We start from the raw sequence: 72,089 nt of genomic DNA, 5'->3' as shown, positions 1-72,089 counted from the left end.
GCTAAAACTCCAGTCACAGAAACACCCAAATTTGCTTAGCTTCCTGCAAAAAAGTGACATCAACAGAAGCTTTGGAAGCTGCTGAGGAGAATTGGGATGGGGAAAGAAGAGTCTCCATTTCTCCATTCCCCTGCCTGGGGAACCTATAGAAATTTCTCCACTAATGCCTATTCAATTCAGCTCTTCAATTTGGAGGTTCCTTCCAGAAATGCTTATGGAAGCCCATCCACACCTGCCCATTCTGTATAACTCTTGGCTGTACTCTTATACAGCTAAGTGTCCTAGTGGATAAAATCCTGAACTTGGAGTCAAGTCAACCTGAGGGTGATCCCTACCTCAGAAATCTCCTGGACAAGTCCTTTAATCCCTCTCAGACTCAGTTTCTCCACCTGCAAAAAGGGGATAACAGCAAAGCACCTACTTTACAAGGTTGCTGTAATGTTCACACGAGTTAGCATACAGGGTGTTCCAAACGCCTCAGTGCAATCTCAAACTATTACAGCTTGAAAATGTACTAAACTTTTTTTTTAACTCTTACCTTCTGACCTAGAATCAATATTAAGTACCAGTTCCAAGACAGGAGAGTAGTAAGGGCTAGGCAATTAGGGTCAAGTGACTTGCCCAGGGTCACACAGTTAGGAAATGTCTAAGACCAGACTTGAACCCAGGACCTCCATCTCCACATCTGGCTCTCCACTGAGCCACCTAGCTGTCCCTGTACTGATCTTTAAAAAAATTATTAAAGCTTCAGGTTGCACTAAGAGTTTTGGGGTACCCTTTCTGTAAATCACTTTGCCTGCTACTAAGCTCTCCCCAGGAGATATACCCAATGTGCTGCAGGACTTCCTCAAATTCTTCTGACATCCTGATGTTACCATCAGAACATTCAACTCTCTATCTATTATCCCTTGTCCTCACCACCAGATTAGTCCACTTTGTCTTTTAGACATTTCTCTGATGATATTCTTTCTACTTCTTTCATTTGTAGCAAGAATGTATATCATCCTTTGTATCTGTGTACCCAGCACCTGGCACAGTACCTGTCATATATCTGGAACTTAATAAGTACTTGTTAATTGATCAAATGTCAAGACTAATAGAGTTTGGGCTTCTGGCCAAAATTCCTGCCTGAATGTAAGGCAGACCACTTAGTTCCCATATACCTACCCAGAAATTCCCATCCAACTGAATAGTGGCTATGAAATCCAATAAAAAATAAAGTGAGGGATTTCTTCCACCCCAGTCCTATCTATCCAAGAGGTCCTCTAGAAGCCCAAAGACAATAGGAAAGGGCAATACCAGCAAAGTAATGCCAGGGCAGCAGGACCAGAAATGGAACAAGGTGCTGTGTCTGGGAGCAACAAGAGTGGAGGGCTTCCCTGAGAAGCCCAGGGAAGAGAATTTTAAAAGTTCCAACACTTAGCACAGTGCCTGTAACAGAGTAAACATTTAATAAATAGTGATTGGTTGATTGTAGCAGGCAATGTGACCAGGACAGTTTGGAAGGACTCATACCAGGATGTTCCAGGTCTGTGGACTTGGAAGTCCCTAACACTCTGTCATTAGGTTCAAGACAGGGCACTAAATATCTTGCAATCTAAAACATCTGAAATCTGGAAAAATCAAGAATTAAATCTGAAAAAAATCCAGCAGAAATAAAAGGAAGGGTCTAATTCTAGGATATGGAGGTCAACACGTAGAAGACCCAGAGAAAGATCAAACAAGGCTGACCACCCCGACCTAAAATGACAGCAGAAGGCAGAACCTAGCTCGGGCTCCAAGTTCTAATTCAGTAACTATAACTAGGGGAATGAGTAAATCATAGAAAACAGTAGACAACTACTACAATTGCAAATCTACAGATCCCTAAAAATCAGAGAACAATTCCATAATAACTGAAGCAGAGATCCAAGGGAAAAAAATGTATTTTTCCAAAGGATTCTATAAATACCTAGAAGAAATTAAGCAAGAGATAAAAGAAAATTAAATAAAAGCTCTGTAGAAAATAGTTGGAAGGAAAAGTAGCTTAAAAAAGGAAGTGATAAGCATTTCTCAAGAAATAAATTCCCTGAAGAGTATAATAGACCAAATGGAAATCAATAACTCCAATCCAGCAAGAAATATTAGAACAAAATCAAAAGACTGAGGAAAAATTAGAGAAAATATAAGTTATCTGATATAAAAAACAACTAACCTAGAAAACAAGTCAAGAAGACATCATTTTATAATAATCAAATTTCCTAAAAACTATGTGGGGAAAAAAGCCTGAACAGTATATTTTGAGAAATAATAAATGAAAATAGCCCAAATTTACTGAAATCAGAGGGCAAAATAATCTTTTAAAAGGAATCCCAAAAGAAAAAGTCTCAGGAATATCATGGCCAAAATCATGGCCAAAGACTCCCACATCAAAGAAAAAGTACTATGAGAATCCAGAAAGAGGCAGTTTAAGTACCAAGGAACTACAATTAAGAATCACATAGGAAATGGCAGTTTCTATCATTAATGAGAGGAAATCTTAGAATGCAATATTTTAAAAGGCAAAAGATATAGACTTGCATAAACAATAACTAACCTTTCAAAGCTTAGTATAATTCAGGAGGCTAGGGTGGAGTGGGGAAGGTCCTTGTCCATATTTAAAGTACCAACAGCCAAGTTAAAGTTTATAGGTGGTCTAAAAGCTATGAAATTCTCTGCTCCTTCCATTTTTCAGCCACTTTCACTGTAGAAGCAGAAAGGAGTGGTAAAGGTGAATAAAGCAGGAAGGCCATTTTGTATTTTTGTTTCATGGGTTCCCATGGCCAAAGAGCTCATCACTGAGTGATCAGTCTAATACTGGTTCTCAGAAAGCAGGCAAGAACTATTGCTAGAATTATTCTTGAAGCTTTCCCAACTGGTGAGACCATTCAGAACTGCCCTGAGGAGGCATTTGAGGATGTGCAGAGGTAAATAAATAGATATCTATAAAATATTTAATATATTATAACAAACATTGATGTGCATATGTGTGTATATTTGGTACGGACATTTGGTTTCATTGTTTTGAATTCCCTTTAAGAAAATTCTCTTTGAAGATGCAAATTAACAATTGCTCTACATCATGAGATGTGATCTGGTGTACTTGAAAGTTAAGTGACTCACTTTTGGTCAAACATCTAGTATGGCCCAGGGATAGAACTTGAACCTAGATCTTTGTTGGCTGGAGTTTTACCACTCTGGACACAACAAATACACAGTAATTTTGGAGAAAGGTGAATAAAGGGCAGATGGGAAATCAAAAAATCTGAAGGGAGCTGGATATTCCAAGAGACAGAGGTAAGGTAGGAAATCATTCCAGGAATAGGGGACAGACTATGCAAAGACACACCAATGGAAAATAAAATGTATGCCAAGAACAGTAAATAGACCAGTTACTAGAAAGTAGACAGAGAGAGGGAGTAAGACTAGAGAGATAAAACAGAGCCAGATGGTGAAGAGTTTTAAATGCCAAAAAAGGAGTTTGCCTTTATTGTAATGGCAATAGGGAGCCACTGAAACTTCTTCAGAAAGATCAGGTCTATTCCCCAGTTAATAAATGGGCAAGAGACATGAATAGGCAATTTTCAGGTAAAGAAATCAAAACTATCAATAAGCACATGAAAAAGTGTTCTAAATCCCTTGTAATTAAAGAAATGCAAATCAAAACAACTCTGAAGGTACCACCTCACACCTAGCAGATTGGATAACATGACAGTAAAGGAAAGTAATAAATGTTGGAGGGGATGTGGCAAAATTGGGACATTAATACATTGCTGGTGGAGTTGGAAATTGATCCAACCATTCTGGAGGGCAATTTGGAACTATCCCCAAAGGGCTTTAAAAGACTGTCTGCCCTTTGATACAGCCATACCACTGCTGGGTTTATACCCCAAAGAGATAATAAGGAAAAAGACTTGTGCAAAAATATTTATAGTTGTGCTCTTTGTGGTGGCAAAAAATTGGAAAATGAGATGACCTTCAATTGGGGAATGGCTAAATAAATTGTGGTATCTGTTGGTGATGGAATACTATTGTGCTAAAAGGAATAATGAACTAGAGGAATTCCTCGTGAACTGGAACAACCTCCGGGAATTGATGCAGAGTGAAAGGAACAGAAACTAGGAGAACCTTATACCGGTGAGATGAATACACTATGGCACAATCAAATGTAATGGACTTCTCTACTAGCAGCAATGCAATGATCCAGGACAATTCTGAGTGACTTATGAGAAAAAATGCTATCTACATCCAGAGAAAGAACTGTGGGAACAGAAATACTGAAGAAAAACAACTGCTTGATCACATGGGTCGATGGGGATATAATTGTGGATTTAGACTGTACGATCACCCTAGTACAAATATCAATTATATGGAAATAGGTCTTGATCAGTGACACATGTAAAACCCAATGGAATTGCACATTGGCTATAGGAGGAGGGTGGGAGAAGGGGAAGGAAGTAATAAGAATCCTATAACCATAGAAAAATTTTCTTAATCAATAAAATAAAATTTTAAAAAATTAGGTCTATCTTTTGGAAATATCAATTTGACAGCTATATGAAGGATGGATTAGAAAGGGGAGGGGCTGGATGCAGGGAGACCAATCAAGAAGTTCTTATAACATTGGGAATAATGATTAAATAAATAAATAAATAAATAAATAATGAGTTCTTGAAATGATAATTCAAGCAAAGAGTAATGACTGGACTAGATTGTTTTATAAGTGAAGAGATGGATGCAAGAGATGTGGAGATAAAATGACAAGACTTTTCAACCAATTAGTTAGAGGATGAGGTAGATGACAATGAAGGGCTGAGAATTAATTCTAGATTTAAAACCTCAGAGACTCAAAGAATAGTTGTTCCCAATGACTAGACTTAAAATGGGACTGCAAATTTATGTTAAATAATCTCAATTGGACACTCACCACTGCAAGGCAATCCTGCATTTTCCTAATCAACTCACTATTGAGCTCTCCACAGTGGCATTTCCAAATGTTTTCATCCTTCTTCATACTTCCCATGGCTATCCCTCCCCGTACCTTCTCAGCTGAGAGCCTTGCATCATATTTCACTTTTAAAAATTGAGGTCATTCAGCCCTCTTATCCCCTGCTCACCTCACATTACTCAGATATCTTCTGCCTCCGCTTAAAGAGATGGCCCTTTTCCTCACCAAAGCAAATCTCTCCACAAGCACGAGTGATCCCTTTCTAGTCTGTCTTCTTCAACAGGTCACTCCCTCTACCATCCTCACTTTGTCATTTATCTCCAGCATCTCCTTGTCTACTGGCTGCTTTCCTAATACTTCCCTACTACAAATATGCCCATATATCCACCGTCCTTAAAAGACCCTCTTTTAATATGCCCATCCCCTTTTGCTATATATTTCTCCTCTCTTTCATAACTAAACTCCTTGAGAAGGCTATAAAAATTAGGGCCTCAACTTCCTTTCCTCTCACTCTCTTTTTGACTGTATATTTTGACTTCTGACTTTATTATTCAACTGAAACTGCTCTCTCCAAAGTTATGATCTCTCAATCAGCAAATCTAATGGTCTTTTCTCAATGCTTATCCCTCTTGACCTCTGTGCAGCTTTCACACTGTCAATCATCTTCTCGATATTCTCTTCTCGCTAGATTTTTGTGATACTGCTGTCTTCTGTTTTCCTCCTACCTATCTGACCACTCAGTTTTCTTTGCTGAACGTTCATCCATGTTATGCTCTCTGTGTTATTCCTCAAGGCTCTATCCCCTTCTCCCTCTGTACTTTTTAAACTGATGATCTCATTAGCTCCTATGGATTTAATTATCATCTCTATAAAATGTGATTTTCGATGTTAGTTATCCAGCTCTAATTTCTCTCTTGACCTCCAATCTCATATCTCTAACTGTCTCTTAGATATCTCAAATTTGAAGTCATATATATGTATATGTATATACATACATATATATATATATATATATATATATATCTTAGACTTATCATTTCCAAAATTAAACTCAGTATGACAGCTACTTGGTGCATTGGACAAGATACCAGGTCTGGAATCAGGAAAACTTGAGTTCAAATCCAGCTTCAGACACATTTGTGTGACCTTGGGCAAGTCACTTAATATATATTTGCCTTGGTTTCATTAACTGTAAAGTGATGGTTTTTAAAAAATAACCTACCTCTCAGGATCATTGTAAGGATCCAGCAAGGTGATATTTATAAAATGCTTACTTATCACTGACATGTAATAGTGAATTAATAAAAAGGTTGTTTCCTTTATCTTTCTCCAAAATAGTTCTTCCCTTCCAAGCTTCCTTCTTACTCTCAAGGGCACCAGCAAGCATCCTCTTACTCTCTGAGGCTCATGAGCTAGATATAATCCTTTCTCTCCCTCCCTCCCTGTCACTCTATCTCTGCCTCTATCTCTGTTTCTGACTCTCTCTTTCTCTCTTCCCTTCCATATGCAATCTGTTGCCCAGTTCTATCAATTTACCTTTGTAACATCCCTCCTATATGCCCCCTTCTCTACTCTAACACTACCACCACCCTGACACAAGTCCTTATCACCTTGTCTGGACTATTGCAATAACCTGCTGGATAGTCTCCTTACCCCTATTTTTTTTACCACTTCAATCCATCCTTCAGTCAGCTGTCAAATTAACCTTCCTAAAAAGTAGGTCCAACCATATCATTCTCTCTTCCCTTTCCCCTCAGTAAACTCTTCTATTTGTATTTTAAAACCCTAATAATCAATTTAGACCCTTTCTCTCTATCTTGTGACATCTCCTTGCTATTCCTCTCATAAGACACTCCATCTCCTGACTGACTTAGCTCTACTGCAGCTCAGAAAACTATAGTTCAAGCAATCCACCAGCCTCAGCCTCCTCTGGTAGCAGGGATCATAGATAAGTACTACATATCTAGACTTTCCAGTCTTCTTATGCTTCACTCTGTGATTCAGTGGCTCTGGCCTTTTTGCTTCTCCCAATCCCAGCCATTTTTCTTTTCTCTTTTTATTATTATTATTATTATATGCTTACTAACCACCAAAAAACATTTAACTAAACAAATGCATAAAAAAGATTGTGTGTAAAACCACCAGAAAGTCCACATTGTTTATAATTTGTTTAGAAACATGTAAATTATATATGTGTGTTAATATAAACATTCTCCGCTTTCGACTTCCCTTTGGATTTGTTCTAGTTGGATAATTTTTTCTCTTGATTTTCTGGCTGTTATTTTTTTTTAATGTAATCATAGTATGTGTTATTCTTATCCTCTTTTCTTCTCTTTTCACCGCTTCACATATATTTCCCTTATTTTCTTTACATTTCCAATATTTGTCATTTCAATAACATAATATAATCCATTACATTCAAATATCACCTTCTATTTGGCCATTTTCGCCATTCTCCATTTGTATTATTTCCAGTTATTTTGTCATAGTAAACAAAGCTTCCTTGAATAGTTTCGTACAAACAGCTTTTTTTTATCCACTCCGGGCATTTTTCACTAGCTGTCCTCCATTATTTGAACTCTCTCCCCTCCTCACCTCATGACTTTCTTAGCTTCCTTCAACTCTCAGCTAAAATCTCACTTTCTGCAAGCAGCCTTTCCCAGAATTCCTTGAAGCTAGTGTGGGAAGCCATTCGATATATTAAAGCCTTTGGAGAAATAGGATCAAATTTAGGGCCTGTTATCTGGATTCCCTACATGACCAATCCAGGCTGAGGCAGTCTTTGTGTTTGGTTCTGGTCACCTGAGCCCCGAAAAGCTCTGGTACCAGCAGGTAGGTTAATCCAAAATCAACTTGATCCCTCCAAGAGGCTATTAGGAGTCATTTAGAGAAACAGAGTCTGTAACAGATATTTTATCTGGATCCCATTACAAAATCATCGGCAAGTAAAACTGTGTGTATGATTTTTCTGCACTGCATGTCAGGATGCAGACAGAATGGGCCATCTAAGATAAAAATCTGAGGCTCCTCTTTTGACTCAGTTTTGATCCCCACCTTTCTTAGAACTCCTATTGGAAAACTTTGAAGTGGCAGACCAGCATCTACTGAGTTAATGATTCCTCTCCTTGATAATTAAGAAGCCCGAACCCTAACAAACATTACTTAAGATAAGACTGCATACTTAGATAAGTATGGTGCTTTTAGTCTTGACTTTATTTGTCCAGGTACCTATAATCCTGGAAGACAGAACTCAATAAGTGAGCATCTCCATAAAAATATTTCCTCTCCCAGAATTATCCCTACTAATTGATGGTTGGAATTTGGCCATTGTCTTGGTACTTATAGCTTTACTCTTTAGACTTTAATGGGTTATGTATGATCTGTTACCCCTTCATAGCTGTGTTCTTTGTTTGAAACCAGTATATAATAAAGTCCCAAGCCCACAGATTTTGGGACAGCATGGGCTAACCACTAGTCTAGTTGTTCTCATTTTCTTTCTCCTGCCTTAACCATCCTATGCCACCACGCCGCTCAGGACCCCAAAAAATCATATAGAGGCATGGCCCCCTATAAGCTAGTATCTTCTCTCTGAAGCTAGTACCTTCCCTCCAGTTCACTGTGTATATCGTAAGTGTACATAGTTGTTTGCCTAGTATATCACCCATTAGAATGTGAGCTCCTTGAGGGCAAGAATTATTTTTTTTCTTTGTTTCCCAAAACTTACCACATTGTCTGGCATATAATATTTAATAAATGTATGTTGACTGAATAACTGGCTGAAGAGAAAGCTTTATGGCAATAGAGGTGAGGCAATTACTCCTCAGGAGATATGTTTGAAGTATCTGTGGCATAACGAATACTGTGTAAAGCATGGTCTTGGACCTAGTTTTAGTTCTGGGGTCTCCCAAGCTAAATATAAAGGCAGATGTGGAGCCAGAGAGAGGTGGGGGGGGGGGGGCGGGGAAGAGTAGAGAGACTCTCTTGAAAAGAAAGTGGTTATGCCCAAAAGGCTCTGAAACTGTGCACACCTTTGGATGCAGTAATACCACTACTAAGTCTGTATCCCAAAGAGATTTTTTTTTTAAGAGTAGAAAGGATTTATTTTTTTTTAATTCTTACCTTCCATTTTAGAATCAACACTATGTATTAGTTCCAAGGCAGAAAAGTGGTAAGGGCTAGTCAATGGGGGTTAAGTGACTTGCCCAGGGTCACACAGCTAGGAAGTGTGTGAGGCCACATTTGAACCCAGGACCTGTCATCTCTAGGCCTGATTCTCATTCCACTGAGTCACTTTGCTGACCCTGAAAGGACTTATTTATACAAAAATATTCAGTCACTCCTTTTTGTGTAGCAAAGAATTGAAAATTGAGAGGAAGTCCATCACTTAGGGAATAGCCAAACAAGTTGTTGTCTATGGTTAGAATGGGTTACTTCTGTGCTATGAGAAATAATGAGCAGGATGCTTTCAGAAAAACCTGGGAAGACTTACATGAACTGCTGCAAAGTGAAGTGAGCAGAACCAGATGATACAATGATCTGAGATACAATGATCCAAGATAATTCTGAAGGATTTATGATGAAAAATGGCTCTCCACCTCCAAAGATGATGAAGTCTGAATGGGGTTGAAGCATACTATTTTTCACTTTATTTTCATTGTGAGTTGATTGTTTTTTAATGTCTTCTTCCACAACATGACCAATATGGAAATACATTTTGCATGATATCACATGTATAACCAATATAAAATTGCTTACCATCTTCAGGGAGGGTGAAGACAGGGAGGGATGGAGAGAGGGAAAGAATTTCGAACTCAAAATTTTAGAAAATTAATGTTAAAAATTGTTTTTATTTCTAATTGGGAAAAATGAAATATTAAAAGATTTTTTTAAGAAAAAGAAGTGGTCAGGTGACTCTCCTGTGAACCCCTCTGGAGTCAGGGTATAAGGGAGGGCTCCAGACACAACCAAACTAGAAAGAGAGAAAAAAGAATGGAGCTCAGAGACTGGCTTCATCAAAATCCCAAGCCCAATCCCCAAAAGAATACGAACAAGTGAGGGAACTCTATTCAGGTCTTTAAAAAAAAAAACAAAAAAAAACCTTACCTTCTGACTTGGAATCAATATTGAGTATTAGTTCCAAGGCAGAAGAGGGGAAAGGGCTAGGCAATGAGGGTTAAGTGACTTGCCCAGGATCACACAGCAAGGAAGTGCCTGAGGACCCCCCCAGCTCCAGGTCTAGCACACTCTCTGCCATGGCACCTAGCTGCCCTAATGCATCCAGAGCTTTTGGAGCACTGGGTCTGTCTACCCATCCTCTAAGATTCAACTACAAAAATGATTTTCCAGCTCAATAAATCCCAGTGACTTCCTAACACCTCTAAGATCTATACAAAATGTTCTAGTTAGAGTTAGCGCTAACCCAAACCTTGAATCCTAACCCTAAACCCAACTCTAACCCTAACCCTAAATATGAATGTTTGGGCATTCAAAGTCCTTCATAATATATCCCCCTCCTACCTTTCCAGTCTTCTTACGCGTTATCCTCCACAGAATTCCAAAGACACTGGCCTCTTGGCTCTGCTATTTTCTCTGGCTGTCTCCCAAGTCTTCAACACTTTCCTTCCTCCACTCCACCTACTGACCTCCCTGGCTTCCTTTAAGCCCCACCTAAAATACCATCTTTTATGGAAAGCCTTCCTTAAGCCCCTTAATTCTGGTGCTCTCTATCTGTTAATAACTTCCTATTTCTCTTGTATATAGCTTGTTTTATATGCATTTGTTTATGTGTTGTCTTCCCCAGTAGACTGTAAGCTCCCTGAGGACAAGAACTGTCTTTTGCCTCTTTTTGAATCTCCAGCGCTTAGCACAGTGCCTGACATATAGTAGGTGCTTAATAAATATTGATTGATTGATTGATTGATTGATTGATTGGATTAAACTGAATGCACTGAATATTTTAATTTCTCAGACTGTTGCTGGAAACCAGCCCCAGTGAGGTGGGGATGCTGAGGAAAAGGGGGAGAATTGGAGGGGTCATGGAGGAGAGGGATAGAAATGGGTGTCAAGCCTCCCGGGGCCATCAACTATGATTCAGGGAATTGAGAGAGAAAAAGAGTCTTCCACTCCTAGGCTCATGATGGAGGAAGTAGAAGCAGTGGGATAGCAGAGGACAGACACCTCCAGGGCAGCCGTCTCCATAGCAGCAGGCATTGTCTCTGCTCCCTACAGCCTGCCAATCCCCATCCCCTCTGCTGTCCACTAGCAAAGGCCCAATGCTTTGGGGAAAGTGGGAGAAGGGTTCCCTCTTCCTTTCCACTCCTATCCCAGAGTTGGGACTTTCCCTCCAGCTCCTCTAGCCCTGCCCAGGTTTCAAGTCCCAACCTGTTCCGTGGGGTTGCCGAGGGTTGAGCTGGTGGTGATGAAGAGGTAGGCGGATGTCATTTGGTGGCCTGGCTCCCATCCAGAGGCTGTCTCCTTGAGCAGCAGATAATTTAATTTAATGAATTTGGACACTTCCCTACATCTGCCCACACAGCTCCGCTCACCATCCAAAATGCTTCCAAAATAGTCCTGTCGGTTGTGTTGGAGCCAAAAGGGGAAATGGAACAAGTCAGAAAGGACAAGTCCCTGGAGCCTTCTGCCCTTTCGGAAAAGTCCAGGGAACTGCTCCGAAGAGCTTCGGTTGAATTTCCTAATCCGCCTTTCCCTTGGAGGAATAGGCCAACATTCCTTCCCCCTCCCCCAAAACACACACACCAACACATGCTCACACACGTACTCATTCGCACACATATATGCATGAACACAGACTAAATGGAAATGGAAAGGGTCAAGACAGGTTGTTTTGTGGAACTGACAAGAAATATTACTTTGCTCATACACCATCCTCACATACACAGAGTAATCATTAATAATAACAACAACATAATAATAAGAATATTGCAGGCAGCTGGGTAGCTCAGTGGATTGAGAGCCAGGCCTAGAGATGGGAGGTCCTAGGTTCAAACCCGGCCTCAGACACTTCCTAGCTGTGTGACCCTGGGCAAGTCACTTGATCCCCATTGCCTAGCCCTTACCACTCTTCTGCCTTGGAACCAATACACAGTATTGATTCTAGGATGGAACACAAGGGTTTTTAAAAATAACAATAATAATAATATTGATAACTAACAATTGACAAGTGCCTACTATGTTCTGGGCACTGCACTAAGCACTTTCCAATTATCATCTCATTTGTTCCTCATGACAAGCCTAGGTACTATTATAATCCCCATTTTGCAGATAAGGCAAATAGAGGTTGGTGACTTGCCCAGGATTATACAACTAGAATGTGTCTGAGGTCAGATTTGAACTGGCCTGGAGCTCTGTGCACTCCTTATAGACACCCCCATATATAGGTACACACATTTATCATTTTTACCTAGGTAGGGCAAGTTGCTTAACCTCCATTTGCCTCAGTGTCCTCATCTCAAAAATGGGGATGATGACAAATAGGACATACCTCACAGAATTGTTTTGAGTCTCAAATGAAATGTGAAATGCTTTGTAAACCTTTGAGGGCTATACAGAGGCTACCCATTGCTCTGATCATTCCACTGTCATCATCAAAAAGCCATTCCTGGCTACTTTCTCACATAGTGCGGGGCTACATACAGTACCAAAGATCTCTCCAGAGGGACGGTGAGGTGGTGCAGGTGGATAGAGAGCCAAGCCAAGCCTGCAGATGAAAGGTCCTGGCTTCTAATCTGGCCTCAGACACTTTCTAGTTGTATGACCCCGGGGAAACCATGTAACTACACTTACCACTCTTCTGGCTTGGAACTGATACTTGGTACTGATTCTAAGAAGGGAAGGGCTTAAAATTTCTTTTTAATTTTTAAAAATTAGAAATATATGTACATACATATCCATATCCATATCCAGAGACATAGTCCCATTTTTCTGGAAGCCCACAGTCTGAAAAACACATAACACATGCACAGATACACAAGCATATGTGTACAAACACATGTATGGTACACACACAGAATGACAGTCCTATTAGGATATGCACACACATATATCCATGCAAACACACACAAGTAATAGTCACACCAACACACACTCCCCTACATATAAGCAGTCACGGCAACAGAGACTCCAGGACATAGAGACACACATGGATACATGCAAACACACACCGAGTCATGCCAGGACACAGATACTCACTTAAACACATACTTACACCAGGACACAGAGACACACACAAACACATGCAAACACACACAGAGTGACAGCCATGCCAACACACACATTCACCTACATACACGCAGTCACAGAGACACATGCAAACACACACAGAGTGACAATCATACCAACAAACACACTCACTTATATACAAGCAGTCACAGAGACAGAGACTCCAGAACATGGAGACACATACAGAGACCTGCAAACACACACGCAGATACTCACTTATACACATACACACTAGGACATAGAGACACCCACAGACACATGCAAACACATGCAGAGTGAGCCATGCTAAGACACAGATATTCACTTATACACATGCACACGCCATGACACACAGACACATGCCAACACACACAGAGTGGCAGCCACGCCAGCACACACACTCACTTACATACAAGCAGTCACAGAGACTGCAGAACACGGAGACAAATACAGACACGTGCAACGACACCCAAAGAGAGTCCAAACGTGCCCATAAACCCATGCCCACCACACACAGCGGCAGTCGCCCAGGCTGCAGAGACAGTCTCACTGATACAGTGACACAAATACACCTAGAAGCATGCAGGCACACGGCCCCGGTGGGGAAGATGAGCAGCGATGCTCAGAAGAGAGAGGTTGTCTATCTCGCAACACCTTCTGGACACCCTTCCCCATGGCCCCAGGGAGACCCCACCCCCAGCCCATCTCCGTGGGTGCTGCACGCACTTCGCCAGATGTTCCGTGGGCAGACACCTCTGTGGGCTGACAGGCAGTGATTATTGTTGCCAGCCCCACATTAAGAGAGAATTGAAGGGGAGCAGAGCCCCCACCGTCTCGGGCTCCCTACAATAGAGTCTTTGTAAATCATTCTTCTCCCCGTCCCCTCCAACCTACGTCAGGAGCAGCTACGACTGAGGGGAGAAGAAAGGGAAAGAGACAAAAGGCGGAGATGGGCCTGTCGGATCCACCCCATCCCGGGGAGGTGGGGCGCCCTGCTCCTCACTCACAGGATGCGCTGCCTTGATGGAAGAGACTCTGTTCCAGACAGACCAACGGATTTGGCTCAAGTCAAATGCCCCAATTCCAGGGAATCCTGACCCTGGGCTTAGCCTGATTTCTAGGGACTTGACATGTTGAACCATGAGAAAAAGGGAGAAGAGAATTGAGTCCTGGCTTGGAAATCCTGTCAGAGACAGAGACAGAGACAGAGAAACAGAGACAGAGAGACAGAGAAGGAGAGAGAGAGTGTGTCTGTGTGTAGGGGGTGGAGAGAGGATCAAAGGCACGGTAACTCCTTTGTCCTGATTTCAGATTATTTCCCCTTCCCCACAGTGGCCCAAAACCAGAGCCATAACTAGAAATTCCATAACTGGAGCAAATTTAGTGGAAAGAGAAGAGGGGATTGCATCATAGTCCAGGGGGCCATTTCCCAGGCTAGCCCAGGCCCAGGGCCCCCCAGTCACAATGATCACCCTCTTCCTTATCTGAATATGGTTTGGAGCAAACTAACCCTGTTCCCCAGAAGGCCCCCAAATCTACCCCTTTCCCAGAAGGAATATACTGAGAGAGCCCAATAGTTGAGGCCAAAAAGTGATCTGGGGATGCATTGAAGTCCTACTAAGAATTCTGGGGCAAAGAGGGGGAGGTATACTTGTGGGTAGGTGGGGCAAAAGAGGTCAAAGGGGAAGAAATCTCCTATAGAGACCCAAGAGACTCTCCCTCTACCTGTTTTTCCTACCTAAACTGCCCAGGAGCCCTGCTTCCTTCCTCTCTAGCCAGGGCTGCTCCTGGTGTAAAGTAACATCTCTCCCATCAACAATGTCCAGACCTGTCCCTTATCCCAGAAGGCACCAGCTGAAACATGGAGTCTCTCCTCCTCCTTCTCTTCCTCCTCCTCCTCCTCTTCCTTCTCTCCCCTTGGCCAAAGGACAAAGCAGGGGTCAGGGGGTGTTTGACTACCACCTTGTCCTCTTCCAGTAGGGGGAAGAGCAGCTCTAGAGAGTTTCAGAGCTGAGACACAGGGCTTCTCCCCCTTCTCTCCCACACTCTGCAATCCACCTCTTGCAGATTCCCCTAATGAGGACCAGAGAGGCAGGTCACTGGGTGGCATCTCCCTCTCCCACAAATCAAAGCCGGAGGCTAGAAGATGGAGCCACAGGGGGTTAAAACGTCTGTCCCTGCAGGCTGGTCTCTGGACGGGGCACCAAGCTTTACTGGGAGATGGGCTGAGAGAAGCAGGAGAAAAGGGAGGAGGGGAGGGGGTTGTGCAACTTCACCATCCAGGATATGGCCACTGCCCCGCCCCCTCGGCGGAGCCCCAGAGACGCTGCGGCAACAGGAAAACCAGATCCGTTTAGACCAAGAACAATTGTGCAACCAGGAGATTGGAAAGAGCCAGGCCTGGGCAGGGAGGAGGGGTCAAGGGCTTCAGCCAGTTCTAGGGGTGATCCTTGGAGTCTGCATTGTTCAGATTTCATCCCTTTTGCTAACTGCACAAGCGTGTGGGGTTCTGGGAGTTTCTTCATGGCCCTACCCGGGCCACCAAGAGCTCCCTGCAGTATGCCTTAAAGATGAGAATTGAGATCTGAAGACGTCTGAAAATTCAAACGAGGTTGTTCTGGTCAATTCTCTCCATCACCAGGGTTCTGTGGTGGTCTGAGAGGGTAGAGATGGGAAGAAGATCACTGCCGGCATCCCTAAGCCCCGAAAATTGACAATCAGACCTTAAAAGCACCACACACACACACACACACACACACACACACACACACACACACACACACACACAAGAAAATGCACCCAAGCCAGGAGCCTCCTGGACTGGAGGTGTGGGGAGGGGACCCAACGGCAAGAAGGACGAGCCACGTCAGCAGTCAGCAAAAGGTTAGCCCTTGCACAGCGACTCCCCCTAAGCTCCTAGGAAGAATTCTAGGGGTGAATGGCAAAGACAAAAGGGTGAATGGCAAAGACAAAAGGATCATTTAGAAAGAGGCAAGGGGGTGAGGAGTAGGAATGGAGGATAAGGGATGAAATGTGGCTTGAGGAGCCCCCTCCCCAAGCCCATCACGTATAGAGACATCAAAGACCAAGTCATGTTTTGATTTCTTCCCATTTAATGCAAAATACTGCAACATGAAACAACATTAAGAGAATTTCAGTTCTCCAAGGGTAGGGGGAAGGTGAGGGTGGCAAGGCAGAAGGAAGGTATGGTGACGTAATAGAATTGTGGGGTTTCGCACCTCACACCTGCCCCCTCCCAATTACACAGCCTTAACACTGAGAGCATGAAGTCATGCGCTTGCTTCCCACTGCCCACTAGGGTCTCTGCTCTTTCTTCCCTGTCCACGTCTCCCCTACTCCCACCATTGGGGTCTAGAGCTCTCTGGACTGCCTTCTGCCTGGATTAGCTTGAAATATGAAGAGATGGAGCTAGGGATCCAAGCTAGGATGAATACTAGGCACGGGATTTTTATCCTACCAGCTATAACTGGAACATTCAAGGCTCTGGTGCCCCATGTCCCCTGACAAACCAAGGGCTGTGAGTGTTTGGCACTGAGCAGCATAAAAGATGAGGATTCAACTACAATTTACCCAATTTTGAAGACTCTGGAGACTGGGGAACAGAGAACTAAGTGAGACAAAGTTGATGGGAGGGAAAGTCTCTCAGACTTCTTCTTCTTTCTTCTTCATCTCCAGTTTGTAGACAATCTGGTAGCCATCATCCCAAGCGTAGAGTTGGCGCTCTCGGGGGTTGTACCTGAGGCTGGCGTGAGCTCCATAACGACGGGGGAAGTAAGGATGTGCTGCCTGCTCTGGAGATAGAGTGCCACTGGCATCAAAGGAACACTGGATGCGGGCCCGGCTGGCAGGACGGGTGTTATAGACCACATAAAGGGCCCCACAGATAACAAAGGCAGCCTCTGCGTTTTCCCTTGGGCAGGGAGTGTCCCACTGCTGCTCTGTGTCCAGAGTCTGGGGATCCAGCTTGGCCAGGGACAAATGCCTGTCATCTTCCTGGGTGGCATAGACAGCCCACAGTCCCTCCTCATCTGCTGCCAGGTCGATGTATGTATCCTTAGAGAGTCCATAGGGAGGGATCAGCCCCTCAGCAGGGAACACAGAACTGTCCACCACAGTCCGGTTCACCAAATGGAATTTGATGAGCTGCAACATGTCCCCTCGGTCCTCTCCTCCACCTGGTCCCCCTGGGGGCCTTCGGGCATAATAGAGGAATCCTCCATATACCAGTTGCCCAGTGCCCACCCAGGGGTAGGGCAGCCGGACACGAGAAGCTTTACGGGCAGCTGTTGAGAGGGTAAAGTCACGTAAGCGTGGAAAGACATAGGCTGTGTCATTCTGGGTCCCATCAAGCACAAAGATCTTCTCCGATGGCCCCAGTGGGTCCTTGGTCCACATTCCTGCTGGGCTCCCAAAACGCTTTAAAATCTTCATGGATCTTACCAGGGAGATTGTGTGACTACATTCTGGTGGAGAGAAGAAGGAAGGAGAAGGGTTATCAGCCTCTACCCCGTGTCTTTCAAGGTGAACCACTCCATTGAGGGCTGTGTACAATCTGTCCAATGGCCTGTGGAATGATTTGTCCTTTTGTAGTGTGGGGAAGACAAGGGACCAGCAATGCCCTGAGTCCCTAGAAGCTCTATGCATCATGGACACTTATGGAGCTAGCTTTGGGGGAGTCAAGCCACCATAGGCAGAGGGAATCAAGGAAGTGAGCAATCCCTAGTAAGAAGAGAGGATTCTGGAAGGGGTAAGGGCTGGTCTGCTTTTTCATCACTCACCTGTCAGAAGATCATACTTCTCATTCCTTCTGCCTTTGGTCTTGACCCCAGGTCCTCCTGCTGCTTTTTCATCCACCTCTACACAAGGTGGGGCAGGGTTCTGGGTTTCTAGATAGTCAACTTCCCGCTCTAAGCGATCTACCCTGCCTGCAATGTTGTCAGCCTCAGACCTGAGGGTTTCCCGTTCCTTTTCTGCTGCCTCAAGCAGTGGTAACATTTTGTTCTTGAAGTCCCGAAGCTCAGAAGAATGTCGGACGCTCTGGTCCTGACACTGGGCCAGCCGCTCCTGAGATAAGGGGTAAAGGGTAGGTAGGAACAACAGGAAGAGGCCCCAGACAAAGGAATAGGTACAGAGTCTCAACCAAGCCTCACTAACCCCTCCAAATTCCCATGGCAGGGGCAGTGAGGTGGCTCAGTAAAGAGAGCCAAGCCTAGAGACAGGAGGTCCTGGGTTCAAATCAGACCTCAGATACTGCCTCGCTGTATGACCCTGGGCAAGTCACTTAACCCCATTATCTAGCCCTTACTGCTCTTCTGCTTTGGAACCAAATCAAAGCGTTGATTCTAAGACAAAAAGTAAGGGTTTAAAGAAAAGTCCTCATGGCACAGGAACCAGATGACCCAAAGCGCCAGCCATTAGGAACCTAAAGGATGGAAGCTGTGACCTAGATCATAGAGTCATAGAATCCTAATGCTAGAAGGGGCCTTAAGGATCCAAACAGTCTAATCCCACCCCTTTTTTCCCCTTAAGTTGAGAAGTGAGCTGGTCACACAGAGCCAGGTCTCAAACTAAGTCTTCTAACTTAGTGTTATTCCCACCTTGGCTCCCTCGCCCAAAAGAGTTCTAGTTTCAGCCTCGCTGGGATGGTCCCCATCTCAAAATCCATAGCCCTACCACCCATTGCTCTCCCTTTCTAAGCCCAGATCAATGAAAGGAAAGTGTGGTGGGAAATGCCATCATCCTTAGGGATGCTAGAGGGGCCATCTTAGAATTTCATAGTAAAGAAAGCGACTCAGAAATCATTTACTCCAACTTTCTTATCTTATAGATGGGAAACCGGAAGCCAAGCTCTAGGGAGTGAATTCCTCCAGGACCCAGGACATCTTAATAGGAGAGCGTAAAGAGGGTTGGTTTCCTTGGAGATTCCTCCCTTGTCCCTCACCCTGGGAAGTGAGACCGCTCTGGAGCGAGGGGTCACCCCGGGGCTGTGTGGGGGTCCCAGGCTTGGCGAGGAGGGCTAATAGGAAAGGGGGTAGGAATGAGAGACCCTCACCTCTAGGGCAGCCAGCCGGCGCTCCATGTACTCCACGAGGTGCTGCTGCTGTCCCTGAAGGGGCCTGGGAAGGAGCAGAAGAAAGAGAACGAGGAGAGGAATGTGGGGCCCCATGGCCGATAGACTTCTGGGAGGGGAAAGAAGGAGCGAACAGCCCTCGTCTTAGGCTCAACCCCTGGGTTAGCCCGGGAGGCGGAGGGAGTCTGGGGCCAGGGGGGCGGTACTGTGTCTTTTCTGGGTCTCTGGGTCTCTCTCACCACTCTGGAATGCTTTCACTGCCTCTTTCTCCCCCCCTAATCCCCCACCTCCCTCTCAAGCTGATCAAACACAGATGGTCCCGTTACAGAGTGGCCAGAAGCCTGAACTACCTCCCTCCTAGGCTGAAGGCTCCCCAAGAATGAGGAGGAGCAAAGGCAAAGAGGGGAGCAGGGACCAGGGGGAGTAAGCTGGGGCAGGGACACTGGAGGGATGTATAGCTAGATCCCTGGGAAAACGCGGCAAACCTATCCCTGGGGTTTGAACTTGTGTGGTTCGAAAACTGATTCCTTTCAGAAACTCTGACTCCCCTTCCATCCTTCTCCTTTCCCCTACAATTGGAGGGAGGGTTTCTTGGCCGGCTCAGGCTCCGAAGAGCAGGCTGGCGGAACTCTGGATGGGGGAGGAGAAAGGAGAAAACCGGTCTGTTAATGGATGAAGATGGGGGAGGAGGGTGGTGGACAGGTTTCTTCCAGACTTGTCTTCTGCAGCTCATGGGCGCCACCTTGTGCCAAATGCCTGGTCTCGCGCCACACTTGGCTGGTTGGGAAAATTCACCAATCCTGGAGGCGAGGGGTCCTCAAAGAGCTTATGATCGTAGAACCATGGAACTAGACGGGAATACTGAGGTTATCTAGTTCCCTTACCTTACGGACATAGAAACTGAGTCCTAGAGCGGTAATCTAAGGTATAGTAAGCCTCTTGCGAACAGATTCTGTCTTTCGCCTCTTTTTGTACCCCCAGAGCTTAACACAGTGCCTAACACATAGTAGGCACTTCATGTTTAGGGAATTATTTGGCTTGTCCAAGATGACGGGCAACTTAAAGGTCAGAAGTGAAATCTGAAACCTGGTCCTCTAACTCCAAAGCTGGCGTTCTTTTCACAAGTATCAAATATGGAGCTGGACAGAATTCCCTTCTATCATCAAAAAGGGGGGAAATTTTCTTTTGTCTACAGTAGTTCCATTGTAAGCTACAACTAGGTGGATGGATGGATGGATGCACAGAGGGAGGGATATAGAGGGAGGGGGGGATGGATGGATAGAGAGATAGAGATGGATGGATAGACAGATAGATGGAGAAAGAGAAGGAGAGAGAGATGGATGGATAGATGGAGAAAATGAGGGAGTGAGGATCAAATGAGATAATAATTGCAAAGAACTTAGCACAAAGTAGGTACTTAAATGCTTGGTCTCTTTCCCTTTCACATGGGCAAGGGGTAGCAGTTATAATAACTTGTCTTCAAGTATTTGAAAGACTTTTAAATTGAAGGGAAGATTAGACTGCTCATCTTGGTTTCCAAGGGCAGGGGTAGGACTGTGAAGTGTGGTCACATAACTAATGTCTGAGATGCTTAAAACTGAACACAGGTCTTCCTGCCTCTAGGGCCAGTACTCTAACCACCATTCCAGCTAGCTGCCTAAAATAGATATATGGCATGTATTTATATATATGACTATGTGTATATATATATGCTTACTATTAATCCATCTATCTATCCATCTCTCTCCCTCCCTCTTTCTCCATCCATCCAATCGTCTGTCTTTCTCTCTCACTCCCTCCCTTCCTCCATCTATCTATCCATCCATCCATCCATCCAAGTCATTCTTCAAATATTTCTGTTGCTGTTTCCTTGGTTCTGCTAGAACTGATATAATAGAAACATAGCAAGATATAGCTTCATATATACATATGTATCTTTTTGTTAAATGTTTTTGTTTTATTTTGTTTTATTTATAGGACAGAGTTGGGAGGGGAGGAGATACCTGGAAATTTTAATGTAACTGAACAAAAAAATTTTAAAGAAATGCCTGGTCTCTTCCCCTTTCACCTGGGCAAAGGGCAACTGTCTTCATGTATTTAAAGAGCAGAATTGGGTTTAGATAAGCCCTTGACTTGGAAGGTCCAAGGAAGAACCCCATAGCCTGAGGTGAAACCACATCAAATAGGAAGTTAGTAAAATTCCATGTGAGAGAGAACAGAAATCATAGAGAGGCTTTTCTCTATTACCAGTCTATAATGTTTTTCTGACTCACAAATTAATTTTGCTCTCCCTACAGCTGTCATTTCTCAGTTCTCTGTCCCCTTTTCCCAAGGGCTTTAAAAATGCCATTTTCCCCTTTCACCAGGGTATGTCTTCAAGAAGTTCAAATTAACTTAATATATAAGCAAAGTATAATTAGAAAGGAGATGGGGAGAGAAATATTCATAGGAATAGATGAGCTTGGAAAAAAGGAGGCTGGCCTCAGAGGCAGGACCACCTACCTACCTTCAAGTGTCCCTTTGGACATATACTGATGTCTCTTCCCTAGACAAGTTTCTTGACCTCTCATGGCCACAAGAAAAGCTAAGCCTTTGAGTTACAGAGGAATTGTGGATCTGCTTTGGTCCAGAGTTTCTCACTGGGAGTTAGTTCCCTATGCCAATTAAATGACACTTCCTGCAGCAAAATGATAGGTCTATGGAACAATGGACTAAATTCTGTACTGTCTCCCAGAATTAGACTGCAAGCCCCTTGAAGACAGGGACTATCTTTTCCCTTATTCTGTATACCTCTTGGTTAGCATAGTGCTCAGAACATGGATGCGGCTTAACATTTATTGATTGACTTGAAGTTAGGAAGACATGGAATCAAATCCCACTCCTGACACTCCAATTGTTATGTGGACTTCTGGCAAGTTTTCATTTATTCTCTTGACCTCAGGAAACTTCTTAAGACTAAGAAGTTTTATACCTGTATGGGATGAGTTTTCACACTAGCAAAATCATGTGTGTTTGATATGTTGATCTACATGTATGCATGTGCATATATGTATGCAAACACGTATAATGTAGAGGCAGCTGGTGGCTCAGTAGATAGAGCACTAGGCCTGGAGTCGGGAGGTTCTGGGTTCAAATTTGACTTAAGACACTTCCTAACTATGTGACCCTGGGCAGTCACTTAATCCCAGTTGCCTAGCCCTTGTCTTTCTGTTTTAAGAATTGTTACTAAATCATAAAATAAAGGCAGGGGCAGGGAGATGACTCCGTGGATAAGAGAGCCAGGCCTAGGGATAGGAGTTCCTGGGTTGAAACATGGCCTCAGACAATTCCTAGTTATGTGGCTGTAGGCAAGTCACTTAACCCCAATTACCAAACCCTTACAGCTCTTCTGCCTTGGAACTAATACCTGAGATGAACTCTAAGACAAAAGGTAAGGGTTTAAGAAAAAAAGTTTATGTATAAGGGTAAGATGAATATAGACAGTGGATTCATGATCTCACTGGTTGCAAGTACTGCCGCTGCTGCCTTCAGAGTCAGATCATAGACATTCTTGGCTCTGACATCTACTACCTGGGTAATCTTGGACAGGCAGGTAACTTCTCAGCCCAAGTTCCTCATCTGTAAAATTAGGGAGTTGGACCAAATTATCCATGTGGTCCTTTCCAAATCATTCTTTCAATACATCTTCTGTTATAGGTAATAAATATTGGTGGGAACTTGAGAGATCAGTTTGGTAAGCCAGCGTCCTTATTTGAAGGAGAGGTAGGGATAGGAAATAGGGTATTATAACTCTTAATTCTTATATTATATCAAATCCAAATCCTATACTAAAATCTCTAAGAAAACCTATATCTAAGAATTTTCTTGTCTGGCAAAGCAAACCTAACTAAAACTTCACCACATTCTAATATTAAATTCACTATCTTATTTCGCTAATAGATGAACATTAAATCAATAACAAACTCCTTAAGCTAGTATATGAAGTCAAACTGTCAGAAATAACTGTCAGATTCTCTTGATGGAGAGAAACTGATACAGCCCTGCTCTCTCCAAAAAAGTCAGAGGAGACAAGCCCCTCTGACAGCTTCTTCTCCCTCAAGGAACGAAGAAGAAAAGCTCTCAGAAATTACTCTTTCTCAAATTTGTATGTGTATCCCAAACTCTAAAAAGTGAGAGTAAGATCTTGACTGAGAGAATGACCCAGAAACCCTGCTCCCAAGGAAGTCAGAGAAAATGGAGTCCTTCGCTAACTGAAAACTGTCCTTATAAAATCTGCTCTTATTATGAAAACTTCTGCTCTTAAAAAGACAGTGAGATTAAGTAACTTCTGTTCTTAACATAGAAAACTCTGCTCTTAACAAGACAGAGTAAAATTTTTAAAAATCCTTTTAATACTTCCAAAGATGTTCCAACCAGTTATGAACTGATCTAACCATTCTAGAGAACAATTTGGAACTATGCCCAAAGGGTTATTATAAAATTTTGCCTTTGACAAAGCAATACCACTACTAGATCTGTATCCCAAAGAGATCATAGGAAAGGGATCTATATGTACAAAAATATTTATGGCATCTCTTTTTATGATGGCAAAGAGGATGCCCGTCAGATGAGGAATGGTTTAACAAGTTGTAGTATATGTAGTTATGATGGAATTCTATTGTACTATATAAGAAATGATGAGCAGAATGGTTTCAGAAAAACCTAGGAAGACATATAAAACCTTGCAAAGGGAAGTGAGCAGAACCACAAGAACATTGTACACAGTAACAGCACTATGTAACAATAATCAACTATGTAAAAAAAAAAAAAACTTAGCTACTTTGTTCAAGGCAATAATTGGGACAATTTTTCAAAGGACTCAATGAAAAATGCTATTCAGAGAGAGAACTAATGAATTCTAAAAAATTAAAACGGATTCTTTTCTCTTCATTTTTCTTGCATTTCTGTGACTGTGGGTTTGTTTTGGTTTTTTTGTTTTGTTTTTGCAAAAGGACTGATATGGAAATATTTAGCATGACTTCACATGTATAAATGATATACTGCTTGCTTTCCGAATGGGTAGGCAAGAGACAGGAGTGAAAGGACAGGAGGAAAATTGTTCAGATTTTAAAAGATGAATGTTAATGTTTTAAAATATAATTGGGAAATTGTTAATGAAATATATAAATTTTTAAAGACATTCCATCCAAATTGATGGAGATTTTATATGCTTTTTTAAAAAATCCTTACAGGTAGGCATAGATGTAGAACTCAAATTGTCCATCTGTTATTACTTTGTATATAACTCGCCTACTTTCTCTAGGAATGTTGTTTTTGACAATGTCTTTTATGTCACATCTTGGCCTCAAATCTGTGTCCCCATTTCTCCCCACCCCGTATCTGTCTGTCTGTCTGTCACACACACACACACACACACACTGGAGTTGGCTATTTTTGGATTTGCCTAGGATTATCTAGGTCATTACTTGCCCGAGATAATCAGATAATCAAGGATTTAATGTATTTATAATCTATCTTGGTACTTCCAAGTCCAGAGGAATCAATTCAATCAATTCCAGTATTAGAATCATAGAGCAGAGAGCTGAACCTAGGTCCTGACTAAATCTAATATTTTTCTTCCGTACCATTGTACTGTCTTCTCACAATGTCTGTTTCTAACTTTGTTTCTCACTAAAACTGCTCTCTCCAAAGTTATCAATGATCATCAAATCTAAATTTTTTTCAATGTGGCCTCTAAACTTGTTGATCTCCCCCCTCCTTCTTGATACCATCCTCTTTTAAGTTTCTATAATACTCCTCTAGCCTGCTTCACCTACCCATCTAATTGCTATTTCCTTTGCAGGCTCTCCCATCCATATCATGCTTGCCAATCATGGATGTCCCAAAGGCTCTCTTCTCCCTCTACTATATTTTGCTTGGTAATCATTAAGTAACCTTAACAGTTCCTGTCTTTAAGATGATCAATTCTATGTAGATAATTCTCAGGTCTATTTATTCAGCCCTAATCTCTCACCTAACCTTAAATCTCCAAATGCCTATTAAATATCTCAGATTGTCTTGACCTCAACAAGTCCAAAATTGAACTCAAAGTCTTTCCCTCTCCCCTAAGTTCTCCCCACTTCAAAACTCCATTATTGTCATCCTCTCAGTAAGCCAGGCTCACAAATGAGGTATCAACCTCCACTCCTCAATCTCTCAGGACCTATATCCAAGGTGTTACCAAGGTCTGCCTATTTCAATCTTTAAAGCATCTCTCCTACACACGCCTTTCGCTCCTGAAATCATCACCTCTCTGATGCATCACCTTACCCCCTGGACTATTGAATAGATTTTTTTTTTTGGTCTGTCAAGTCTCCTCATTTCACTCAGCCATGAATTTTCTTAATTCAAAGATCTGAATGGATCCCCATTCAATTAACTCCAGGGAATCCCTATCACCTCCAAGATCAAATATAAAATCCTGTTTTGTATTCAAAGCCCTTCACAACATGGACTCCTCCTTTATGATTTTTCTTCCCCTAGACCCCACACATAATCTGTGATCCAGTGATAGCTGACCTTGCTATTCCTACAACACTCTATCTCCAGACTAAAGCATTTTCTCCGACCATCCCTCATACCTGCAATATTCTCTCCCTTCTCATCTCTGCCTCCTGCAAGTCCTATCTTAGATCACATCTTCCAGAAGCCTTTCCTAATCCCCCTTAATTCTAATGCTTTCCAGCTATTATCTCCATTTTATCCTGTATTTGTATGTGTTGCTTTCATACAGCCTCATACATTCGACTATGAGCTCAAGAGCAGAATGTCTTCTGCCTTTCTTTCTGTCCTGAGCACTCACTCTGCAGTGCCTAAAATGTAGTAGGTGCTGAAGAAATGTTTAGTTTATACAGTTCAACCCCAGAAGCCCCATAGTATAAAAATTCCAGTATAGACTGCTAAAAAGTTAGAGAGCTTATGTTTGGGAGCAACAGTAACCGGCTCAGGGAAACAGTCGCCCAGCAAAATCCTCCATGGCCTGACACCCATGCACTTCATTGGATAAATGAGGTTCAATTTGGAAACTAGAGAATGCAAGAAGAGGTGTCTCCTCTCCTAAGGAAGACAGAAGCCTTCAAGATGCAGCAACCAGTGCTAGGAGAGAAGTCTCTTTCTGGTCTAATGCCTCTTCCTTCTGCTGTCTACTATGTTTAATGCCAGACATACAGGGAAAATGAAGCTTAATTCGCCTGCTGCCAAGCCTATTTCTGGGTTCTCATCCAGAGGGGCCTAAGACAGGACTTTGGGAGAGCACCAGAAGTTGCAAGTACTCCACACTTATCCTTTTTTTTATTTCTATTCGAGAGCTGCATCTCCAGCTCATGTGTAGGGCTCTTCGGAAGCCTAGGAAAGCTGTTCCCATGGTGGTCATTTTGGGGCCAGCTGGGTAGCTCAGTGGATAGCCAGCCAGGCCTAGAAATGAGATGTCCTGGGTTCAGATCTGTCCTCAGACACTTCCTAGCTGTGTGACCCTGGGCAAGTGACTTAACCCCCATTGCCCAAGCCCTTAACCACTCTTCTGCTTTGGAACCAACAGTATTGATGCTAGGATTGAAGGTAAAGGGTTTGTTGGGGTTTTTTTTGCAGTGGTCTTTTCCTGATGTTCTCTTCCCCCTTCTTTATCTTCTCCCCAGCATGAGTCACAAACAGCAACATGGATCAGAAAATTAACCCACTTTATTGATGCAGTGTAATTGCTCTACATTTTACCATATTATGTAGAAAATACTGAAAATACAAGCTACTTTGTAAAACCAAAGACAAACATTGAATCCAAAGATAAACTATGTTTTACACAATGGACCCTTTTCCCATAGTTAGTAATAAATTTTAAATATCTATATTTCTTTTGTTAAAATGATTATTTTACATATCCCCTAAGTACATCTGCAATACAAACATAGATCAGTAATTCTCAGAAACTACTTGTTTCTAGAGGTTTGTAAAAGGAAGAGCACAACCAGAAAAAGGGGGAAAGCAAGAGTTTAAATCGCACACAATAACTAGCATATCAAATACATTTAATAAAGTAGGAATTTCATTGCAATATCAAGGATTCAAAGCAGAAATACTAACATTACATATAATGTACATATAATGTACTGCTACATGTAGTGAGATTATTTTTCAAGCTGAATCTGAAATCACACATTATATAAAGTTTAGCAACAAACAACCATGTAGACATGCTGCACCATCCATCAGTTAAAAAAAAAAATCAAAAAGGAAGCAGGCTCAGGCCATTCCTGTCACTGAGAGGCAATTCCATTTCATGCCTTGTCCCCAAACAAACCATCCTAACCAATGGATTCTCATAACAGTGATGGAATGAGATGTGGAAATAACTCTGAGAGGCTGGCCTGGGGGCAGCCCCAACTTTGCTGACTTGAGATGAGCAGAAAGGCAGAGGCCACTTCAGAATCATGAGGACTAGCCTGAGGTGCAGTTCTGTCTGGGGATTCCCAGCCCAGGACTGACAGTCAACTGTTACCCCCACGAACATGGTTTCTTCTTCTATGTAACCCCAGAGACAGAGGACAACTGTTCTCACTAGGGCTCTCCCTGCTTCCTCTTGCCTTGTAGGAAGAGATGTGAGAAATGTACCTTTGGAGGGAGCAACTGAAGCTTGACAAGATTTCTTTAAGCTGATTTGATTTCAGGTTATTCTGACCCACGAAGCTCAGTAGGTTTCCCTCATCTGGTCAAAGCTGGCAAAGCAAAACTACAAGGACCATCTAAAGCCATATCTCAAGGTAACACCCTACTCGGCAAGCCCATGCAATGTCATCTCGGGCAATCTAAAATACCAATTTGCAGCCTCAGACTGAGAATTGCTAAATGCTTAAAGCCACAACTCTAGAAACATTGATTCAAGGGACTGCACACGATCTTGGTCATTTCTTCCTCAGTGGAGTTGGGCTTATGTTTGAAATGAGATCTACTTGTTGGCTTTGGGAGGATAGATTTTTCTGCATTTCATCGTTTCTATGGGAAAAACGCGCGCGCACGCACACACACACACACATCCTGTTCCCTGAAGAACAAGGTTATAGAACAGGAATTTCATTCAAAACAATTTGTGTATTGGATAACAAAATCAGCATGTGTTTGGCAATAAATAGACATGAAGTTCACACATGCTGACAAAAAGAAAAAACAAAACCCTTTCCAACAACAGGGAGTGAAAAAACTGGAGACTGATTAGCTATCCTGACACAGATAGTGTCCAAAACACACCTTCATGAAATGACTAAAAAATATACACAACACAGACCAGCTCCCATCAGGCTGTACAAATGACTGACTACCTGCCCCTCTCGGAAGCCCTGACTTCTCCCAATGAAGAGACTCCAAATACCTCAACAACTTCTCTGTGTTTGACCCGGATCAGAGCTTGCTGCCCGGGGCCCAGTGAAATCTCCTGTCTCCATCCAACACCTCCCCGACACCATCTCTACACAGAACCAGTCCTAGAAATAGCCCCTAAAGACATTTCCTTAACCAAATGGGGCAGCTCCCCACAACCAAATCCTCAAGGGCCTAACTCCTCTCCTCACCACCCTCTATTCACCAGGGGGGCAAGGAGCTCAGGGCACAAGGCCAATCCCACAGCTCAAAGGTCCCCTAGAATACACAAGTTGTTAACTGAAATCACACAATCTCTCAGGGCTTCAGTTTCCTCTTAATACTATTAGTACTCCTACTAATAAACCTCTGTGAGTTCCCTGTCACCAGTGGCATCACAAAGCTTCTCATGATACGGGGAACACGGTGAGCTACACAACAGGCTCTTTGGTATAAACACATCAGTTTTTAAGGGTTTTGTTTCTGGTTTCCCCCCACCCCCCAACAAGCAAGTATTTTACAAGGAATGTCTGACTATTATTAGCAGGAGAGTGAGTGCCACACTGGAAAAAAAAAATTCATTCTAAAAGTGATTGCACATGCTTTTAGAAAAAAATTGTTTTTAATCTCTAATATTGCTTGGTTCTTAATCAGCTGCTTCCTGAACTCTCTCATAGGAACAAGGCAGCAAATACACAACATGAGAGCCACGTGAAAAGCAAAGTTTCTACGGAAATTAGCTGAGGCTCAAAACCAAGTGGAGTTGCTTTTAATTCATTTTTAATGCTGACAGGGAAACAGAGAACAATGCATTTACACACCACGCTACCGATCCTGCTCGGAATAAAGCTCGGTGAACTGCGGAGGGTCCACAGGGCTGAAACACTACATTATCATATAAGGCACTACAATAAAAGGGGTGGGAAGGGAGGGATGGAGAGAGGGAAGAGACACACACCAAACAGCTCCTCACCACACACACCTGTGCAAAACAATCCAAAGGTCTCCGCTCCTTGTGGGCGCCTCCCTCCACCGCTCTCTCACTCAGTGCTAGCTATGGTGATGTGCTCTAAAAAACAGCAATTTGTTTCACATACATTCTGACACAGATCTGTTCATTTTGGTTTAAATACAATGGAGACATCAAGTCCATCCCTGGGGAACACTGGAGGGTCAGACAAACACACACACACACACACACACACACCCACCCATACACGCCAAGTACAGAGTTCAAGTGTAGTCACTACACATTTTGATTACAAAGAACATTTGGGGTTAGCAGGAAAATTGTGTTATAGTTTTTCTAATTGATATGTACATATTTAATTATGCAAAATATTAAAACACCACCATTACAAAACTTCTAAAATATCTTTAAATTCAGTAATAAATTTTTAAAATCTGTTTTTTTTTCTTTTTTCTTTTTTTTGCTTTCCACAATTCCAACATGCACTTATTGTATAAGTCTTAATGAGAGAGCATTCCATTTGCTGCTGACATACCAAGGAAGCTACTCTTTCTGAAGTATAAAAAGCTATACACATGTCCTTTAACTTCCTCTTCAAGCAAATCACATAAAATAAATGGGGGGGAAGGAGGGGAATAACAGTGGGAAGAAAAAAAGCCCTGTGCTTCTTAGTAAAGAAATTCTGCCCTGGGAGAGATCCGGTGTCAAATGAAAATTTCAAACAAACCTGTTAAGCGCTGCTCTCCCTTACAGTCTTTGAGGCAAGGCCCACCTCTGCCAGTATCACATAATACAATTAGATCTTGGAGATAATTCAGACAGGAAGGGTAAAACCACACAACAGCAAAGACAATAACATTAACAATAACAATAACGACAATAATAATCACCTTAATTTAATGGCTTTTGCAATGATAAAAGTTAAGCTGAATCACAGACTTGTAAAAAATAATTTAAAAAGAATACATGGAGCCTTTCACGATGGGTGTGGGTTTTCCCCACACTTGGTTGCCGGCCAATGGTGAGCTGCCTGATCTTGTGGCTTTACATCAGCACAGGAGTAACTGAGAGTACCCCAAGAGCAACGCTAAGTGATATGTTTGCAGAAACAGCCACTGCCTAGTGAGGACAATCCAAGTCACCAAGACAAAACTAAAACAGCAAGAGTTTAAAATGTCCATAAAGCTAAAATGTGCACTCTATTTGGGGGGAGAATACAAGTAACGTGCAAGCTGCTGCTAAAACCTACAAGGCAAATAAGCCTTTGTTCAAAACAATTTTAAAATGAGTTTTCCTCTTTTCTCATTTGTGATCAAAGTTTAGTTTCCTTACGTCAGCATCTTCCTCTGATCAGCAATTACAATAAAATGACATTAAACAGAGGGATATCTTTAAACCATTTCTATAAATCATGTAAGTCAGAGTTAAAATATTTTCCAGAGGGCAAACAATAGTCCCTCTCCTGGTAACAGAAGGAGTTAGACCCCTATGCAGAAGGTGGAGAGCTGAACTCTTCTATCAGCAGAAACACTGTCAGAAACAAAGAATTAAAAAAATAGAACAGCCTTTGGGAGACTACTACAATGCCATCAACACCGAGACAGATTCCCAGAAAAAAGAGAGACCTTCCTTCTGCTTTGGCTGGCTCCCTGGACAGTTGCTAGCAGGGGGCTTTAAGTGAGGTTAAGGAAAGGGCTTGATATTCCCCACTTCCAAGACCTCTATGCCAGGAATGATCGATCACCATGCCCCTCCCTGTTCCCATGCCCACTGACTACAAGTAGGAATACTGGCTGATCTTCGTGGGGCTGAGTGGATATCCAGTATAAATTGTTGAGCCTCGAGAGGACCCAATGTAGGACTGGGTGGCAAACTGTTGCTGGTACTGGGCAGGAGCCACACTGGCTGAGGTGAGAAGGCTCGGCCCAACACTGACAGGGACCTGGTGGACCAGGGTGCTAGGATGGGTGGTATAGGCTGCAGTGTGCCTTGAGGATCCCTGGGGGGAGAAGAGATGTGCAATGGAGCTGGTGGAGCCCAGGGCAGCTGCAGAAGTAGGAGCAGCATAGGTGTACAGGTGGGGCTGGCTTGGCAGGTGGGCAGGGGCTGGGGCCAGGTGTGGGTGTCCCGTTGAGTGCAGCGGACTGCCATGCTGAAAGGTGTAGGGGGCTTGGGAGAGCGGGGCCACGAACGCTTGCTGCCTGCGGGGGGCAGGGTTGCTGCTTCTCTCTTGCAAGGATGGAGCTGATGACTGCTGGTTCTGGAAGGAGGAAGAAGGGAAATGAGGGATCATGCAGTCATTCTGGCTCAAGACACCAAGGCGATGGCAGCAGAGGCTTCCTGGTCACTAATCCATCCACCCCTCTTGGCTGTAGGCCTCTCCCCTCTGACAGCAGACAGCAGGATTCCATTCTTAAATGTCCCTCTCTAGAAGGTAAGTCCTCTTCTGGTGACCAGCTCTCATATCTAACAATTACCAACTCACCTCACTTTATTCTGTCTTCAGGAAACAATGTTTAAGGCCCACTAATCATTCTGCATAGACTGAAGAAGTCTACCTTGACTCCATTCTTCAAGTGGACTTTTTCTTCCCTGGTCTTATTTTCTAAACTTCCCTCTTGCCTTGTTTTCATCTTGGACTCCTCCAATTTTTCTCCTCCCTTCCCCTTGACACACACACTGTCTAATCATACCCTCACCTCCTCCCTATGCTACTTCTTGACTTCTTGGAGACATCATGAGCCACCCTCCCTCCCCAGAAAATCGGCAAAGGAAGAGCATCCGCTCAAACAAAGAAACTATCATTCTTTGCCAACCAGAGGATTGGATGGAAAAGGGAAGCATGTGATTCTAGCATCCAGCAATAAGCAGGCCTGAGGGCAGCTGCTTAGACAGCCAGAGAACTGGATCCCTTTTTCCTTGGGCCAATGTGGAAATTAACTTAACTCTGCCCTAAGAGAAGGAAGAGATCCTGGCATGGGGCCCAGAAGCAGCAGCGAAGCATCAGACAACGCAGAACCAGGCACTGATCCGGGCATGCCAAGCTCTCTCTACACTTTCAAATGTTATTCCTCTGGGACAGATAGGGGATCTCATGGGGAACCTAGGGTGCAAAGCTGATCACACGGTTGGAGAGAAGAGACATGGCATACACAGTTATGGCAAAGGACAAAACACACCAAAGGAGACTTCGTTTGGCTTTATTTAGGATCCAGAGTCCAACAGGACCTGGGTCTCTCCAGGGGAAAGCCTGGAGAAGGGGCCCTAAACAGAACACAGCAGCCCTTAATGCTTACCTGGCTAAGGTTGAGCGGCTGTGCTATGTTTGTTCCCCCACGCTGTGCCCGGTACCCTGTGGGAGTGATACAGCAGCCAGACGACTGACCACTCACTGAGGCAACTGGCTTGGTCTTATTTGTTAGGAGGCCTGAAAAAGGATCATGATGGAGTTAGTGCTGGGTGAATATCTCTTCAGTGGAACTCAGCTATATTCACCATTGCTCTCACTACATGTGCCCAAAATATCAACATACTGAGTCACCACTATATTGAATCAGATGTTGCTTTGAATATGTTGGTATCCTAATTCTTCAAGTTCACACTGAAGGTCAGGGCCTAGGTATACCTTTTATTGAATGTGCTAGAAGAAAAAAGGCCTTACTGTATCCTCAAGGCCAGAACCTCAAAAAATGCTGCTCAACTACCCTTGAACAAGTTTTCAACACATCAGTTTTCACTTGCTTTTGGATTCAGACAACCCACTTCTACAATTCTCCTCTCAGCAGTGCCAAAGGACAGGTGGGACATTTGTTCAGTGACCTCTTGGTTACCCTAAAATTCTTATACTTTACCAGTGAGAATGGAAAAGCAATGGCCTCTAAGTTTGAAAATTCTGTCCAGTGGCTTGATATATGACAATAGCTTACCTGTCTGCACTGGAAGTTTTCTGTTCCTGGATTCCAGGTCTCAAATCCTGACATAAATACCACAACTGATTCATTACATTAGCTACACTAGAAAAATCATACTCCATGTCGCTCTGAATCCAATCACCCACCAACAGGAAAGTGTACTGTAAATCATTAGTCATGCAACTGAACTGAGCACCCATATTCTCGGATCTAAGGAAAATGACTATACACAGGAAAAAAAATTGAAATCTATAACACAATCCTGGTCTTGTCCTTTCTTAGAATGCTAACAGCATAATCGAAAGATCCAAAGGAATCTTGGCTGATAGCAATAATTTTTTTTTTTTAATATTCTATCAACTCTCTACTTCAGGACCATCCAGCTTCATATTCTCTGATGCAAATTTGTAATTACAAATCTTTTCCCCCTGCCACCCATACATCTAAACCACCTCCTCCCTACTGAAAGTAACTGGGTACTTCAGGAAACACCACTCATTTTAAATATTGACTGAAACAAAAGGTAAGTAAATTTGATACCAAAAACAATTCTAGTGCTGCAAAGTCAATGGAACTGATTTCGAGTAACTGACATCAACATAAATAACTTAAAGAGATCTGTAAGGCAACTCCAAGTAAATATAACACAGATGGTCAGAAGACAATTTCCTGCCAAGGCCCTGGTACCTTTGCACCTGTTAAGACACTCACCTGAGGCCTGGGTTGCCACTGTGCAATCACCAAGTTGAGCTTTCAGGGGTGGCACAATGATGGTTCGTGCCCCAGGGCCATCAGTCACAACCCGGCCTGGTCCTTCTAGGAGGGGCCTTGTATTGCCCCGAATTGCAGCCAGAGTATCTGTAGAATATGGACTGCTCAGAGATGAGTCGGAGTCGGGAGAGTCATTGACAGTGACATAGCTGATGACATTGGACCTTGGCTTCAGGCTGGAGCTGCAGAGGAGAAAGTTCATGAAAATCCGTGTGTCCTTTTGGCAAAGCCTCCTAGCTGGTGAGCCTGTCTCAGGTCTCTAACCCTTTTTCCAGACATCCTAAGCAAAACTAATCATCTTCTCAAATACCACTTTTATGTCACTCTTGAGAGGTCAAGAGTCTACAATGGCCGCCTGAAATCTCTACTTCTCATCACATGCATTAGGATCATCTCTCCCGACCTCATTTCTCCTTATTTCCCAATAGATTCTGTTCAGCGTTGGTTAAGCAATATTGTTCCACATGGCCTACATGTGCTGTGTTCCTCTCCTCTGCTGGGCCACTGCACAATCCACTTCTCCCCACTTGAAATGTTCTTCTCTTTTGGTTTCCCCCAATCCAAGTCAACATCTTCAAAACCTAGTTTTACCAAATGCCCCTTGTCCCACACTCCTTTTTAAGGAAATTTTCCGGTAAAGCCCACTTGGCTGAGAGTGCTCTGGTTCATCTGCCTTTGTGTTCGCAGGACACTAATTCATCTGGGTTTATTTATCTACAACTAAATGTTTCTCTTCTTGTTTTCAGCACATACATCCTGCCTCCCTTGTTAAGCTATCAGCTCCCTAAAGGCCTCCTTTTCATTCTTCCCTCTATCCCCATGATGTCCAGTAAGGGGTTCTAAACAAAGTAGAGAGTCAATAAATACTGCTGGCTTCACTTCAACATTTAGAGGTAATTCCATTTCAGAGAACTCTGCCAAACTTTCTAGCTGAGGTTTCCTTTTGCAAATTGGCCAATGTAAGAAGAAAATCAGACTGGTGCTTTACTTCCTATTTGATCCAGGCCATCTAATATAGACTGGTTTGGCTTAAGGTTGACCTTCTCCAGAAGGCTTCTCAAATTAACTCAGCCTCCAGGTGAAATCCCTGCACCCACTGTCTCTGACTTCCACTACTTGTGTTCATTCTAGGAAGCAGCAACAGGAGCAGAGTTCTGTGAAATGGAACACTATACCTTGGAAGCTAGTTCTACCACCACTTCTGTCTGACCTCGACCCAATCATCTGAAACTTGGAGGTAAACATGCCAGCTGCCTGGCTTATCACAGGGTTGGTGTGAGGATTTCCTAAGGTAATACATGTGAAAAGTGCTCATGAGAAATGTCAAGTACTCTACAAATGTGAAGTATTGTGTGTTTTGGCTCGTTAATCTTACTCCCTTGTTTAAAGCTATCAAGTTCCTCATGGCAGGAACAATGTTGGCCCTTGAAAATATACGCGAGGCACTTAGGACATGGCCACTGCCCCGTGGGAGCTCAATAAAAACTTGCTGATTGACTTCTCTGCAAAACTGATTTAGTTGATTGAGATGTACAATGGAATACAAGTACTTCACAGCCGAGTCTGTTCCCAGTGCTCAGGCAGAGGATCTTAGGAGCGGACTCAGCCTCAAACATGGCCACACTCCCCAAATGACTTTCCTCTGGGTCCTTTCTTCCCGTCACAATGCCTGCTTCCCGAATAGGCACAGCTGGGTCACAACCAGGAGTCCACCGTCCGAAGTCAAGGGTAGGGGCCACGTGGCCAGAGAGCCCTCCACCTGCTTTACCTGCTGGGCTTATACTTGCTATCCTCCTCCTCATCGGTGTCACTGCGGATAGTGATGACGCTCACAGGAGGGCTCGGGGTGTCTGGGATAATGATGGGCTGGTGCTGATCTTGTGAAGGGACCAGGGGATTATAGGAAGAGTTGGTACGGAGTGGGCTGCTCCCAATCAGTGAATAGACTTGGGTAGGTAAGACATCCAATGTGGAGACAGTTCTGCAAGAAAAGGTCACAGGGAAAGAAAGGCCAATGCTTAACCTTACAAAGGAGGAAAATTTTCACTGGCTTCTCTACATCTTTTTCCCCATTTAAACCTGTTTTATCTTTTATAATTAAACTGATAAACTTGTCAGTGAAGAAATAATCATAATGAAAACAAATACAATGACTAATATAATTTGAGTTACTAAACAGAAAACAAAGCGATCCAACAGAAACAGTGTTCTTTTAGGAGACTTTCCAATCAAATGGACAGATATGAAAATGCCTTCACACATTAAGAAAAAGCTGACTCCAGCCCAGAGAGCAAGGATGACTGCAACTAGAAAGCAGACATCGAGGTCATCCTGCTCTGACAGAAAGACAAACCATCCAAAACTCCACTTCACCATGTAACTACTAGATTCAAACTGACCATAGTCAAGATACTTCAATATAGCTCCCCAAATATTATGCAACCAAACCCTACAAAGCAGGGGTACAGCTCTAGACATGAACAAAGACAACTCACTTGGCCGAAGCTTGGGCTGGCTGCTTGTTCTTCTTGGAGGGGAGGGAGCCAGACTGCTGCTGCCTGACAACGTGAGCAACACCAACGTTGAGAGGCTGAGCTGTAGCCAGAGTCACATGATTCGTCAGCAGGGAGGGCTGCTGCATGAGAGTACTGTACTGGCTGCCATGTGAGTGGGCATTCCTGGGTTAAAGACGGAAGCAGAAGAAACTTGAATTCTTCAGACTTGAGGAAGACAGAATCAAAAGGCACTAACAGGCAATGAGGCAGCCAAACAATGGAGGGAGGGAGGGAAAGAGAAAGAGAAAGAGAAAGATTTTCTCTTAACACTTGGCCCATGGATTATTACTAAATTTACATTTCTATTATATCATATTAATTTTCTAAAACTGCTGGCCAAGAAATTATTTAAAACTATCCTAGATGTTAGGGCTATCTTTTCCTTATCAGCAGCTTTTGTCTCTATGTCTCTATGTCTCTATGTCTCTATGTCTCTATGTCTCGACTTGAATTGAACACTATTTCTGCCTAACTCCCAGGGATTTTAAAAGGATTAAATCTCTTGCCTCCCTTTATTCTCCCACAACCCCATGCCACCAAAATCCCACATATTCTAGTGGTTCCTCTCATCCTTGAATGGTTGCTCACAAAGAAATAGCAAGTCACTTGCCTCCAATCTCCCAGCTGTTGGTTACTCCCCATGGTCTCTGGAATAACTGCTGTAGGCTGAACAGAATTGTGTAGAGCTACCCCAGGCAACTGCTGCCAAGTTGAAGGCAAGAGTATCTGCTGGGTCCCTCCAGGCCAGGCCTGCTGCAAGGAAGCACACATACAGAGACCCAAACTTGACTTATCATTGATTCCCTCAAGAATAAAAAAATGAAGTTTGTTTTAAAACAAAAAGTTATTTGTAGATTGTTAACTTGCAAAAATTACAAAGAATAAAAGATTGGAGGGGCTCATGGCTATAATTTTTATGAGGAAATGGTGACATACTACTATCTTTTGGTCACCTTCCCCAGAAACTCTTCCCCTGGGAAGTGAAGGTAAAAATGTCTCTAATGTAATAGTTTCTATTGTACTGCAGAGGAAAAAAAAATCAGAGTTCATAAGCAGAATCCAACTGAATGCTATGGGATATTACTTCCACAGAGCACCTACAACTATATCCCTAAAAAAGAACAGAAAAAGGCTGATTCACAATGAAATTAAAAAGAATTATAAAACCTAAAAGTCTAAGTAGATGACATATATCAGAGCAATTCAATCCACAAAAGAGGTCCATCACATCTTTCTGAATAAAAGAAAACTTAAGAAAATGGAGATATGACAGATGTGAAATGACCAAAGGTCATATATGGCAGAAATTCAAGCTAATGCTCTCAAGAACAATCCAACTAAACATTTATAGTTGTATTATTACAGAATCTGAAATTAAAGAACTGAAAGAAAGGTATAATACCAACAAAGTATCCGTTTCTGCAAAATTCAGATTTTGTTTTGACTCTAAAAAAGCAAAAGTCCCATAAAAACTAATTGCTAGAATTTAAATTACTGCTACTTTGCTATATGCCAATATGCATAGCAGCAAACATGTTTACCGTGTCTGCTGCGCAAAAGAGTTCCAGTATTTCCTGGAAAAAAAAATGGAAGCAGATCTGCAAACCTCCTTTTTTGACTAAAATTCTGCAGTACAATACACCTAACTAGGCTTGGGGTTGGGGGTGGGGGTACAGATGGGTCTATTTCTGGAATTTAAAACTGCAAGACTACTATTTACACATAGTGTTTTTAAAATATTTCTGCAAGTAACAGATCCACTTATTACAAATACTGGTTCCAAACAAGAAGCCTTCAAAGCAGAGAAACTGCAAACACGTCTGCTACCATAAGCAGAATAATAAAAAAAGAGAAATACGTTAAGTCACACCATGCGTCTTTCCAAAAGCCAACACCTGCACAAGACAAAGCATGTAGTTTAATACAGAGCAAGAAATAACATCCCAACGTGAGGCAGAAATCTGGCGTTCCAAGCGACGAACTGTTTTGACAGAGGAAAGACAAAAATATGCAAAGCTTAGCAAATGGCTAGTGCAAACTGAGGCAAAGCAGAAAAGGAGTGTCAAACTAACACTCCTGACTTCTAAACTCTAAGTGAACAAGTTAGAATCAGGCTCGAGTCAAGAAAGTTGCAAAAATATGACTCCCTTTGCCATATGGGTTTTAAGTCATTGAGAAAATTAAGAGACAAATAGGGATATATTCCTTCCCCAGTGCTTGGAAAAATATATAACCAGGTTGTGCACTAGTTAGTGGCAGGACAGTTCTCCCAAGTTCTCCCAAGAACTAAAGAGTATTTGGGGGAAGAAGAATACCTGATATGAGCCACAAAGGACAAATTCAAATTCGCTTTGAGACCCATGTGCAAAAGCTTCTCTCATCTAATTTTAAGAGTTCTCCAAATAAGAGAAACACTAGATCTCCATTAGCCAATTCCAATACAAAAAAATCAAAACCACAACCTCTCTTTAAATGGTGATCAATCCTAAAATGTCCCTCAGAAGTCTATTTTTTTCTACTATTCCCTTAATGCTATAATTGCAACTGTTCTAGACTCCCCCCCGCATTGAACTGCTTTTTGAATTCAAACACTTGCCTAGCATGTAAATGTAAGATGGATTTTACCTTTAGATAAGTTTTTTCTTTATACTCTAGCAAAGATAAGTAACTTACATTTACTATAAAATAGATGGCATCTCATACCCTAAAAATTAGCTCATCTTTCTTCAATTTTAGCTAAACATGAAACTTGACCCAAAAGCATCTGAAGGGAGCAACAGCTTTAACTAGATAGTAAATTGTCATTAATTGTGGAAAATTAAAGACTAGAGACTCTCTCCATGTGTTCAAAGGAGGTTAATACCAACAACTAAAGTGATAAATTAAAAAGCATTGCTGATGTGAGTTGTGACCACAGCTTGAGCACCACCTGCCATATTTCTATGTAAAAAACAAAGACGCTTCAAAGAGCAAAAAAAAAAAAAAAAAAAAGTAAAAGTAAAGCTAATGACTCGCCAAGAAATTCACATGCTGGCCGTCCGGGGGTGCCTGTAGCCAAGCCAAACTCAAGCCCACTTCCTTTAGGAAGGGTGGGTGGGCCAAGCCAGGACAGTAAGCACAGACTAGCAGAAGCTCTTCAGAGGCTTATCACATTAGGCTGGTAAAGAACAGAAGCCAAGGGTTCTGGAATCTTTACAGAGCCACACTGAACATCAGTCAGACAGTGCTTCAGCAAGTATCAGGGAGGAAAACAATGAGACATTAAAGATGGAGCAAGAACACAGCCACAAGATGGCACATGCTTCCATGCCCTCTGCAAGGTCTAAGTTAAAAAAAAATGAGAAAACAGAACAAAAAACAAACAGAAAAAAAAGAAACCAAAGAAACTCCGTTAGTAACACAATCAAGTGAGGGGAATTACCAGTACAGCGGCAGTCTGTTCAACCAGCGCCGGCCGGCCGGCTGCGCAGCTCAGAGTAAAGGGCACCGCATACTGCGGTGTGATGGTGGCTACTTGAGGATGGAGAGTTGCTACCATTAGTGGTGTACAGCTTCCCTGAAACGTAGATTAGGCAGGTGAGTGAAACAAACATATGGAGGCAGGTTAACTGGGTTCAGAAGGGTCTTGCCCCACCCCGGGATCATTACTGACACTTATCAGCAATCTCAAATCACCTAAACACATGTACCAGGCACAACCTTCCCCCTTCAGCTCTCCACAGAGGTCACCCATTAGGTCAAATACCAATGGACCAAAGGAAAAAGTCTAGGAATCTTTCCTGGGATAGATTCAGAGGACAAGTTCTTTGAAACTCTAGTCAATTAAAGCATCACTTAAAAAATGTTTATTCCTTCTCTCAAAATAAGGTTTTAAGATTTTTAGAATTCCTTACATAGTAAAGGATCAAAAATGTGTACACTTGAATAACAAGCTATCTATTTCAGTTGCATATTCTAAAGGAAGCTATCAACTATTTTATACTTATAATGATCTAATGAAATTAACACTAGGACCAGGGGATATAGTCTTTTAAGAAATATGAGGTTGTGATCCAGTCATCCAAACACCTAACATGGAGATGTCCAAGAGTACAACTTGGGTATCATGTATTTGTGAATCAAAGTATTATATGTATCTCACACACTCATTCATTCACTCACTCACTATCTCTTTCTCTCTCTCTTTTTCTCTCATCAATTCAAAAGTAGGACTCTAATTCCAGCCATAGGAGCAGGAAAAGTCCCACTGGGTTCCTATTGCCTGGCTTTTATTCCTGCAAGTCTAAAGAATATACAAACAGAACTGTGTCCTCAATAAAGAAAAGCATCTCAACTGCCATTTATTGGAGAGGTTTTGCTTCAAGTCCACTGAATTGTGACCAAGAAAGATCAGCTAGGCAAAGACCATTATGAGGGACAATTGTCAGAAAGCAGTGAGAGCCAAGGTCTCACTAGTATTTCAGCGTCAATGGGTCTCCAATCCATCCTGGCTATTTTACCTGGGTGAGGACTCCTGACTGGATCTGTAGTGGTTGAGCAGCAGGGGCCTGGGGTACAATTGGCACAGCATTATCCATCCTCACAGGGAATCCAGAATGCTTTGTAGGTGCCTGAAGTCCAGCTGCAAGGAACAATAATATGGTGAGACTGTTTTACTGATTAGTCAGACTCCACTCTCTTCTGGAAAGCAAAGTGGGCTCCCTCCAGAAAAGATTGTCTTGGAAGAGGTTTGCTCAAGGATAACCTGGTTTAGGTGAGCTCTAAGCCCACCTCTAACAAAAAATCAAATGCTATTTCCTATGACATATATAAAGTAAAATTGAACTCATTTATCCAACTTCTCCTTATCAGTATAGAACAAAAATTATTCTGTAAGTTATATGACTTAATCATTCAATTTTGAACTACGAATAATCCAGTAAATGTTTCTATTCACATCTATATCTTCTCCCAACCATTTTTATCTACTGAAGTAAAACTTTAAACCTACTTTTCAAAATGGCACCATTTTGTGTAAACATGATTTGAATATAAAACAAGAATATAAATGTACTTTACATTTACAAGAATGTAAAGATCCTGCACCTCTCTTCACTAGGTAGCTTGAAAATATCAGCCCCAAAATTCAAGGGTCCAAGACTTAAACTTCATTAAAAATATATGTTTACTTCTATTTTAGAGATTTTACCAGATGCCTTTGACTCACTGCTTTATCAACAGCAGTTGTAGATCTCACAGACATTGCCAGCCTCTCTTGCAGTTAACATGCTGCTATGAAGGAAGGGCAGCAGCTTCCTTGCTTCCCAAGGCCTCAGCAGCAAAACCATTTTAACTAAGGTTTCTAGGAAAAGCCTGTGGCCACATAAAGGGTTCACAGACTTTTCCTGCAAATGAAAATATTTCATCTGGGGAGAAGGGGCAATGGAAAAAAGGTGAAAACACTTTAGAGAGTTTGCTTGCTTTTTTTTTTTTTAGACCCTTAACTTCTGTGTATTGGCTCCTAGGTGGAAGAGTGGTAAGGGTGGGCAATGGGGGTCAAGTGACTTGCCCAGGGTCACACAGCTGGGAAGTGTCTGAGGCCAGATTTGAACCTCGGGCCTCCCGTCTCTAGGCCTGACTCTCAATACACTGAGCTACCCAGCTGCCCCAAGAGTTTGCTTTTTAAGGAGTAGCTTTTAAGCCTTTTAAGAAGAGAAGGAGCATTCAACAAATTGCTAGGAAAAACGTAACTTTACCAATGATCAACCAAAATGATGAATTTAAAATAAGAGAATGTCAGCTTTACCTGTAGCTAATCACCATTTTCTTCAAATATTTTTGGATCCAGAACATGAGCTATTCCAGTCAGAGGACTCCACCAAATGACATTTTCTAAACTATCATCATCTCCCAAACTCCGTTCTAATATCACTATGCTGGCATGAAATTCAGTCCACAAACCTAACAACTTTCTCTGCCTGCAATAAATTGGCCTACCAACACTTTCTGCTTCAGCTGCATCCTAACATGTTAGACTAAAGGGAAAGACGAATCCAAAACTGTCCAAAAAAGAAATAACTAATAAGATGTAAATTAAAATGATCTTTTCAGAAACAACTTTAATGAAGTCCGAGATCAGAATAAAAAGACGTGCCTATCATCTTGCCCCTTGGGTTGCACAACCTCAGCAAACAGCAAAACAAATTTCCAGTTTATATGCCTAAAGCATTTGACTACCTACAAGGCCATATTAATGTATCAGCTTCCTCCAAATTGCTAACACTAGGGAAGTAAAATTTCAGAAAGAAAAATTCACTGAAGAAAGCTCAACTTCAGTTATCACTGCCAAGGTGATAGTCTAAAAGAAAACTGGGGCACTCTGTCACCTCTAACCAAAAGCCATATCCATCTGTTCAATCTCAATTATGGAGAAAACAGAAGCCTAAAAGGTATGGGCTTCTGATCTGACTGAGGTCACTAGAAAGGACCATGATTCTAACTTACCTTGTTTAGAGCTGGCATCTGCATGAAAGTTGCAAGGTGGACACCAATCAAGTGCATTGATTTAAATATTAGAAATCAATATGGAATCACAAGATAAAAATAAGGAAATTTAATAGTACAAAAAGTCAAAATTAAGAAGCTTCAAAAAGACTGCAAACTACCTTCATGTGAATGAATTATTTTCATTGTCTATAGGAGATGGCAAGATTCTGAAACACCCATTTTATACTGCTTTATAAGCTATCAGATTGCTTCTCCATTTTCAGTTTTCTACTTCTCCTTCTATCTAGTTCTAGCCACTCAAAGAATAATTACTGCAGAAGAGAGAGATGAGTCTATCCAGAGCCTAACCCTTCTTACACATGTCCCAAGCTGAAAAATACAGAAGTCTCTGATACAGAACAATTCCTATTCAAGCTCATTCCACACAGCTCAGACATTTCCTAAGACCAAAACAACACTTTTCCCTGAGTCTTCAGAAGTTATTTTTTCTTTCAGCTCCCCTATTGTCCTCAAAAACTCCAACTGAGAAGCAATAGCCACAGCTGTAAAAACTACCCCCAGAAGCATAGTTAAAGAAGTGGAGATGGAAAGGTGGGAGGGCCAAGAAAAGAAGCCATCCAACAAGGTCAGAACAGTTTATTCAAAACCCATTTATTTTCATTATTCATTACAACCCAATATATACATAGGGAATTTTCCTGGTATAAACCTTATAAATCTGGGAAACTGATATAAGGTTAGATTAAATTTGCATTTATAGAAATTCAAATCTGCTCTTCTGCTCTCCCTGAGGCTTCTGGCATACATGGCTATTGCTCTCCTGTCATGCCAGTAATCTGTCTCCTCTAGTCCTTCCTTCCTTTCTATTTCTTCCAACTCTAGCAGAAACCAGACAAACAAAAGAATGACAGTCAATCAACAACTAATATAAAGAGGAAAAAACCATCTTGCTTCTAAAGGGTTAGGAAGCATCCAAAAGTACTTTAAACCCTGGCTTGCTTGCCTTGAAGCTCTAGCACAGGTATTTCTCCTTTGAGGAAATAAGATACTACTCAGAAGCTTTGTTTAAAATAGTATAGCAACTTTTTTTTTTAACCCTAACTTCCTGACTTAGAATCTATACTAAGCATTGGTTCCAAAGCAGAACAACAGTCAAGGCTAGGTGACTGGGGTTAAGTAACTTGCCCAGGTTCACACCATTAGAAAGCGTCCAAGGTCATATTTGAACGAAGTACTCCCATTTCCAATAAGCCTAGTGTTCTATCCACTGAGCCACCTAGCTGCCCCTAATGCAACTTTTTAAAAGACTTTCAGACCCCTAAAGATCTTTTTTCCCTACCTTACAGAAAGAGCCAGATAGGGAAGAGTTAAGAGGCTTTTTTCCCCAAGAAAATACAATCATGGAAGAGGAGGAACAGAGGAAAACCAAAAATGGAAAACCAAAAATGCTTTTTTGAGACACCCTAAGACAAAGCCCCCCACCCCCAGCTGTCTTACTCTTCTGTTAATAATGAAATCAGAAAAACAAAATGATTCACAAGGTAAGAAAATCCTAATGCTTTCTCTTGCTCTTCCTTTGCATTTAGCAAGGATCACAGCTTTGGACATTTTCCTATTGAATATTTTTATTTTGTAATTTAAATATTATAATTAATATTTTATTATAATTTTTTCACCTAAATATGCTTTTCCCTCAACCCAGTTCTTGAACTTTAAAGTGAGGAGGCCAGCAAATGTATATGACACCTACCAACTCTAAACTTCTATTTGGGGTTTGATTTTTATTGTGCTTAGTACTTTTTACAATTTTTGGAAAAGAAATTAAATTTAATATATAAAATTCCATTCATACTCAACTTTTTGAGAATATATTTTCTCTTGATATGTATACTAAAGCCAAAGAATCACAGACCCTGAATATAAGATGTGTATCTGACCAGTAGGAAGGGAGAAGGGAATGAATTTGGTGGCAAGACCTGATCTCAAATTACTTTGCCCATAAGACTCAAAGAATAACAAGCTTCCAAAAGGAATAATTAAAATAAAACAAATACAATTGGACAACATATTGGAGTCCCAATCACATGCAATAAGGTTTTCCCCACATACTCTGGAAAGTAGGTGGACACACGATGAATGTCTGCTGGAATGGATCTGTCTGAGTGCAAATCTGAGTAGTTCCAGGCTGCAAGGAAACACTCTGCTGGGCAACTCCTGCAACAGGTGCTGCAGATGACGGGTACAGAGCAGACTGGTAGTTTAGCAGGGAGACATCCGAATTAGCCAAAGAGAGCGTAGCAGCTGCTGCAGTAGAACTGGACGCTAAAACACTGGCCTAAAAAACAAAGAGACTAGAGTTATACAACAGAGGATGGTGGGAACAGGGGATTAGGGTGGGTGGGGACAACTTTACACACATACATAACATTTGTCCAGCAGCTAAAACAAATTAGAGAGCTATGATTCAGATTGCCTTCAAATAAGCTTAGTCGAAGACAAATTCTCTAAAATGTTAAGTGGCCATTCCCCCTTAAAATATATCCTTTTTTTAAACCCTTACTTTCTATCTTAGTAACACCTCTAAGACAAAAGGGCAAGGAGCTAAGCAAATGAGAGTTCAATGACTTGCTCAGGGTCACACAGCTAGGAAGTGTCTCAGGTCACATTTGAACCCAGGTCATCCCAATTCCAGGACTGGGGTTCAAAATACATACATACCTCTTCTTTGGTTCTCAAACCAATCAAAAGTGGATGTCCCTACTTCATGCCATGTCAAAAGGGGCTGGGGCAGGTAGGTGGGCTCAGTGAATAGAAAGCCAGGTCTAGATATTTCCTAATTATGTGACCCCCTTACCACCTCTTCTGCCCTGAAACTAATACTCAGTATTGTTTCTCGGATAGTAAGGACTTTTATTTTTTTAAAAGAGGGGGCAGGCTGGATTTGAGATGCCATGATGCTCCCCTTTGTTTAAATCCCACTCCCACACTCAAAAATCTCTATGCAAACTTTTATTTTTAAAATGAGTCCAGTTTAAACATTGAACCTAGGTTTTCAAAAGCCCAGATTTACATGATTGTTTTCTTTGAATAACAAATGATTATGAAATTATAAGCTGTTAAAGTTAACTTATAGAAAATACCATTTGATGTGATCAGCCCAAAAACCAAAATTATCATAACAGCCATGAACCTAAGAGGTCCAGGATAACGACTAACAATGGGCAAAAAGTTTAAGAGTTTGGTTCCATTTTTTTAAATCTTTTTGTCAACCAAAGGTTCTCAGAGGTCATGGCTCAGGTCAAAATCTTTTTGAGTAGGTGCTTAATAAAGCACCTTTTGATTCAATCATGGCACCACCATCACGAAGAGTTAATTCCTTACGTCATAACAAAGCTTCATCAATAAAGATTTGGCTACCTACCCCTGCTGCTACATCCGACCACCTTCGTTTCATCCCACTTTGCTTTATATTTCCAAAGTGATTTTATCCAGCTCCTTGGCATACCTGATTGTGCCCGGTATTAAGCTGGTTGCTGAAGGTCATGGTTAGATTTGTGCTTGTGTTAGGGGCAACATGGGTGGTGAATGGGCTCTTGATCTGTTTCACCGTATCATACATGTGACCCCTCCTTTTGCAGATCTCCATATTCTGAAAGCATGACTTAACACTGCAACACAAAATTGAAGAGTCAGGATTCATCCAAAGAAGCAGCATACCATGCAAACACACAATGCCTTGGCATTAATACAAAGAATGTGGTTTTTTATTCTTTTTTTATCTTTGTATGGGTATTAAAGAGCTCGATATACTTTTCAAAAGGCATTTCAGATCTAAAAAACAGGGGAAAAACAACAACTGAACTGTAATCTCATGATTTGTAAATTTAAAAAAATACTCCAACATTCCCAATATATAAAAACTAAAATGGCACTCAAGTGTAGAGTTTTCCTTAAATACCAGACAGGAATGAAGTGGACAATACAAATTTCGACACGCCAAAAACTACAGCTAAAGAATGCCAAAATGATCCCAAACTTACTGATTGCTGTGTGGGAAATCCAAAAGATGAGTCATTGTCACAAATGAGTGGTTGAGGGTTTTTAGTGGAGTAATTCTCTTATCTGCGTCAATCGTCAACATCTTTTTTAACAAATCAATGTACTCTCTTCGATCCGCCTTTTCTGCCAACATATCTGTTCCCTCTAAGTCTGTAGACATATTCACCTTTCCAAAGAAAATTTGCAAATGTTAGGTTCAGTCACTTAAAACAATGATTACAGACATCAGTCATTTGCTTCTTCCCCAAACTATGGACTACCCAACAGGAACGTTGGAAAAATTTCTTTTCAATGGATTTCCCCAAGTATCCAAATGGAAAATTCTCCTTTCCCTGTGTGACCAAAAACCAAATTTGTCAGACAAGAAGCTTTAAATGATTAAAAATGTAAAGTGCTTTTTCACTTTAGACACAAATTTAGACACAAATAAGCTCATATTTATTGTTTTGAAGAATTAGAATAGGGGAAAAAACCTGCTCATAAATACATTTCACAAGATATCTGAGTCCAACTAGAACAGATAATCAGAGATGAGTGAAAAACAAGTATTTCTAAAAATAATAATCTGGCAAGATTTTTGCTCTTTAATCACACACATGAATTCATAGGCAAGTTCCTTTCTACAAGCAATGAGCACTGATCATGCTGCATTAAGTAATATAGTAATTTTTTCTTTAAGTCTTGTCAACAAGTGTCTATATTTATTTAGAAAGGTAACATTTAATGAGATTTATCTGCACTTTCCATACTCACCTGAGCCATGTCATCTAAACAGTTAAATATATACTTCCGGGCTTCTTTTGATTTTATTCCTGTTTCTAATTCATGCTCCTCTGGTGTCTGCAAAATATGATTTGTAGGGGGAATAAACTCTATCTGGATGCAATGTTCACATTTTTTTTTAACAAAAGTCAAAAAGCAAAGAAACAAGTATGGTCACCCTATCAACTTTAGATAGTAAATAAAAATGTGTAATACAGAAGTAAAGAGAAGTGAACTCTAATATTTGGCCATCCTTTCAAGAGCTGGTTTAAAAAAAAAAAAAAAACACAACCCAGTGGCATAACACAGTTCCTGGCAGATGACAACATGCAGTCTTTTAGGGAGGTTGCTTGGATATAATTTGAGACAGCACCAATAGTAGAAACTAGAGGTGCTTGGTGTTGGTGTCCAATAAGCTAAGGAGGGAAAGTGCCAGGGGTTAATCATATTATGAGGAAAGATTCTCTTAAGAGAGGAGTAGGCCCAAGGAAAAAAAAAGGCAGAAATTTATTTTCAGGAAACCCCTAAGGCTTCAATGTTTGGTACTAACAGAAAAATATACTGGGTTTTTGACAAGCAAAATGAACATTCCCTAATAGATGGTTACATAAATTATTCTAGTTCATATATATAAAGTCATTTTTAAAAAGCAGCTCTCAAACATATGTTCATTTTAACTCATTTTAAATTTTTATACTAAAATAGTGAATTCTTAGGATTTAAGAGAAAGGAAAAAAAACAGACCTTTAGTCTCCACAACGGATAACCCAAATTAGGATCTCTGTTGAAAAACCTGCTTGTTTTGGTTCCTGCACTTAGAAGATATTCTGCCGGCAGGCCTTGTGTTTGTGAAATGTAACGAATCTGAAAACATTAAAAAAAAAATCATTCAAAACACTAAGTAGGAAAATGTCAGTTTAAAAAAAAGTATAGCTGAGCTTCACATTAAATTGCTAAATCTTTAGCAAGTTGATAAAAAGAAAAGACATGGTAAACAAATTCTGTTCAATTTTTAAACAATATACAAAAACCAAAACTTAGTGATAAATAAATAAATATATATACATGTATATATATATATATACACACACACACACACCAACCCACACACATGCACCATAATCCTTCTAATTCCCAAAAAACTCAGCATTTCCTTGTTACTACATCTGTTAATTATCTGAAGAGACACGGGACCTAACAATTCTGAACGTAGTCTATTTAACAAGTTTTATGAACTCTTTTTATCCAATGTTTAGAAAATTTGAGGGGGAAAAACCCTCAGTATGAATCCTGAAGGATCCCCTAAGAAGACCTTTCAAGGCTCTCCAGTTAGTTTTGATACATGTAAGAGGATCCACTTTCTCCATGAAATCTCCACTAATAACTCCCAATTCTCACTCATGCAGCTTCCCTTTCTCTGAATTGCTCTCATCTGTACCTCTCAATTGAATACTTGTTTATACATTGTCTTATATTGATGGCTAATTGTTCCTATAGCAAGAGGATCAATATTTAAAAAAGAGAGAGAGAGAGAACTAAGAAATCAGTCCAAACACTATCTCCTCCATCAGCATTTTACAGATGGGGAAATGCATCTTGGAGAGATGAAAGGATTGACCCAGGTGACTTCCCACAATTGCTAAGTGACAGAACTGAGATTCAAAACTGTGTCTCAGAATCTCACAATTCAGGTTTTTCCCACTTCACCAAAGCTACATGTACCCCTACCACAAGTTGTGAAAACCTTTGGGAGAGAAATCATGTCTTTCCTTCTTTATTTTTCTCCCTCTCTCTGGCAGAATGATGCTAAGCACAAAGATGATAAATACTTGACTGGTTTACATGTAAATTATAAATTGTGTTTCATCTCCGAAGTAGCAATGTACTACTCTCTTCTAAAAGAATTGTTCTGTGGGCAATTAGGTGGCTCAATAGATAACTCCCAAATGACTAGCCCTTAACTCTTCTGCCTCAGAACCAATACAGAGAATCAATTCTAAGACAGAAGGTATGGGTTGCGGGGGGGGGGGGGAGGAAACAACTGTTCTGCCTCCAACAATATTATTAGTGTAAATATATTTGAAAAAATTAATAAAAATTATGAACACAAAAGCAGTAAAATCAAACCAACTTTTCACATTAGTAGTACATTCTTCAAAATCTGAAATATTATTTAACTTTGAAAGGTAAAAAACATAATTAGCAAAGAAGAGAGAATAAAAAAGTACCAGTTCAAGTAAAAATTGGTTCCATTCTCCCCCTACCCCTACTCCATACTCCAAGAGACATGGAAAAAGATTTCTGTCTTCCTGTGGACAGAGGGCTTGACTTGGAGTTAGGAGAACCTGGGTTCAAATACAGACTGAGAGACTTAGTGGTGATACAACCCTGGGCAAGTTCCTTAACCTTTTGGGGATTCAATTTCTTCATCTATAAAATGGGGTTAACAATAGTATCTAGCCCCACAGAATTCTTGAGGTCCAAGTCAAGCCAACAAGCATTTATTAGGTACCTACTATGTGCCAGATACTAGGTGCTAAGCGCTGGCAGTAAAAAGGCAAAATGATCATCCCAGTTTTCAAGGCTCTGGCAGTCTGACAGGGGGAAGACAACATGCAAATTGGCTGTGTGCAAAATATATCCAAAAGCATAAACTGGAGGCACTCTCTGAGTGCTCAGATGCTAAGGTTAAGGAAAAGCTCCGTGTAGAAGATTGAACTTTAGTTGAGGCTTGAAGGAAGCCATGGAAGCCAGGAGGCAGAGATGCTGGGGATAAAGCTCTAGGCATATTGGTTGGGCAGTGGAAATGCCCAGAGACTGAATGTCATCAAATAAGATCAAATATGTAAAGCTCTACATAAAATGTCAGCTGTGATCATTATTCAGGACTGTTTTGTACATGCAGGGAAAAATACAAATAGCAAAACTCCAAAATTTAAATAGCTTTGTGATAAAAACCTAGGAAACCACCAGCTTGCTCTTCATAACTAACATGATTACACTTGCATACAGCTGCAGATGATAACACCAAGAAACACTTGATGTTAACAACAGCAACCATGTTCCTGCATGATCATACATGGGTCAGATGACATGCTGGCTCTAATGCTTCCCTATAACTGCAACATCATCATTACTGAACCGTGAAAAATCCACCTTCCTGGATCCACTACCTCCTGTCCAACCCACTCCACACCCAAACTCTGATAAGATTCTCAGAACTATCAGATCATTTTTTTTCATAAACAATGAAAACGCCTATCTACGTCTTCAGTTTATTCTTTGTTTATAAGGCTCCACTCCCTAGGAAAAGGTACGATAGCAATCTTTCACTGGAAAAGAGAAGGCTGGTCACTTCAGAGGTGACTGGCTAATGGGCTGATTAAACAGTTCAGTTAAACAGTGGCCAGTCTCCTCAGTGCAAAACACCACTGCTCCTGGATTAACTCTCACAAGGTGGAGTGAATGGAATTACACAGATTTCAGTGCAAAATATGAACAATTAGAATACAAGAAAGCTATACTTCACTTATAGCCCTTGGCCAAAAGTCAACTTCTGGAAACTGGTAAATATCATCTTTCCTCCAGTACCCAACAATATCACAGGCCTCATATGAACAGGAAATAAAATATGAGGTCGCCTTTTTTCTTTTAATGGCTCTGTACCACAGAACAGGGGGGATGGGAGGTGGGAAGAGGCTGGTGGTGGCCAGGAGCAACGGGAAAAGGGTCAAGAAGCAATCATGTGAGAGTTGATTTCTAGGTCCCAGGGTCTCTACACCACCCTCCTCCCAAATTTTTCAAACTCCAGGGCAACTTTCATAGTGTTTAACAACATAGGAAACTGGAGGACAGCTCTTCCACTATAGCCAATTTCTCTCAACCATCAGAATGAATCACACTCTTAATATGTTAGCCCAGTAAAAAAGGAGGGGAGGGAAGGGGGGATTTTTAAGATTATCTAGTCCAGACTTCCCCTTTCACAGACATAAAAAACTGAGGTATAATTTCCATTTGAGGTTATTTCCTTCATAAATTCTATTCCACAGTGTCACTGTAAACACCCATCTTTGGGGAGCTGACATTTCAGTTGGAAAAGAATATTTTAATCTAGTACATTACCTCTAAGTAAGAGGTAACAGTTTTCACAAAGTTCAGGTTAATTTCAAACATTCCTGAAAAGCTCATGAAATTCCATAATGAAAAATTTAATTTCTCATCCTTATCTTTCTTTTGTGTCTTAATTTGTAAGAAAAAAGTTACCTGACACTAAGCCTCTGCAGCTATGTGTCCATGACTAATCATCCCAAAGGGAGAGAAAAGTAGATGCTATTGTAAAACACAATATCACAGGACTGCCTCCTCCAGAGTTTTTTGGAAACACCAGACATCAAAAATCACCATGAAAAGCCCTGAATCATTATAGTCTTAAGGAACAAATGTTGGAGAGAAAGCATTAAAACATGCCACTACTCTTTTTTTCTAAGATCTATAAATTTACAACACTGGGATTGGACTTTCACCAGAACTGCTTTTCCCCTTAATATCTAACCACTCCACTAGAAATAACTTGTTTGACCTGTTCCCACCCAAATACAATTCTTACCTGATCGTATTCTGAAGCACCAGGATACAGAGGCCACCCCAGGAACAGCTCAGCTATTACACAGCCCAAGGACCACATATCAATAGCCTCACAAAATGGCAGTCCAAGAATGATTTCAGGAGCTCTACAAAACAAAAATATCAGACCAAAAGATGGATTATGAGTAAGTAAGCACATTAAAATGTCAAGTGAGTCCTGCTTTTGCCCAGAAAATGAAGCATATTTTGTTAATGAAATTCAAAATATTCTTTGATTTACACACCAAAGGATTCTGTGCCTTTCTCCTCTTATGAAGGTATTCAGTGAATAAATTGGTTCTCTTTGCTTCATTACCAACATGAAGCTAAGTCAAAAGCAGAAGAATTTATCACAGCCATAAGCAGAAAGCTGGAAGCTATTGAATCCAAACTCCTCATTTTACAGATGAGGAAACTAAGGTACAAAAAGACTAACATGATTTGTCCAAGGTCATAGAGCTAGTATGCTTCTAGGGATGAATACGGATCCTCCTACATTACATTGCTTCTTTTATAAATCTACAACTTCTGGAATGTGAATAATATTTTAAAGGGAACCCTGAAGTGAGTGCCCGGAAAAAGAGCATAATCAAGAAATAAGTTCTGGAAGTAAATGAGCTTAAGAGTTCTATGGAGTAATGTTTTATATATATATTATAAATATATATATGTGGATTTCAAAAATTCTAGAAAAAAGTTCCTTACACACATGGCTAATATGGAAATATGTTTTGCAAGACTGCACTTGTATAATCTCTATCTAGCCTGCCAACCCTGAGAAAAGGTAGGGAAAGGAATAAGGGAGAAAATGTGGAAATCAAAATTTTTTTAAATAAAAGTTTAAAATTGTTTTGACATGTAATTTGAAAAAATATATTAAAATTTCCCCCGCTCCCCCCCAAAAAAATAGGAGAGAAAAAAGTGTCTTGCATTCAGTAGACTTTTAAATATAATGTGTCTATTGATTTCTCAGTATCTATATAACTGAACTGAGTACAGAATGATACAGAATTTCTTGACCAATTCTGCCTAATATCACCAAAACAAAATTAAAGGAATATATAAACTTTCTTAGACAGAGAAGAAGAAATAAAGGAGAGTTCCAACCCTTCTCCTCCAATGTCTTTCTTTTAACCTATTATTGCATGTCTACTCACAGGCTAACTGTACTTTAAGAAGATCCAAGGAAATCAGGACTTGACTACAATTTTTCTACATTCTATATTAGCTTCAGTGTCAAGTGCTAGGAAATTCAGAAAGTTCCTTATGGGCTGGTTTTTTCTTGCTTTTATCCTAACTTAATGCACCACGGAAGACACTATGAATACCGGTTTTCAGCAAGAGCCTGCCCCTACCCCTTTTTAAAAGGTCATTCAGAAAAATTCATGACAATTGGGAATTTCTACCTCTCATCCCTTTAAAAAAAAATGTAGGAAGAATCAACCCTTTTCAAAGGGTATCCCTCAGCTTTCACATTAGGAAAAGGTCTCTTTGGGGGCACGTGGGTGGGGTTCAGTGGACTGAGAGCCAGGCCTAGAGATTGGAGGTCCTAGGTTCAAATCTGACCTGAGACACTTCCTAGCTGTGTGACCCTGGACAAGTCACTTAACTCCTATTGCCTAGCCCTTACACCACTCATCTGCCTTGGAACCAATACATAGTTTTGATCATAACGTGGAAGGTAAGGGTTTTAAAAAAAAAAAAAAGGTCTCTTTGCTTTCACTTTCCAAAGATCTGAGTTCATGTTTTATGTTAACAAAATAAACTCCCTGGGACATAGCAGAAAGCCAGACCCTACAATATGTGTCCTATTGTGTTCTCTATCGATCCTTTTGCAGGAGAAATAAAGCAGTCACCTGTCATAAAAGTAAAACAAGACAGCATGGAGAAAGCCCAGAAGGAAAAGCCCTTCATCTGAGATATATTGGAAAAGAAAGAAAGGCACTAAGGACTAGCTAAAGTTAGGAATGAGTCTGGGTGGCTGAAGAGGGAAGTGATACAAAAAGGACCAGCCTTCCATAACAAGCTCCAGATATCCTCAGATTACATTGGGCCATCTGCAAAGTCTCAATTTCCTTTCATTTCAAATTCTTTTAAAGCAATAATCTCAATTAAATCCCTATACTATATCTGAGGAAACAGGATCTTATATTCAGTTAAGAAGTTACAATCCCAGAAATCCTAACGTACAACTTAAGCAATTTAATAAAAAGTTATAATACATCTTGTCCCAAGGATTTCCTCTATTTGTTCCGAGTATAGATCTTTCCAGGAAGGAAACTTTCCTATTACCCAGCAGTAGCTAGACTTCAAAAAAAGTTCATTTTCATTATTAGTCTCGGAAGAGATCACAATTTTAAAAGAGGATTTCCCAAATAAAAGCCCCAGGAAAGAGAGAATTCAAATATATCCCCCTCCTCACAGCAGAGAGGTGGAGGCTCCTAGGGAAGCCTACACTAAATAATGGAAAATGCCATCTTCTGGCATAAGATGCTTGGCTTTAATTGTTTTTATTTGTCACAAGAAAGGTTTTGTCTTTTTCCCATAATTGGAAAAACCAATGGCACCAGTAAAATGAATTTAAAGGATTTTACTGAGAGGTCTAAATTTAAAAAAAACTAACAGGGGCAGCTGGGTAGCTCAGTGGATTGAGAGCCAGGCCTAGAGACAGGAGGTCCTAGGTTCAAATTTGGCCTCAGACACTTCCCAGCTGTGTGACCTCTGGGCAAGTCACTTGACCCCCATTGCCTACCCTTACCAATCTTCCACCTATAAGTCAATACACAGAAGTTAAGGGGTTAAAATTAAAAAAAATAATAACAACATTTTAAGTTCAGAAAGCACCTTCCTCATGATGATCTCATGAAGTAAGTAGTACAAGTACTGTCTCTTATTTTACAAATGAGCAGACTGAGAAGGGGAGGTTAATTTGCCAGGAGTGGTTGCAATACAGCTTGGGAGCTTCAGATCAGGTAATCTTTCTACTACAATCACAATGTCCCACCCATTTCTCAAGTACTTTAGGGCTTATAAATCATACATAATCTCATTTGACCCTTGTGCACAAATAATCCAAGTATCATCATCATCATTTTACAGATAAAGAAACTGAAGATGGGAGGTTAAGTACCCAAGAACACCTAGCTAGCAAGTCAGATCGAGCCCCTTAATTAATTCCCAATGCCACACTCTTAAGAAAACACCACACTACACTGCTGCCCCTCCCTGAATGTCATAGTCCTTGAGAAAGAAGGCTTCAAGCATTTTATTAGTGAGTTACTGGTTCTAAACAGATCAGCAAACAAGTTGAAAGCTCACAGCCAGCTCCTAACTTTCAACATTTAGTGTGACTTGTTGCTACCTCTTGCAGGTCTATTTGACTTGGATGGTGGAATTTTTAATCAAAGAAGCAACCTTCAAAAACTCAAATACTTGAATTATGGGCAACAACCCAGGTCCGGGCACCATTCCTGTTGCAGGTGGTTGTAACCACACAGTGGAATTTCAATTTAATAAAATGCCAATGGCATGTGTTTTTCCAACACAAAGGTGATAGGAGCTCTCTAATCAACCAGAGAGCTAACGTGTACAGAAACAACATAAAAGCACTGCAGAGACAAAGGATGTCATAAAATGTCAACTTTCATCTAGCAGAACCATCATTTTCAAGCTGAGGGCAGTGCTAAAACCAGCTGGGAGATAGAGCTCAAATATGGCTAAAATTTGCCAAAGCCAAGATTTGGGCTTAGAACACTGCCAGTCATCCAAAGAGGAGGGGCTAATGAATTCTGCCATTCTAGCCATATAAGGGAGGCAGGTTAAATCCCCAAAGGATAGAGTTACGGGAAGTGGCCTGGCCATCCAATGAATGATTCATTTATGGTACAGGTAATAAACATACTTTTTATGTTTCTCAAGCTCAAAGCTTTAGTTAATGAAGAAAAATAACTCTCTCTTCCCCCTTCCAATAAGAATGAAAACAAATATTAGCTAGAGAAAACATAACTTCCCCACATTAGCTTCCTTCTGTTTCTGGGGCAGCAAAAGCAGCTGGAAAAATCTATAGATGTTCCCTCCAAACAACAGCCCCATGTGTAAAATAATCAAAGGCAATAACAAGAGAAAGCACAAGATAGCTCAAAAAAGTGAGATGTGCTCAGATCACTGTATCTTTCTCCTTATATTTCCTTGCCCAGAAATGTTCAACTCACATATATACAAAAAACAATGCCCTTTTCATAGAAAACAATCCTAGAAGAATTCATTAGGAATAGGAATGTAAATAAAAATCCACCCCTGATTATATTTCAGAAAAATTTTTTCCATTATATTATCTTCCCTCACTAAACCCACCCCGTATACCCTCTGAATCTCTCAAAAACCTACATACACAATGACACCTGGGAAGTGTCACTTGCCAGGTGTTCACTGCTTCAACTGAAGCAGAAAATATGACAAATGTTTGAGGCCCCACTTTGGTGGAAAAATGGTTTTAACTGCTGTCCATGAAAGGAAATCTCTGGGTCTGGGTAGGTCTTAATTTTTTGCACCTCTGAAGATACAACCCACTTTGGACAGAACACCAAAAAGGCTCTTACTGAAGTCAACAGTGGGAACAGTACTCTCTCCCTTGTGATTTCTCAACTTCAAACTTACTTTAAATTGAAAAATTCCCTGAAGCAGTAAAACTTATTTTCACTGAGGCCCAGACAGCTAGCTGAGTTTGGAAAGCCCTCACAACAGGACCATTTAGTACAAATCATCCTTTTCACTACTCATCGTTTTCCCAGATCAGAGATGTTACATCAAATCTAACTTTCTACAGTCACGGTTCGGATGTATAGTTTCATTGTAACTAGCTGAAGATTTTTTAGTTGTTTTTTCTTTAAATGATAAAACGGTAGGGAAGTACCCTTTCCTAACTAGATCCTGTCCTTCTATTTCATATCAAATAATAGAATCTCAGCTGGAAATAGGGGCCAGCTGGTCTGTCGAAGAACAGAAAAAAACCACCTGCCTGGAAACTGGTGATGCTAGCTATACAAGGGTTCATATATTAGAGCAAAACCTTTGTCCCCTAAGAACTCAAGACTCAAAGACAACAATTTGTCTGAAGCAAATCCCCATTCATGAAGGGCCAAGCACTAAGCTCACTGATTTTAGTTATATCCACTGTCTGAGCAGTGTTATCTATTGGAAAAAAATTGGGAAAAAATGCAATTGCTGTTAATATTTTGGTATGTAGTTTCATGATGAGATGTTTTATAATTAAGGAAATAAAATAGTTTTGAAGCCTCAGTAACCAGAAAGATTTCCCTATTTCCTGAAAGGGGCAAATGTTTGATATATTCTCCCTCTCAACCCCACCCTCAAAAAGGGAAAGCAGCATTAAAGAAGCTTAAGCCCTCTCCTGTGGATAAAAAAAGCCAGTGATATAAAGCTAGAAAACCTCAGCCCAGAGAGGAGGAACACAGATAATGACAAAGTCACAAAGTCCTGAATCATAAACTTCAAAAATGGCACAGAATGTGCCTCTGGTTCTAGGTGAGCCCCTTGCTTAGCTTGGATTAAGATTTCATAGCTATAGTTGAAGGGCCAAGTGTAGGGGGTAGTTAAAGAGCATCGTTGAATCCACCAGAGGATGGATTCAAAGTAATTGAAAATTCTATGCCCTTTTCTGGAAAAAGGAAATCAATAAATCCAACTTCATTACTTCAGGGTAGACTGAGGATCAAAATTGCTCAAGTGGCAACTCCAAATGAAAGGGCAAGAGATTACAGTTATCAACTCTTTAGAGAGCCACTTAAATTCTAGCTAACACATTAAAACCAGACCTAGTCTCCCTTCATGGCCTCTTCCTGTGAAATGAAAATCCATCAAAACCTTTTCCATAAGTAATCCTATATATACTCTCTGATTGAAATTTCCCCAACTTCTTTATCTCTGAAATTATTAGCAATTGCTAACAAAAGCAAAATTCTAAAAGTGTCTATACTGGGGCAAAGAGTTCCATTAAAGGAACAGCTGCAGGCCTAGAGACAGGAGGTCCTAGGTTCAAACCCAGCCTCAGCCACTTCCCAGCTGTGTGACCCTGGGCAAGTCACTTGACCCCCATTGCCCACCCTTACCAGTCTTCCACCTATGAGACAATACACCAAAGTACAAGGGTTTAAAAAAAAAAAAAAAAAAAGGAACAGCTGCTCAACATGGAAGAAATGGTTGGGATGGGGACACAGAAAGGATAAAAGGTTGAGAGAAGGAAAGAAAAGCTAGAAAGCACTCACTCCTTTACTATGGAATATTTTTCCCTTCACTGGTAGGCTAGACAGTTAGTCCTTCAAAATACATATAATCTATGATGGGAGAACAGCTAAAGAAAATTAAGTCAAGTAAATTTTGTCCATAACTGTTGTGTGACTGGGTAAAGCATTATTTTTTCAAGTAAATAAGGATCGGAACTTGAAAAGTTAAGAGGTAGGCTGCGTAGGGCAGCAGGTGACCAAAACACAAAAGTTCTCATAATTCCTTTCCCCACTTCATCTTAGAGTTAATAAAATAGGAAAGTGGGGTGGGGGGAGAGGGGGCACCAAAGGGAGAAAGATCTGAGAGTAATATGCAAATAATACTGGTGTGTGTCTATTATCTAGGAAATAAAAGCCCTTTAGTTAAAGTTTTTCTCAGTCTTCAATTCTATGTTTCTAGAGTAGTGGTAATAATAACCAAGTCTGTGAAAGATAAAGTTGTCTTTCAAAAACTATGGTATTAATTATTAATTAGGATAACGATGATTAAAGTATCAGTCTTGGGGGGAGTTAGCTGGGTAGCTCAGTGGATGGAGAACTAGGCCTAGAGACAGGAGGTCCTGGGTTCAAATCTGGCCTCAAACACTTCCTAGCTATGTGACCCTGGGCAAGTCACCTAACCCCCATTGCCTAGCCCTTACCACTCTTCTGCCTTGGAACTAATACATTGTACATGAAAGGTAATACATTAAAAAAAAAAGTACATAAAAAACTTTTAAATTAAATTAAAATAAAATAGTTTTAAAATAAAAAATAAAGTATCAGTCTTTGAATATAAATGAAAAAACATGTGACACTGAGGAGGTTAAGGGCCAAGCCAGTCAAAATCTTTTGGCTATGACTAAAAGGAAAACAAAAAGAATAACATGAACTAGATGACCTAGAGTCAACCCTTCTAAACCTTTGATCTTATGATCCTGGGGAAGAAAAGGGAAAGATAGCCTGAAATGTGATTCAGAGATAATGGCTACTAGGGATGTAGCTGGTGGAGGTTCTTTTTCTCTAAGATACTTATTATTGACAGTTAAAAGGCTTAGAGAAGCAGCTGTATGTAATCATAAGCTTATAAGTAAATAAGTAGAGCCTTCTTTGCACTAACCACCTACCAGCAGCTAGGTAGTACAGTGGATACAGTGCCAGGCCTAGAGCCATATTTACTAGCTATGCAACCCTGGGCAAGCCACCTAACCCTGTCTGCCTCAGTTCCTCATCTCTAAAATGAGCTAGAGAAGGAAATGGCAAACCACTCTAGTATCTATTATCTAGTAAAAATAAAAAAATAAAAAAAAATTTATAAAAAGGGAAAAAAAATGGGGGGGGGGGGGTAGAAGGGGACATAGTTAAGTAGTTCAGTAGATACAGCACCAGGCCTGGAGACAGGAGGTCCCAGGTTTCCAAATTTGACTTCCTAGCCGTGTGACCCTGGGCAAGTCACTTGACCCCCGTTGCCTACCCTTACCACTCTTCGGCCTTGGAGCCAATACACAGTACTGATTCTAAGGTGGAAGGTGAGGGTTTTAAAAATAAGAATTTTTTTTTAAATTGGCTGCAACAGAATGTTATAGAGAAGGCTCAATGAGCCCTAAACAAGGCAAATGTAGAAACAAGTTTCTATATAGCGCATACCTCCATCTTTGTGAGGTCCTACCTATGCCCATGGGCCCATCTAGGGGGCACTGATGGACATGACTCTATTGGGGTTAAGAACAGCTCTCTAATGCGGACACTTGCCTGTAGTACCGTGACTGTAAGTAAGTGGAGCACACAGCTTTGGATACATGACTGGCGGAACCAAAGTCGATGACTTTCACCCGGTATGGCTGGCGCACAGGGTCCACTAGCATGATGTTTTCTGGCTTGAGGTCGGCGTGAATCAAGCCGAGACTCTTGAGCTTCATCAGGGCAGTGGCCACCTGCTGCAGGATAGGCCGGATGTACTTCAGCGGCAATGGGCTGAACTTGTTCTGCTTTAGGAAATCATATAAGTTCTGCTCCAGCATCTCAAACACGAGGCAGGTATGATTCTTGTGCTGGAAGCACTCATAAGAGCGGACAAAATTGTACTCATCAGCATTCTCACTACTCAGACGGGAGAGGATGCTCACTTCGATCTGACCCTGACGGGCATAAGAAGGGTGATTTTTCAAGATCTTAATTGCCACTATTTCCTTGGTACTCCGCTTCCAGCACTTGGCCACTTGCCCAAATGTCCCCCGGCCCAAGAATTCTAGGACCTCGTAGCTGTTGGTCATAGAGCAAAGGATTTCATGCTGGACCAGCTGGTAATCACCTTCTCCGCTGGAACTGCTGTTTTTGGTGGTCACGGTGGTGGTCGTGGCAGCAGCACCCACCACGGTCCTGTTCTGCAGCATGAGAGGGGGATGTTCTTCTATGATCTGCACACTACCGTTGCTGTCCACCTCCTCACTTTTTCTTTTCAATCCACATTTTTGATAGGGCTCCAGCAAAGAAACGTTGCCTCTGTGAGTGAGGGTCTGGCTGTTCTGGAAGGATGTTGTGGCGGCGCCGCCTGTGCTGTCAGCGGCCGTCACCACAATGTGCTCCACCGTGGGAGCTGGCAGGAGAAGGCTCTGGTCGTAAGAAGGGAGGTTGAAACTTGTCACTTGGTGAGAGGAGCTGGCTTGCCCTTGTGTGGCTGAAAGGGTCTTGCTGTGGGTATAATACTTTTCGTTGCTGCTTGGTCCTGAAACATCCCAGCCAGAAGGCTCTGTCTTCAGTTTCTTTGCACTGCAGAAGGCACTCGACAAGACTGACGGGGGGGAGAACACCTGCAGCTGTGATGCCATACCTAAGGAGACAGCCAAGAGACAGAAAGCCATTAGCAAAGTTTGCAAACTTTTTCCTTTCAGAAAAATCTAAAAGTACACCTCTTTCTGATCTGGTTTTTAAGTATTTCTTTTTTTTTTTCTAAATAAAATGTTATTGACATTTTTTTGTTTCTACATCACACATATTTCTCTTAATTCCCAAAATAAATCTCTCCCCTCCTCAAGCCAGCCCTAAAAGATGAGCAGAACTACCCAACATACCAGAAAAGCCGGGACATTATAGTTTCACAGCTATGCTACAAAGAGGTGGGAAGAGATGCCTTCTCCTGCCTTTTCTTTGGGACTAAGCTTGGTTAGAACATATATCTCATCAAAATATTTTTCCTACCATAGAAGGACAAAGCTTTTCACCTAACTAGATGTTTGATAATTGGATAATTGTTTCTAAGCCATAGAGTATACTCAAGGTTGCTTGCTCTTGCACTCTTGGGCGCTCTCTCTCTCTCCCTCTCTCACACAAACACAATGCTAAAGCAAATATTTCTGAATGAGCACGTTATTCTGATTCATGCTTGTATCTCATCCCCTCTTCGCCAGTTGGTAAGCTCTGAGGATAGAAACTTTAAGCTCTGTCTTTCTCAAGTACCTAGCTTTGTCCTCTACATAGTAAGCATTTAATAAATATTTACAGAATGGATAAATGGCATATGTGTCAAATCTCGAAAGCTGAAGTAACAAAGGAGATGCAAATAGCTGTATAAGGAGATTACTAATAAGAGATTGGACTAAATTACTTCTAGAGTAATCTTACAAGGGACATCTCAGAAATAGGTCTATAATAACTGTTGGTGCAGCCTAAACCCAGACTAAAATATAATTGGAAAATATTTAACAAAATAAATAAAAATACAAAATAACTTTTGATAATGTTGATCTGTAGTTTTCTAAGTCAAGATGCAGCCCTGTAGGGATTCTTAAGTATGTTTAGTGACCTTTTTTTGAATTTGTCAACACTGTCTATACATTCTCATTCACAAAATGTTTTCTTGATTTATCTAATCTATTCCCCTTGTAAATCAATACAAATGACAACTAAAAGCATAGATCTGACCATGTCATTCCTCTGATCAAAAAGTTTGGGGAAAGGGGCAGGTAGACGGATTGAGGGCCAAGTCTAGAGATAGGAGATGCTAGATTCAAATCTGGCCTCAGACATTTACTGGCTGTGACTCTGGGCAAGTCACTTAACACCCAATGCCTAGCCCTTTACTTCTCTTCTGCCTTGGAACCAATACACAGTATTGATTCTAAGATGGAAGGGGTAAGGGTTTAAAAAAAAAAAAAAAAAGGAAGAAGCTTCAGGGGCCTCCCCATTGTCTTTAAAATAATATCCAAATTTGGCATTTCAAACCCTTTGAATATAGCTCCAACCTATCTCTTCAGATTGACTGCACTTCACACACACACACACTCTAAGGACTCTATGCTCTAGCCAAACTGGTCTGGTTTCTGTTGACCTGAACCCACCTTCTGAGTCTGTGCCCTTGAAAGATACTCTCCCCTCCATCTCTCCACCTCTTGAAGCCCCTATTTAAGTCCTATCTCCTGCAAAAGGCCTCTCCCAATTCTCCTAGTAAAGCAGCTGGATAGTGTTGGCCCTGGAGTCAGGAAGACTCTTCTTCCTGAGTTGAAATCTGGCCTCAGACACTTCCTAACTAGGTGATCCTAGGAAAGTAGCTTTTTAAATTTAAGAAATCATCTAAGTTCATCCTGTAAGTTGTGCTCCAGCAACTCAAACAAGAAGCTGATGTGATTCTTATGCTGGAAGGACACAGGAGATTTGGAGTAAAATTGTACCCTATTTCTCTCAGTTTCCTCATTTGTAAATCAAGCTGAAGAAAGTGGCAAATCACTCCAGTACCTTTACCAAGAAAACCCAAAGTGTGAAGACTCAGACATGACTGAAACAAATGTACAATCACCACAAATTCAGTAATTACTGCTCTGACAAGCCACTATGTGTATACTTTCCATATGGCCTGTTTATTTGTATTTGTGAATCCAGTGAATCTCTTTAGTAGAATGCATGCTAACTGAGGGCAGTAATTTCACTTTGTATTTGTATCCTCAGAGCGTGGCACATAGAGGCTTAATAAACTGAGACTCCAGGCCACACAGACATTACTCTGCCATGACAACACCCTCACACCCTCCTTTTTCTGCTTCTGTTTAAATACACACATTCCCAGGAAGTCCTGGAACACTTTCCTAAGTGAAACTAGCACCCAGGGAAAGAAGTGTAAGCAAAGTACTTTGGGGGATGGGAGGGGGAACCTGATAATATGCAAAATGATCAACTGTCCTTGAACTGTAGCGACACTTCTGACTACTTGGAACATCCAAGATGCAGACTTTGATCAGAAAGTCTGAATACTTGGGAGGCTAGTAGACTCTCAATAAGCATTTCTAAAATTCAGTTTACCAAGGAAAACTTTGTAAAGGTCTAAGGTTTAGAGAATAGTCTTCATTTCAACATATGTAATACATTTACTAGTCACAGAACAACCAGAAAGGAAGGCAACATGACAAAGGATGTTACAGAACATCAGAAAGCAATTGTGTGCATTTCTTTTGGCCTGAATACAACAGAAAACCATCTGGATTTAAGCCTAAGCTGCAAGAATGATGAACAACTCTCAGCTTTCAGTTTCTAAAACTATTGGTATTTTTTTAACTTACCAAAAAAAGGAAAGGTTTACATAATTCACAGGACATGCCTATAACTGAACAAATTATGCAGTATTCTATGTAAAGGCAATCCAGGTTGACCAAATCATTACTTTGACTAAGAGTACAAAAGTTAAATTCACTGTAATGTTTTCCCGCTATTTATAACTTACAAATCTTATTTCATGCCCATCAGTAAAGCCAAATAAAGCATATGCAAAAAAAAAAAAAAAGTACCTTCCGGAGCATTTGCAGGTTTGTTTCTTACCTACAATTATAAGCCAAACTGTTTTTGAACAATGAAATGGGAGGGGGATTCCAAAATTGGCTTTTCTTCAATTTTAAAGGTCTACTCATCTAGTCAAAACCAAAACACAAGTTTTCAAAAATATGTAAGCATTTGCCTAAATAATATTAACATAAGTATCCAGTTTATAGCCTTGCCTAGATGTGGTCAACATAATAGCATAACAACTAGCAATTCACAATTCTATAGCCCTTGAAGGTTTACAAAGTTGCCTTCCTTACAACACCACTAAGGTAGAAGTAATACAGTTTCATGCCCGTTTTAGGAAACTGAAGCTCTGAAAGATTAAGTGACTTACCCACAGTCACACAGCTCATGGTGGGTTTATAAATATGAGTAATGAAATTAACTTTCCTGAAATGAAAAGCTAACTCAAGTCATTTGTAAACACACACACGTTTTTAAAAAACGATAACCCTAGGTTAGCAAACTTTACACCACCAAATGATGACCTTTATCCAAGATAAAACTGATACTTCCAAAGGTTATAAAATCTCTAGGCTCAGTATTACCAGTGAGGTTCAAGTTCTTGAAAATAATTTGGAAGTTCTAAGTGTACATATGAAAATAATTCTTACTCAATGACATAAAACTAATAACTCCACCCCCAACACAGGAACTAATAATTCTGCTGCAGGTCTGAACCCCACCTCTGTAATTTTATCAAGATTTCGAGCTAGAGTGTTTCACTAGCTTTCACAACAGCCAGTTGTTCAGTATCAAAATACCAGAACCGCCTTGTGCTTGTAGCTTCTTCACTTCTGCTGGCTGAGTTTCCTCTTCTCCTCCCCCCCACCCCCCCCCACTGTCATCTAGAATTAAAAGCACAGCAGGGTGGAACAGAAAAAAACACAATCATAACTGCCCAGGGGAAAAAAAACCATCATCACATTCCTTTAAGACCACTCAAATTCTGCTAGGACCAACAGATTCCAGAGATGTACTTAAAAAAAAAAATGCTGGGTTCCCTCAGCTAGGGAGAAAACAATAAAGACCCTTAACTCTTCCACTTTGGGTTGTAGACGCACTAGAGAGAAAAGTCTTAAAATGCAGGTTTGCATGGAAGACAATTCTTATGGAAAACTTTGCTTCCTAAAATTAATGACATATCTTCATTTCAATCCTCAATTCACCTGACAGTTTATCAGATACATAAAACCCACCACAAACTTGTTCTTACAAACTAGATTTGAGAGGCCACTGCCACCAATGAAGAAGTCTGAAAAGACCCTATTAAGGGCCTTCTTTACAAATACGCTAGTAGCAGACTCCCTTGTGAGTGATCTCTCTCCAACATCGGGAGTTCACAAGCCATCGCTGTGCCTTGCCATCCTCTATGACTTATCCTGTTCCTCCAACAAAGTGGCTTTCAAGAAGGTATGCTTGTGGCCAGGGCTCCTTTCTCTCTCAAATGCCCAAATATAGACACACTCATCACAAACTGATTTATTCTTTGACAGTGACAATTATTTTTATTTTATAAATGGGAATCAACCTATCTTTTTTTTTTTAACCTTACTTTCCATCTTAGAATCAATACTAGATATTGTTCTAAGGCTGAAGAGTGGTAAGGGCTAGCCAATAGGGGTTAAGTGACTTGCTCAAGGTCACACAGCTAGGAAGTTTTTGAACCAAGGACCTCCTGTCTCTAGGCCTGGCTCTCAATCCACTGAGCAACCTACCTGCCCCCTCAACCCATCTTTTCTGACAGAATTCAGACAAAAATGGTCCTGGGTCCAGTTGCCATGAACTATTCTTTTGGCTTTGATGTTCAGAAGCCTATTGTCCAAATGGGTAAAGTGAATGCTTTTTGGTAATTAAATAAAAGTATACGTGACCCTTTCCAAGTCACTGAACAAAAAAAAAAAAAAAACAGGAATCAAGTCAACTATTTTGTTAATCTTGTTATAATGTGATCCTTAGCAATTTATATCTTGACAGAAACAGTAAACACCTATTGATTTTTTTAATGTTTGTTTTCCTATTAATCACTTGATTAGTAATATATGTACATGTAGATACATATATGTATGTACTTTGTATTCCAATAGTACCTGGGGATTAAACAAGAATGAGCATTTATAGCAATAGTCAGGTAAGCAAAGAAAGTGCAGGTATACTATAAGGACAAAGAAAAGCTTTAAAAAGCTACTATGATTCTTTTAATTAAAAACTGACCATTTTTTTTAGTAATATGGAAATGTGTTTTGCTTGATAATACCTGTAGAACCCAGACTGAACTGCTTGTCAAGTCCAGGAAAGAGGGAGGGGAGACAACATGAATCATAACTTTGGAAAACTTATTTGGAAATTTGTTATTAAAATAAAATAAAGGAAATTATAAAAAATAAGATAAAATAATTGACCATTTTAACTACAAACAACAGAGATACACATTCTTAAACTACATGGGAGTGTTTCAGTGGACACAAAAAGTGAAGCTGTGGAACCTTACAAATGCCTATTGAAGGACTTCGGTAGAAACCTCTTTGGGAGAGGCAAAACTCAGGGTGCTCTGCAGGCATTTAACATTCTCATAGAATGGGGTGGCAGGTATAAGTTCTCTTATTTTAAAGCCTTGAAAACTAAGGAACTATGGCTAAAGAATTTACTTTTTTTTTTTTTTTTTTTACCCTTACCTTCCATCTTAGAATCAATATTGGTTCCAAGGCAGAAGAGTGTTATGGGCTACAATGGGAGTTATGTGACTTGCCCAGGGTCACACAGCTAGGAAGTATCTGAGGCCAAATTTGAACCCAGGGCTTCTCATCTCCAAGCCTAGCTCTCAATCCACTGGGCCACTTAGCTGCCCCTAAATGATTGATTCCCAAAGTCACCAAGGGAGTCAACAGAAGTACTAGAAATAAAATCGAAGTCTCAGGACTTTTACCTAAGAGGCCATAATATTCCCTCTCTCTAAATAGTAAAAGGCATCTCAGATATACTTCCAAATAAACTAAACAAGTACTATTATTGTAGCCAGGCCCATCAAAAAAAAAAATCCTATTACCTGGGGAGGGAGGAAGAAATGAAGGAACTGCACACACAGGTGTTGAATGTAGAAATGCAAAAAAGAAGGTTTGAAAAACTGACAGTAATTTGAATAAAACAAACTCCCCACACCCTTTCCTTTCAGAATAACCCCACAAATGGAACCATCAAAAAACCACTTCCCCAGTGGACATATGAAGTTTAGGGTGTTCCAGAAATTCCTATAAATAGATTCGCTCTATAGTCTTATGAGGTTTCTAGGGTTTTGTGGGGCCTTCTTCTTCAAGACTAGTCTTCATTATCTGGAGAAGAACTGCTTTCTTTCCAAGCAGGTTATTTCTCTCTGAACTAATTTCAGTAACTCTTCTCAAGGATAACGTGAAATGAAAAATTTATATCTACAGAACAGCACATTCTAAAATAATTCCCCAAAGTAATTAGGTGAGCTTTATGCACAGTCAAAAGACTAGAGACAGCAAGAAAATGGACAAGCATACAGCTTTGAAAATAACATTTTGAATCTGTTACATAGTTGAAGGGAAAAGAGCTATATGTAGCCCTGATTGCATGTATAATCTTTTTCTGTTTTACACTGGGATGATTAAAAATTCCAAAAGATTGAGTTCTCAACATATAGAAATACTTTTCTCATTTGGCATGTTCAAGATAAATGTTTGTTTGTTTTTTTTAAGGTTAAAAAGTCAGACATTTATCTTAGTATTTGCATCATTAACAAATGAGGGAAGGGCAAACTGTATAGAGACCTAGTCCAGATCAATCCAGAAAGACCTGAGAAAGACAGAACTTGAATAATGCTACAAACAGTTTGGCAGAGGAAGGAGGAGGCAGTTTTTGAGAGTATGAACTAAGCAGTGATGTGTAAACTGAAACAGAAAGAGCTAAGCAGCTGCCCCTATTCACAAAATTCTTAGACCTGAAAGAAACTAAGAGATCTAGTCCTGGGATCCATGAGTTTTTTAAAAATATTTTTAACAACTGCATTTTAATATTATTAGCTCTCTTTGTAAACCTATATATTTTATCTATTTTAAAACATTCTAAGGTGCAGAAATGTCATCAGACTGCGAGAGGTCCATGACATCCCTCTCTAGTACAGCCCCCAGGAGAAAACTTCAGCAGAGGTTTCTATACAAAGGGTAAACATTTGGTGGGCAGAGCTAAGACTGGAACCCAAGTCCTGATTCTCATTGATTGATTTCTATATTCCATCTTTTCAGTGTCCCTATCCCTCTCTGGTCAACCTTGTGCCCTCTGGAACCCTTCCTTGTACTGCTGACAGACGCCACTCCCTGGAAATTCCCTGATGTGGATTTTCTAAAGTACAAGTCTGACCATGTCATTTCCCTAGCCCCTGCTATTTAGTAAGCTCTTCATGGTCAAGATCAAATAGAAACTCCTCTATTTGGTATTCAAAGCCCTTCACAATCTGCCCCCTTCCTACCTTTACAGTCTATTACATTTTATTCTCTTTAGTCATTCTCTAATTCAGCTACACCTACACTATTCCCCTAGCAGTTTCCCAAAGTCTGACTCTGTGCCTTTTCATTGGCCATCTATCCCCCATACCTAGGATGCTCTCCTTCCTCCCTTCTCCCTCCTGGCTTCCTTTAAGAGCCCCATTCCAATCCCACTTCCTGCAAGAAGCTGTTCTGGTCTCCATCCTGCCCCTTGCTATGCTCTTCCTTCACAGAGCAGCTTCTCTTTGTACTGGATGGATCTTATACTTACTTAAAAATGTTACCTGCTCTCTCCTCTACTAAAAGGTGAGCTCCTTGAAAGTAGGTACCGTGTCTTTGCCCTTCTTTGTGGCTCAGCACTAAAGAGGGCCCAGAGCAAGAGCTTATTGCGGTTTGGTGACCACATTGTGGATTTCCTGGAATGAGCACATATTGTTTCTTCTCAATTGAAGGCAAGTCTTGAGAAAGGGCACTATTTCATTTTGCTTTTGAATCATCAGGCCTACCTCGAAATAGGCACTTACTATTTCTCCTGATTACATAAAGGAGATAGGTACAGCTGGGTAGCACAGGGGAAAGAGACCTGGAGTCTGGAGGACCTGGATCCAAATCTGGCCTCAGACACTGCCTAACTATATGACCCTGGGAAAGTCACTTAACCTCAGTGCATAACCCTTACCCATTCTTCTGCTTTAGGACTGATACTAAGGGTTTAAAAAATTTTCTTTAAAAAAAAAGAGAAACTCTGAGGGATTTATGGTAAAGATGCTACCCACATTCAGAGGAAGGACTGCAGGAGAGGAAACATATAAGATAAACAATTGCTTGAATGCATGGGCTGAGGCGGATATGAATGGGAAATAGACCCTGAACAAGGACACATGTTACAACCAGTGGAAATGTGCATTGGCCATGGGTGGGGGGAGAGCGGAGGGTGAAGGGGAAAGTAGGGGCATAAAGTATGTAAACAGGTTAAAAAACGAATACTAATAAATGTCTAATAAAAAAAAAGAGAGAGAAAGAGACATCTGAAAAAATGAGACAGAACATAGTATAAAGAATTAAAAGGAGGGGCAAGTAAGTAGCACAATAGATAAGAGTGACAGATCTGGAGTCGAATAGTCCTAAATTCAAATCTGGCCTCAGACACTTCCTATCTGTGTGACTATGGGCAAGTCACTTAGCCCCAATGCCTAGCCCTTACCACTCTTTTGCCTTAGAATTATATGGGTTACACAATTAAAGAACACAAAAGGAGGTGTGCAGGTTCACCAGCTGATGGAGGCCTCAGAGTCAATCCTACAAGAAAAGATTAGAGAGGGTAGAAGAGAGGGAAAGGGACAGATACATGACAGCAGATTAATCCAAAAAATGACAATAGACAGGATAGGTGTATGACCAACAAAAGAAACCTAAAACTCTGAAGATCCTAATACCATTTTTTGCAAATATTTATTAAGTGTTTACTATGGGCAAGATCCTATGTATTAGGCAGCTAGTAGCATAGTCGATAGAACTCTGGGGGCTTAAAGGAAGGACTAGTTCAGACTCTTAAAGAACTGTGTGACACTAGCTAAATCATTTAACCTCCATCTAAAACTCAACTATTAAATGGGGATCCACCATAGCAGTGTTGTTTCTAGGATAATGCTTATTTAGCACAATGCCTGGCGCGTAATAAGTGCTATATAAATGCTTATTCCTTCTCAGGAGGAAAGAATTCATGAAAATACAAAGACAAAATTAAAATGGCCCACTTCACAAGAAGTTAGGAGGAGGAGGAGATACAGTATATAATTAAATAGAGAGTAATCTGAGAAAGAGTACTAAACTGGTGAGGATCAGAAAAGACTTCCTGAAATGATGGACCTGAGCTGAGCCTAAAAAGAAGATAAGAATTCTGAGAGGTGGAGATGAGCAGGGTATGCATTCCAGGCATGGAGATAGCCTGTGAAAAGGCTTTTGTCAGAAGATGGGGTGCTTGGTAGACCAGTTCAGCTAGAATATTTCCAGGGGAGTAATTACAAGGGACAGCAGAAAGGTGGAATGGAGCTGGCCTGCCGGAGGGTCCTACATACCAGGCTAATGTGTTCATACTTTATCCCAGTGTCAAATAAAAAACCACTGAGGGTTTGAGGGAAGAAGAACAATATGGTCAGACTTGTGATTTGGGAATAATTCTCTTGGTAGTCATGTTTAAGATGAGTTGAAAACACAAGGGCTGTAAATAGAGAGGCCATTTGGAAGCCTATTACAATAATATAAACAAAAGAAGATGAGAAAAAAGATGGAAGTGGAGAGAAGGCAAATTTCAAGTGCCTCCCAATTCCTAAAACTAATTATACTAACAGTGAATGGTTGCTTTAAAATCATCCTTGGATGAGAGGTTTGGGGTTCAAACTTAAAAAGCTAAGAATTCTATCTGATGGGTCAATTCAACATCCATTTAAATATCTATTACAGTACAGGGCACTGAAAAGAAAGGGGCTAGAGAAACAAGCAACACCAGGCCTGGCAGGGAGAAAATCAGGAAACTGTTTTGTGAGGAGGGTGGGATGTGGCATTATAACTAGGCCTTTAAGGCCAGGAAGGGTTTCAAAGATGGGCAGGAAGAGAAGAGAAGAAAGAATTTCTTGATGTACAATGCAAAGGGTAGATAGGTCACAAAGAATGGGATGTGCAGAATAACATTATGGAAAG

At 41.0% G+C, this 72,089-nt stretch overlaps 2 protein-coding genes across 4 annotated transcripts; both read right to left on the bottom strand.

Annotated features, from left to right (window-relative positions):
• Window positions 1–16,294: 16,294 nt before the first annotated feature.
• OLFML3 (olfactomedin like 3) lies at window positions 16,295–19,380 on the bottom strand. Its single transcript, XM_044675992.1, has 3 exons — window positions 19,257–19,380; window positions 17,983–18,268; window positions 16,295–17,667 (listed from the first exon to the last, which is right to left on the bottom strand). The coding sequence occupies exons 1-3, from the start codon at window positions 19,368–19,370 to the stop codon at window positions 16,847–16,849; spliced, it is 1,221 nt and encodes a 406-aa protein (XP_044531927.1). The 5' UTR covers window positions 19,371–19,380; the 3' UTR covers window positions 16,295–16,846.
• A 7,592-nt stretch (window positions 19,381–26,972) lies between these two features.
• Window positions 26,973–62,262, bottom strand: HIPK1 (homeodomain interacting protein kinase 1). Of its 3 annotated transcripts, none has more exons than XM_044672374.1 (15): window positions 60,829–62,262; window positions 52,779–52,902; window positions 48,917–49,036; window positions 48,164–48,250; window positions 47,392–47,576; window positions 46,857–47,019; window positions 45,461–45,686; window positions 41,365–41,486; window positions 40,287–40,421; window positions 37,476–37,618; window positions 36,806–36,988; window positions 36,079–36,291; window positions 34,251–34,492; window positions 32,925–33,055; window positions 26,973–31,888 (listed from the first exon to the last, which is right to left on the bottom strand). In XM_044672374.1, the coding sequence occupies exons 1-15, from the start codon at window positions 61,935–61,937 to the stop codon at window positions 31,403–31,405; spliced, it is 3,669 nt and encodes a 1,222-aa protein (XP_044528309.1). In that variant the 5' UTR covers window positions 61,938–62,262; the 3' UTR covers window positions 26,973–31,402. The 3 variants fall into 3 exon arrangements, with proteins under 3 accessions (XP_044528309.1, XP_044528310.1, XP_044528311.1); XM_044672375.1 differs by having other exon boundaries at window positions 37,476–37,615; XM_044672376.1 differs by lacking the exon at window positions 40,287–40,421.
• Window positions 62,263–72,089: the final 9,827 nt, after the last annotated feature.

Source organism: Gracilinanus agilis, chromosome 4, assembly GCF_016433145.1.
Source record: "Gracilinanus agilis isolate LMUSP501 chromosome 4, AgileGrace, whole genome shotgun sequence".
Classification (NCBI taxonomy): domain Eukaryota; kingdom Metazoa; phylum Chordata; class Mammalia; order Didelphimorphia; family Didelphidae; genus Gracilinanus; species Gracilinanus agilis.
This window is presented reverse-complemented; position numbering and strand designations above follow the sequence as displayed.

Coding starts and splice junctions, on each gene's coding strand:
- OLFML3 (XM_044675992.1), bottom strand. CDS start 19,370: ATGGGGCCCCACATTCCTCTCCTCGTTCTCTTTCTTCTGCTCCTTCCC. Junction 18,269..19,256: donor GCCGGCTGGCTGCCCTAGAG/GTGAGGGTCTCT, acceptor CCCTTATCTCAG/GAGCGGCTGGCCCAGTGTCA. Junction 17,668..17,982: donor GAAGTATGATCTTCTGACAG/GTGAGTGATGAA, acceptor TCTCTCCACCAG/AATGTAGTCACACAATCTCC.
- HIPK1 (XM_044672374.1), bottom strand. CDS start 61,937: ATGGCTTTCTGTCTCTTGGCTGTCTCCTTAGGTATGGCATCACAGCTG. Junction 45,687..46,856: donor TTAATACCGGGCACAATCAG/GTATGCCAAGGA, acceptor TTTGTTTTTTAG/GCCAGTGTTTTAGCGTCCAG. Junction 40,422..41,364: donor AGTCAGGAGTCCTCACCCAG/GTAAAATAGCCA, acceptor TCTACGTTTCAG/GGAAGCTGTACACCACTAAT.